The sequence below is a fragment of the Anthonomus grandis genome, chromosome 4 (genome assembly GCF_022605725.1).
Source record: "Anthonomus grandis grandis chromosome 4, icAntGran1.3, whole genome shotgun sequence".
In the NCBI taxonomy this organism is placed as follows: Eukaryota; Metazoa; Arthropoda; class Insecta; order Coleoptera; family Curculionidae; genus Anthonomus; species Anthonomus grandis.
Window position 1 is genome coordinate 34,991,090 of NC_065549.1, and position 72,089 is coordinate 35,063,178.

The 72,089-nt window shown below is 32.3% G+C and overlaps 5 non-coding genes across 5 annotated transcripts; 1 reads left to right on the forward strand and 4 right to left on the reverse strand.

Moving 5' to 3' along the window:
• The first annotated feature begins 32,849 nt into the window (after window positions 1-32,849).
• Window positions 32,850-32,921, forward strand: Trnae-cuc (transfer RNA glutamic acid (anticodon CUC)). The gene has a single exon. It is a non-coding gene; the product is annotated as a tRNA-Glu (tRNA).
• Window positions 32,922-39,499: 6,578 nt separating this feature from the next.
• On the reverse strand, window positions 39,500-39,571 carry Trnae-uuc (transfer RNA glutamic acid (anticodon UUC)). The gene has a single exon. It is a non-coding gene; the product is annotated as a tRNA-Glu (tRNA).
• A 418-nt stretch (window positions 39,572-39,989) lies between these two features.
• Trnae-cuc (transfer RNA glutamic acid (anticodon CUC)) lies at window positions 39,990-40,061 on the reverse strand. The gene has a single exon. It is a non-coding gene; the product is annotated as a tRNA-Glu (tRNA).
• Window positions 40,062-40,360: 299 nt separating this feature from the next.
• Window positions 40,361-40,432, reverse strand: Trnae-uuc (transfer RNA glutamic acid (anticodon UUC)). The gene has a single exon. It is a non-coding gene; the product is annotated as a tRNA-Glu (tRNA).
• Window positions 40,433-44,098: 3,666 nt separating this feature from the next.
• Trnae-uuc (transfer RNA glutamic acid (anticodon UUC)) lies at window positions 44,099-44,170 on the reverse strand. Its single transcript has one exon. It is a non-coding gene; the product is annotated as a tRNA-Glu (tRNA).
• Window positions 44,171-72,089: the final 27,919 nt, after the last annotated feature.

Here is a 72,089-nt window from a genome sequence, read left to right on the forward strand (position 1 = left end):
TTTTATTTTCCAGATGATTAAATAATATATTTCTGTTTACATAAAGTCTTACAGTGGTTTATTTTTATACTTGTAATTTGAATAAAAATTAATGATTACTGTAGAAATATTTTTTTTTGCACATGATATATATGTGTATCAATATTAACCGAGGACAATTTTTGAAGTACAAAAATTCTCAAACTGTTTAATTGGTACAAAGGTTTTTAAATTTTTTTGGTTCCAAAAGTTAAATTTACAGGTTATATTATATATAAGTTTGTCCAATTTAGGAAACTACATCAAATTGCACAGTCGGTCGGTGTTTTGCTTGGTTAAAAGAGATTGGTATAAGGAAAATTTGTTTTCTTGTGCAATTTATCTTTATATTTTTTGTCACTTAAAAAATATAAAAATGAAATGTGTTGGAAAGAACAAGTATTAATGACGATTTGTTTTAATCGAGTAGAGTACTCGAAGGCTATGACATTTAGTAGTTTGCTCAAGTTCTCGGGCTTAATTGAATTCAAATTTGGCGCCGGATTTGATCACGCTTTCTTTCAAATCTGATTGGTTAAGCGGGTTGCCAATAGAGTTATGATTGATAAATGTCAAAACTAGTTCAAATTATTGCACCTTCAGTAGAGCGCCACAGAATTTCTTTCCGTTAACAAGGCAACCCGCATTTCTCTATCCTCCTCAGACCCCAGGTATCATATTGATACCTGAGGATTTTTTTTTTCGGCGCGCTGAAGCAATTAGCCGCCAGTTCCCGATGGTATCATAAATATGATACATAGCCAAATATGCGCACACATTTTTATTTCGCCGACGCACGCTGTAGTGGTGAGGTTAGGTTAGTGTATTGTTTACATTTGCAAGTGCACGTTTCATCATTATGCCTTTTGACCAAAATAAGAGTAAGTAATATTGTTCTTGCTTTTTTATTGTTATATATTGACGGCAGGTAGCACATAGAACATGTGTAATAAAAAAAATCTCTCTTAGTAATCTAATCGTGCCGCAAATGGTAGACTTAGTAAAGGTATCACCAGTGATATCTTGAGTCTCTAAGACTTCAAAAATAAATGAATTGCTAAGAATTTGTGTGTTAAATATAAAATCATATTTTGGGTTTTTTTAATTATTTGCCTTGTTGAACATCATTATTTCGTCACTCGTCTATGAAATAATTTTTAGGGGCCTTAACCAGCTTCGAGCTAGAAGAATTAGTTCTTAATCTGGACCTAGACCAATCAAATATCGGCGATTTATCATCGGAGAGTGGGGATGAAGTAGATGTGGACTTGGATTTGGTTAATATTAACCTTGATCATCAGGATGGATTAGAAAGTATAGAGGATATGGAGATGACAGAAAATATGAGTGATTCTTCGGATGACGACCCTCTTGCCCATTATTTACCAGGCTATAAAAAAACTTGGTCCCGTGTCCGGGAATTTGAACCATTCCAGTTTAACTTTAAAAACGAGAACATTTCCACTCAATTAAATCAACCAAGAATGTACCTAAGAAAATACATTTCTGATACTTTCTTTGAACAAATGGCACTTTTCACAAATATGCGTGAGGTTATTGAGACAGGCCGTTCCCTTGAAACTTCTGAATATGAATTGCGAAAATTCTTTGGAGCTTCCATGTTGATTGGAATTTATGGTCTACCGAGAATAAGGATATACTGGGCGCGAAGTACAAGAGTACCCATTGTTTCAGATACAATTTTAAGAAGTCGGTACTTTATATTGCGATCACGGGTAAAACTTGTAGAAGATCAGAGGGTTACCAATGAAGAAAAAATAATAGATAGATTCTGGAAAGTAAGGCCTTTATTGGACATGGTGCAAAGAGGATGCCGTTAAAATGAACGAACGAAAACAGTGTCAATAGATGAACAAATGATTCCTTTTCATGCGCCAAGTAAAAATGCGACAATTTGTTAGGGGTAAGCCAAATCTAGTGGGATTATTCCTTAAGCAGATTGTGAGCAAAGTGATTCTGATGAAGAGCTGGTAACGCCCCGAAAACAAAGGAAAATTCAGCCTATTCCAGATAGAAGAGAGAAGAAGCAGGGAAACACTCATCTACCAGTACTCGTATTTACCAAACACGACCAGAAATCCAGATCAAAATGTCGATATCCGAAATGTGGTAAATTGACATTTGCTAAGTGTGCCTCATGTGACGTATATCTTTGCTGCTCCGTTGAGCGAAACTATTTTGCTCTTTATCACCAATAAAGTTTTTTTTTGAAATTTTTTTTTGTATTTATTTAAACCCAAGGTATTAAATATGATACCTTACTTTTTACAGTAAAAAACAAAAAAAAAATATTTTTTTTGATATTTTGTTGTATTTTGGGCCCAACACTTTACAAAAAAGTACGTGTTTTAAAAAGATATGTTTTCATTTCACCTTGTGTCTGAGGAGGCTATATTTATTCTTGTTTTGTGTAAGCAAGCTTATTACACTAAACACGTACACACTAAATTATATTTAATGAATTTGGTGGATTTTATTTTTTGTTTTCGTTATTGTTATTGTTTTTTGTACATATGTCAATTTTTTTGTTTTTAATTTTGATATAATTATAACAAACGTATTCTTTGATTATAGCCTTGAGGAAGGTGGAAAACAGACTACTGAAATGTCGGAAAAAATTAAAACTTATTGGTAATAAACTATTCAATTCGTCCAAAAAAGCTCGTATTTTGATTTATTTCAGTTTAGTACTGTTTTAGCCCACGTTGGCGTGGTTTCGTCTCTTGTGAATTTTTGAAAATTCCAGTTTTCAACACAATATGTGTTAAATTACAATTATATGAGTCCTAGACTATTTTATGGCATTTTTCTTCACATTTTTTTGTTGACAATTTTAAAAAATCTTATTAAAACTTTGACATTAGATAAATCCATAGGTCTATAAGATGACATAAGTCCAAATTCTAAAGACACTGATTATGGTCTTATATATTCAGGCCACAAGCTTTTATAAACAAATAGACAATTACGAATATAAAAAAATCAATGTCCACGTCAAAAATTAAACTTTTAAAGGCTTAACAATGTCGTCTTTAAAAATATAAGTTTCTCCTATACCGCTAGTAAAGTCCCCAGCTAATAAAGAGTGTTTTTTTTATCTGAATTAATATTATTTTATATATTAACTTCTAGAGTATATTAAAGTAATTTCTGTTTGTCTGTTAAATTTTCCTTTTCTCTTTTAGTAAATCTGTCTTTATAATACGAAACAAAAGAATACTTAAACTAAATAGCCCCGATTAATCCTCATAAATTCAGCTTCTGCATGGCGCCAACCAGATATTATTGAAGATCTTTATCATCTGTGTGGGTCGTCGTTGGATTCAATAGACCCTGTCGCCGATTCTGGTAACCAGATAAAATGACATTTTCAATCCTTCTGGGCGATTTTGTACTTTACAGGAAGAAAGTATAGATGCAAAATCATGTAGTTTGAGTAAAAAAAAGGAAAATTTACGCTTTAAGGCAAGAATTCTAAATAATAATATAGCAAATAAATGGACAGGTTAACATTTCAATCATCTATTGACGTTACTGCCTAATATTATTTAATAAATTATAATTTATATATATTTAGTGAAAAGCGATTCCTTTTAAAGTCTCCTCCCAGTATTCATTGATTTGGCTTAAAAAACTGTGCCATACGAATTTGAGGTGATTATCCTGGCTAGTGGCAACTTCAGAACGGTCAAAAATGCTTACATCATTAAACAAAAAAAAAAGACATGCATAATTACCAACTGAAGAGTTTAAAGACCCAAGCAAGATGGATTCGTGGAATATTGGAATGATAGTATGAAAGTAAGTATATTATCAAAATATTTGTAACTTGAGTTAGTAACTTGTACGAGTTCATTTTTATTGTGTGTTTTTCAAAAATTATTATATTCAAGCAAATGTAGAGATGAGAATTTAAACAGGTTGGATGAAAAGGTAGACCTGATAGTTACATATTTATACGAGAAAGTTAAAGTGTATGTTATCTAAGAGAATTAAAGAATTTCCTAACGTAATATTTTTTAATCAATTCATCTATTTATTTCTAATATTTTACAAAGTTTGCTTTTCATACTTCCTGCCTAACACTTAACATAAATTAATAGTAAATGGAAAATTTGCTTACAGTCATTTATGTATCTAGGTCATTATGCAGGCGATTAATACCCGCGGCGTTATAATAAGAAACTGACGCGCACCGAAGGGCTTTTACACGCTGATGGCTCTAATAGCTGTTTACGACACAGAAGACTACTGAACTATATAGGGTGTTAGGCAGGCAGTCTGCCAAACTTTAAGGGCAAATAGGTAGATATTGAAGATGTCTTCAGCCTTTTAGTTAATTACCCAGATTTTTTTTGTTGATATACCGTTAGAAAAAAACAAATTTTAGATTTTTTTAAGTATTTCTAGCACTTTTTTAATTAAAAGCTTAGTTTTATTTTTTCCGTTTTCAGCTCTAGTTTTTCGAGATATTGATTTCTGTGTTAGAGTTATTTAGAATTGATATGTCGATTAAGGCGGGTTCTGATGAGTCTTTGAGATTACTTTGAGATATTTAGTAACAGGAGATTCATTCTGTACGTTGGCTTTTATGTATCGAGTACCAAAAAACACTATTCCAAATTTCATTAAACCCATCTGTGAAGCAATATATGACGCGTTACAAGAATTGATCAAGATAAGAAAATAAACACATACAAACGAAACTATATATTAATACATACATACATAAATATTTAGTGAACAGCAAATAAAAATATACTCTTAAATCGTAAAGAAAATCATAAAATATTACATAATGAATCTAAATTTACAAGTTGGCTAGGACTTGAGATATAATATCCGATGTTTCTGCATTACCAATATTCTTACCGTGTTGTTCTGTAGTAAGATAGGAAGAATTTGACCAGTCCTCTAGTTTCTTAGCCACATTTGAAGAGACTGAGAAAACAGAAGGTTGACTATGGTCGTAAGCACCCTGAGAATGCAGCAGTTGTAAACGCTGTTGTGAAATTATTGCCAGTATTTTTTCTTGACACACAAGTGTACTATATTGTGTATTGTACAGAGGTAAGTTTCTCAACTGAGTTGCTATTAGTTTTCCAAACGTGCTAAATTCATCTTCGTCTACAGTTTTGCTCCGTCTACTAATTTCGTCCAGTCTTAATGTTTGGGGACATTTTTCTTTTGCGGATCGGAGGTCCACCCAATTGTTCCAAAAACAGAGATAGAATGGCAATAAATTCAAAGTGACTTTTATAAACGATGGAATTTTCCTAATTGTTGTGGGGCTATCGACGGGAAGCATGTTGTAATACGGAATCCGCCCCATTCTGGATCACAATATTTTAATTATAAAGGAATCTACAGTATAATTTTACTTGCATCTGTAGACGCCAACTATTGATGTTAGTACGAACGGATGAGCAAACGAGGCCGCAGTCTTCTCCAAATCATCTTTAAATCAAGCCTTGCAAGAAAATACCCTGAATTTACTTAAAAATGGGATTTTTGTTGCCGTCGATGCTTTTTCTTTAAAAACATCCATTTTAAAACAATATGGAAGCACAACAGGCTTATCGAAAAAGCAGAAAATATTTAACTATTGCTTGTCTAGGGCACGCCGTATAGTTGAAAATGGATTCGGGATTTTTGTTGGAAGATTTATAATTTTTAAAAAACCAATTGCAGTTGGAATTGATAAGGTGGAAATAATTATAAAAACGGCGTGTGCGTTGCACAACTGGTTAAGAGTTACCGCAAGTGAAAAATATATAGCAATAGGTTTGTTTGATACTAAAGATTTCGATGATGGTTCTGTTATACCAGGCATCTGGAGATCCGAAAACAGCCCAGTAGCTTTACGTAAATTAGACCACAATTTTGGAAGCAATAATTACACAACCGAAGCTGCAAGCAAACGTGACAAATATGCCGAATATTTTTCTGGTCCTGGGGCCGTGCCTTGGCAAGACAATATGATATATAATTATTGATAATTTTTTCCCAGCGTTCGTTTATACTTCTAGTCTTTTAACTGCAGTAATTAAGAATTATTTGTAAAATTACACTTACCAAATTTTAAATACTCTCCCTTGTAACTGACACATCTCTCAAAAATAAATCTGGTTTTTTGAACCAAAATCGGTCCTTCATCCACTTTTCTTAGATTTTAATACTATCGTCAATTCTTTTTTGTACATTGTTCGTATTATTTTTAATTTTATTTTTAATATCAGCCGTTGTTAAATTAACCATTTTCCATTTTTTTTAATATAGAAGATAATGCATTATCTCTAGCATTCCTATCTTTATAGGAATTTAATTTTCCACAAACAGTCGTGTTTCTGATACAAATCCAAAAAGCGGAGGACAATATTTTCTGACCACTTTCCAGCCATTTTTTAAAAAGGAAAACAAAAGCCCTACCAATAACTGACACACAAAATAAAGAACTACTTTCAACATAAACTACACCGGCGACTTGACCAACAAATTGAACGAAATAGTTCTGACCAGTTGATTAAAAATCGCATCATGACTCATACTTGAACAATAAAGTTGGAATAAGTCAAATTTTGTAGAAGCGATTTTTATCGTTCAACAAAAATTGAAATATTAAACGGAGATTTTTATTCGATTTTAGACAAAAATCGTTCAACAAAAATCGACTGGTGAGAACCCGCCTTTAGGAGAGCTTTTTTTGTTTGTTTGTTGATCACTGAGAGAATCTGCCCTATTATGCTGTACTGTAACATCCGTCATGATGATCTTATTACAATAAATTTTAACCGTTTTCGTTTTCTATGGGGGTTTGTATTTGTAATATGGTATGTTGTTCTTATTGCTTAGTTTATTTTTTTTTAGTATTTCTAGGTAGACTATTGTAGCTACTTTATTGTGCCGCTCTATGTACTTGCTTTCGGATAAAGTTTGGCAGCTACATAGAATATGCTCTATCGTTTAAGTTACTGTGCGTTAGATACATCACAGATAAATTAGGATCAATCTTATTACCATCTAGTGCTGCAGCAAACCACCCATGTAGTTCTTTTTGTTTGCATAGTTGTCTAGTTTCTGGGTAATAATTTTTATTTTTTTTTACAGATGCTTCGTCTTCAGGGAGATGAGAGGAGAAAGTCTATTGTCCTTAGCAACAATTGCTTTATGGCCTAAGTATGTATTTGTTTTAAGGTATGTATATAGGTTTTCTATTTCTTAATCATGTGCATATTTGAGGTTTCTTAGGTCTCTTCCTAAGATTGGCTTCTAGATAAGTAAATTTAGTAGACCGACATATTAGGGACTCGACATATTAGGAATAAACAGATGCTGCGTAAGCATTGTTCGTATGTATCTGTTTATTCTTTCCAGATCAGTAGGACTCTATTTGAGTATTCCAAAGCTGTATGTGACTTTGTTAATTGCTGCGACTTTTACTCAAAAACACAGATAACTATTAAAGTATTAATTTAAGGCGTTTCTTTAGGGTTTCTTATATTAGGCTTTTTTCTTCTGTAGGATCTATTCAAAGTTTACTTTATTCCTAGATATTTATACTTTTCGTTAGGTTATAGTGAAGAGAAAACCTTGGGGTCTAATAAAACTATATTGTCGCTTTCTAAACTTTTACAGCTTTAACATAAACAAACTTGCATTTTTCGAGTCCAAAAGACATTTTTATACACCGGATAAAGCTGGCTTTAAAATTGTTCAGGACTTACAGTAAATCATTTCAGATAATCCATAAACAAGAGGTGATTTAATTTGAGACTTGACCTTTTTGATATAACATAGCCGTAGTTACTTCTCTCCAATATGCTGCTTAATGGACTTAGGGCCAGACAGAACCAAATCCGGCTTAAACTATCTCCCGGGCATATGCCTCTACGAACTTTTACGCTTTTTGATGTGTAGCTTTTGTTTAATACGTTTACGTTTAGTGAGATTTTCCAGCGTGAATTCATAGTTGCTAATGGTTTTTTTTTCTGAGAAGAAGTTAAAAAGAAATTACTTTTTCACAATTTCACCAATTTATCATAGTTTAAGAAACGATAACTACATCTACATTAATATCAGCATCATAAAGCTTGATGTTATCAATTCTTAATTTTAATAAATCCCAATTTATTTTTGGTTTTTCTAGAAGCTTTTAGAGTTGTCATACCATTTTTTTATAAACCTACTAATTCTGCATAAGAATCAGATTATAAGGCTAAAGTTTGCTTTGTAGACATAAGACTCATGGTATCGCAACCTAGAGAGATGTCTCTTTATCTAAGCTTGCCTTTTTAATTAGAAGTCATGACTCCTACTCATGTCTCTGATTGGTTTTGAATTGTGGTCTCCCAAACTCTCATATTTAAGCCTGAATAATGCTTCACAGTACCACCAACAGTATGTTCAAAGGCTCGTGTTTTCTTCTGACAGAGCCTCCCAAGCTTATTGTCCTCTATTTTTAAATTTGTCAAGGGTTTGTTTTGTTTGTAGGGGCCTGTAAGCAGACCAACAAAAATCCTAACTAGCTTCCGGTTGTGGTAAATTTGGAAAATTATGAATCCTTAAGCCTACATTTATCTTGATGTTTTGAAAAACCACCAGCTGTGGGGTTGTCTTATGGCCCAGTTTTCGATGTGTGGCCCTCAGGTTATTACAGGTTTTACCGACAAACCTTCATCCTTGCACCACTTCAAATTATATTCAGTGCCTCTCTGTTCTTTCTAAAGCATTGTTTCTAAACAAATTAGCGATTCGTAAAGTTAAAATTCACTCTGCACCCATTTATTCTAATAAACACGCCAATAAGCGAATAAAATTTATTATAATCTATAGTCTAATAGATTTTATTCGCCTTGTGTGTCTTTGAGGAGATTTTGTTAACCTATTCTGTTTTGAAGTTACAGTCGAGTCTGAAAAGTGCGTGTATAAAAGTTTCTTCAGGCTATCTATTGTAGACTTTGTAAAATATGAGATTAGGGTTAGTATCTGACTTAAATAGTATAAAATTTACTTTTTTCTGTTTATATTGGCATAAAAAACTAATGATTCTCTCTTCAAATGATGGCTCCCTTGTTCATTGTTATAAAAAATGTAGTTCATAAAAAACCATTGTTACTGCTGTAAATAGTAGTTACCCATATTTTACACTCAATGACGTTCACTATTTTAGCTTTTTATCTAAAAGGTATCGACTCGTTTTCGGTTTATTGGTGGCTTACTAGAAAAAAAGCAGGAATAAATTGCCGCATTTTTTCCTGATTTATAAAACCCAATTTCTACTAAAGTGTTATATCGTTCGAAAGGCATCAAAATAAACAATTTGAAAATTTTATGAAAATTTCTTCAATGCCTATAAAACTATAAAATATCTCAAAATTAGTAAATATTAGCTTAATAATTAAACTCCAAAAATATGATACTAGTTGCAAACTTTTACAAATCACATTTGACATCCGTGAGTTTTGAGTTATTCTTATGACATTAGAAAAAAGCAAATATAATTATTTTACCACATAAAAAACGATTTAATTGTGCCCTAGAAATTTAACCTTACATAAGGCCAATTATTTACTTACAAGGTAAGATATTAGATGGCACTATTGTCAAGAAAGATGTATTTACTAATTTACTATTTGACTTACCTTAAAAGTACGCGCTTAACATATTTATGTGTGATTCCTATTAGGGAAAAGAAGTGAGTGTCTTGAAGTTGGTGTCTTACCACTATTTCCTAATTGTTGAAAAAATTTTTACTTATACATTTCAAAAAATCTAATCAGAATCTGAAAAAATACTGGACATATTTTTAACCGATATACTGCCATGTTTCCGGAAAAAAAAGCTAGAGATCGATCGAATCGAATATCTTTTCTAATAACATTTAAAAAATATTAAAAATAGAAAATGGTAAAAAGCCAAAGAAAATATTTTTAGTGGATAAAAAAATTGAAATAAATGTGCTATATCATTTTGCAGGACGTCGACGTTGCCACTGTTAGTGATATTTCTGCGACGCTGAATTTCTTGGTGCAAAAAATGAAGGAGCTGAGTGGTAAAGTGGATTTACTCCTATCGGAGAATGGTAACCTTAAGGCTGAGATTGCTAGTTTAAAAGAAATTAGGCTAAAAGAAATTGAAGTGGTAGGCCCTAAAGGTACCGGTGCATTGTCGACGGTGTCGTCGTCTTATGCACAGGCCCTTAAGAACGACAACAAAGTACTGATTGTTAAACAGAAGGGTGAAGAAAAAAACGTTGGAAAAGTCAAGGAGGACCTTAGAAAAAAGTGAATCCCTCAGATATTGGTGCTGGTTTAACACTAGGAAAACCCACTGAAAAAGAGGGGGTAATTCTTAAATGTGGCAACGAAAAAGATTTGTGTAATATTCAGGCAGAGATCCAAAGTAAAATGGGAGATAATTATACAGTGGATATTCCAAAAAAATTAGAACATAGGATTAAAGTAATGGGTATCAATAAGTCAGAATTTGCTTTAACGGATAATGACATTTTATTAAAAATTGAGAACCAAAATATTATACACAATATTCCTGACAAAAAAATTAAAATTTTAAGGAAAACCAGAGTTGTAAATAAGAAGTTTACTATGGTACTTGAAGTTGATGCTAAAAGATACGGTATTTTCATAGAAAGGAAGAGAATAAATATAGGTTGGAATCGATGTGCAATTTTTAATGATTATGGTGTGAAAAGATGTTTTAGATGCTGTCAGTATGGTAACATTGTAAAAGACTGTAAGGAAAATAAAGTGTGTGGAAAGTGTAGCGGGAATCACGATTTTAAGGAGTGTAATGTTAATAGTGTCAAATGTGCAAACTGTGTTATGTCTAATAAAAAGTATGGTCTCACTCTAGAAGTTAGCCATACCACCTGGGACTTAAACAAATGTGAATCCTACAAAAGAATTGAGGATATTCAACGGTGTAAGTATATTAAATAGCAATTAGACTTTAAAGATGTTTATAACTGTAGCATTGTGTATTTTAATTGCCAGGGTTTTCTAAATAACAAAGAGCACATTATTTTATTAATTAATGATTGGAAACCCAAAATAGTATTTCTGAGTGAGACACATGTATCATGTGATATTGAATTATGTGAATTAAATATCAGGGGGTATAAATTAGAGCAATGCACTACCAACAACAACAGAACAGGGGGGGTTATGGCATTAATACGTTGTGATATTAGATATAAGATTGTCACTGTTCAATGTCTTAAAAACTATGTTTGGTTATTGTCCCTCGAAGTATCTTTGTCTGGTTTGAAGTATTTATGTTCGGTTTTATATCATCCACCTCAGAAAGATGATGCAAATTTTATAGATTTTTTTAATAAGCATTTAGATCAAATTTGTGAATTTAATGGTATAAATGTAATAGTAGGCGAGTTTAATTTTGATTTATTGAAAAACTCATTTTATGGCAACAAAATATTTAATGTTTATATACCAATGGATTTTATCAAATAGTACGTACAGACCCCTACTAGAATAGTCCCAAGAAGCCAAACATCAATAGACTATATCGTAACAAATATAAAAAATCTTCAATATAAAGTTCACCTTACGCTTAAAATCAGCGACCACAAAATGATAAAAAAATTACATTTCAGAGGTCTTTTAAAAATTATGATCCCAATGAGTTACAACAAGAATTATCACATTCTGTTTGGAATAATAATGTTTCTGATGTAAATATTTTGGCTACTTCTTTTATTGGAGATATTGACAATATTATTAATCGTATGTGTCCCAGGATCAAGATAGTCCAAAATCAAAAATATCTCGACAAAAAATGGATTACTTCTGAAATAAGAGAAATGATGCGTGAAAGGGATCTATTATACAAAAGAGCTGTTATGAGTGGAAGTGAAAATAATTGGCAAGAATACAAAGGGAAAAGAAATATCATTGTAAGTAAAATAAGAACAGAAAAAAAAAATTTACGCAGAAACAATAGACTTAAATAAAAGTAACCCAAAAGAACTGTGGAAAAACCTTAAAACTCTTTTACCTGGGAAAAAGCAAGAATTGCCAGACGTAATCAGGTTTGAAACAGAAGTAATCAACCAAGAGGCAGACATAGCTAATAGATTTAATAAGTATTTTGTGTATAGCATTGACGGTATAATTGGAGATATACCACTTCCACAAAATGCTGTACCCTTTTATATTGGACCCACAGTGCATAGTGGAATATTTAGTAATTTTGAAAAATTAACAATAGTTAGAATGAAGGAAATGGTAAAAAACCCTAAAAATGTGGGTGGGGGTGAGTGTGGCATCTCTAAGCAAGTCCTTTGTGACGTAGTATATGCAGTTGGTAATCGTCTTTTAAATGTTATTAACACATCACTTAGCAATTGTGTTTTTCCAGAATCTTGGAAATTAACAACTATCATTCCTGTTCCTAAGGTAAATAACACAAGATTATATAATGAGTTTCGTCCAATAAATACGGTGCCAATATATTAGAAGGTTTTAAAAGTTATTGTTAAAGAACAGTTGCTAAACTTCTGTGATACAAATAAAATAATTATTCCTAACCAATCAGGTTTTAGAGAGAACCATTCTTGCGAGTCTGTTGTTGTTGGTATGTGTGATGATTTTCTTAGGGCCGTCGACTGTGATAACTATGTCTTAGCCGTTTTTCTTGATTTTAAGAGGGCTTTTGAAACAGTAGATAGGAGTATTTTAATAAACAAATTAGAGCATATAGGAATCAAGAATACTGTTTTAGAGTGGTTTAAGTCATACTTGGATAAAAGATCTCAATGTGTGTCTTATAAAAATTATTTGTCGGAGTCTGTAAATGTTAAATTTGGTGTACCACAAGGAACGGTTTTGGGTCCGCTGTTATTTTTAACCTATATTAATGATATGGTTAGAGTAACACTTAAGTGTAAAATTATTCTTTTTGCTGACGACACAATGCTTTATATTATAGGTAAAAACTTTCAACAAATGCAGAAAGATTTGAATGATGATTTGGAGCGTATTTTTGATTGGCTGTGTGTTAATAAGCTATGTTTAAATATTGATAAATCCAAATTTTGCATATTTAGAAAGAAATCAAAGCTTAGTGAAGCGGAAATCCAAAATATGCACATAGCTGTAAATGGGGAAAATATTATGATGGGGAAAATAAATATTTAGGCATAATGTTGGATTGCAATCTAAACTTTCAAGCTCATGCTGATTATGTAATGCGAAAATTTTCAAAAAAAGTCGGTTTTATAACTCGAATAGGTAAAAACTTAAGCATGCATACAAAACTACAACTCTATAATATTATTGCTCTCCCACACTTACAATTCTGTTCGACTTTGTTATTTAATCTACCTCAGTATAAAATAAACCAAATGGAGAAAATACAAAATAGAGCTATGAGACAAATTTTAAAATGTAGTTGGTATACGCCAATTAAATGTATGTTGAATGTTCTGAATATGTTGTCTGTGAAGCAAAGGGTTTTATTTAATGTGTATCTGTTTGTTTTTAAACTTAAACATAATTTGTTACCTAACTATTTGTGTGATGGATTGAAGGTATTTAGTGATATTCATAGTTATCATACGAGAAATCGTACAGATTTTATTTTATTGGAACGGTGCAATTCGACCCAAATGCAAAACTCGGTTTTATATAAGGGATTATCTGAATTTAACAAATTACCTGTGATAATAAAAAACTGTGATAATCTAAACCGGTTTAAAAGGCTCCTAAGAAAATTTTTCTTAGATAACTGTTAGTACAGATAGTTATATTTATTTATTTTAATTTTACAGATTATTTTATTTATACATCTTAGCACTGTAGGTTTATTCTTGTTTCTTTTTGTTTGTGTCCTGTACATACATTACAATTTTTTTATTTTTATTTTTATATTTATTTTTATTTAATTTTCACATATTTACAAATGTTGTTTTTTTTTATTTCTACTATTTTAATAAGACTAATAAGGCAAACTTGTACTTATATGTAGCTTTTTTATGCTAAAATAAATGCTCTATTAGCAGATCGTCAGATCGTAAAACTTTAAAACAGGATTCAGATTTTGGGGCCCTTTTTTAAAAAATACTTCGGACTAAGGTAAGTTTAAAATCGACCTATTTTGATCTCAGGTTTTGGCAATTTTATGGTTTATTTACTGTATTATGCATTACCGTAATTGTATGGTGTTATGTAAGATCGTTAACGAAAATAACCTCTTTTGTGTATGTATATTACAGTTGTACAATAAACTTGATTTTAACTTTAACTTTTGTTATATCGGAGACTATTTAATATATCAATAACGGTCACTAAATTATCAAAAGTCTTTCAGTTACAGCTCTCACGTAGAAAATATTTTCAACAAAACTAAATCTTGATCATTATGAAAATTTTCAAAAAATATTAAAGATAAGCTATTGCAAGAACAAATTACTAACTAATGTTTTTTTTTATTGTTTGATTTAAACACGGCTTAATTTAAAAAGTTTATGTGGCTAGATGGTAGCTGCACCATCTATGTATGTAAATTTCAATTTATATACTTCAACTTTATGTTACATTAGAATTTCATTTGGACTGCTCTACATACCTATGTAGCTTTTACAAAGTTGTGGATCGGTTCTTTTAGAAACATTGCGATGTTTTTTGCTTTTTACATTTATTTAAAATTATTATTTGTTCTTTTAATATATATAATTTGTACAATTTGTGATAAATAAAAATTTATTTGAATTTGAGCTATTATCCCAAATGGATTTTTATGTACCAGTTAGATCAAATAACCTACTTTCAATGAATTTTTATAGGACAAACTACTTTAATAATTTGAACTTGTATAACTGACTATAATACTAACATTGATATTTTATATGTAAAATCTCAGAAGATTTACTAAGTTCTCACAGCCCAAGGGAACTAATTAATTTTCTACTTTATAGCCTGAAGCTACTAAATATCAACTTTCCTTTAAAAAAATACTCCTAAAGTTTTCTTTAGCCCTATCATGTATAAAATATAACTATTTACTTAACCAGGTCAATTTTTTATTGTATATAGTAGTTAACTCTATTTTATACTCAATCACACACTATTTTATTTAAAAGCAACCGACTCGTCTCCGGTTTATTGATGGCTAACTAGAAAAGAGCACAAATAAATCTGCCGCCCTTTCCTGGTTTATAATACGCCATTACTACTCAAATGTAGCCATAGAGAAAATGTTATGCGGTAAGTCTAATTTGCGGCATTCCTTTACTACCTGGCGTGTCCTAAACTGTAAAAAGTCCTAAAATTCGGTTTTTATTAGTTTTATTAGTAGAAAGTCAAACTGTATTGCACTGTCATATTTAACGGCTCACAGTCATAAATTTGAAATATGGAGTACCCTTCGTGACCTAATTTTTCTTCATACCAAAATTTATTGGGCTAATAAGAAAGGTACTGAAAGTCAATTTCACTTGGGTCACTAATTGTCTGATATCTATATTTCTGACTAAGTTAATGTTAGGAAGTGTTTTGAGAATTTTGCTTGGATTACTTGATTTTGAACCGATGATACCGATAATATTTTAATTAATTTTTGACTGCTGGATGTGATTTTTTTGGATGCCGTATTTTTCGTCCAAAACCGGAGGTTGTGGGAGCCTATTTAGTCAATATCCTAAGAACCATCCTAGGAAATTTCTCGATATTAATGTTTCAATATACGCCCCAACGCTTTAAAGTTGGTTGTTCTTGGTTGTTGATTGATATAAATGTATTTAACTCAGAAAGCTTTAGAGGTATAAGAGATGTTCTATGTAAAACAATTATATGTTTATTTATATTAATATTCCAATTATTTCGTGAACATATTGTCAAGTCATATGTGGTAATTAAAAAAGAGCATAATCAGTAAGATTAATATAATAATAACTAATTACCTAAATTCCTAAGTCTGAATCATGCTTTTATCATCACGTCTATGCCCTAGCAAGAAATTAGAAAAAGTATGATTTCCATCATTTTCATAGATATGATTTTCGGACCTCTCATAAACTAAGAACAATTTAAAGAAATTTGAAACAGATAGATTACTGGAATAAGAGTAACAAAACACCTAACTAATAACTAAATACTTTAAATGTCTTTCCTTAAAAACACAAATGAATCAAATCTTCTTAAATAAATTACTAATTAAGATTATTAGAACCCTAACTATAAAGTTAATCACAATAATATCTCCATTCCTTTAAAAAAAATCCATCCTTAAAAAGTTTCCAGTAGTTGGTCGAAGCCCCAACCTGACATCACAGTCTAACAAGTTGAAATCTATACTTTGCTGGCATGTAAGGAAAAAGAATTTTCTTATAAGCAACTTGGGTTTGTGCATATTGTAAATACTAAAGGTAACAGTGATTGACTATCTAAAGGTGATATTCATAAGTTTAAATATAATTTCTGCAGTTGTAAAACGAATTAAACAATAACAATCTTTGTCTTAACGTCAAGTCCACTAGAGATCCTATATTTCCTCTATATAGATTAAAGTAATTAATAATACATTCCTTAATAACTAATTTTCTATTATTATTCTTAACTGTACCATATCTTAAATTCCTAAATTATTTATCGCTCCTACGAATCGGTTCGGCAATTACGTGGCGGCAAACCATCAAGGCAACATATTTTTTAGTTTTAACCAGAATTATATAAATAATGTAACTGTGTTCTACAGCTGTTTTTATTGCAATTAATTATATATTTTATAAAGGTTTTTTGAGAGGGTTAGAGAAAGTCATTATTTCTTGGATTTTAACCCAGTTTGTGTTATTTATATTACTAGCCTAAACCTGTCGCTCTCGGTAGAAAAGGAATCTACCTGATCTTTAAAAAAAGGCAAAAGGCAAAAATTTATATTTATATTATTTATATATACAGGGTGCGTCAGCAAGGCGTACGGCAAAAATAGCGACTAAAGTATACCGAGTTGACAAAAATCTATAAACTAAAAATAATTTAACATATCCAGGCTGCGTCAAAAATAAGTTACGGAAAAATATGTAATTTTTTTTCAAATGGAACACCCTGTATTTAATGCCGTTATGCTTTTGAAGCAACAAGAGCTTTACGTTAATACCTTATTTTTTAAATTTTATTACGACGCGGCGTTGCCACGTAATTCGTATTTTTAGGATATTTTTAGTATTTTAAGGGGTTTATTAAATTTTTTATAGCAACCGCTGTGTTCAATCTAGATAATTTTTTTTTATATTGTTAGTTTACGGTATCAGCTGTATCTTTTAGAAAAAGTTTGAAGTTTTTTTATACAGCGTGTCTAATATAAATTTACCAATTTACTTAAATAAAATATGTAATAACTTGACTTTTTTAAATGAAACACCCTGTATTCTTTCTTTTATGAAGTCTGCTTATTTATTGTCTACATTTCATCACTTTACTACATGACTACATTTTATCACTATAATTTCATTATGTTTTTCATGTATACAGGGTGTTTCAGAACTATGGGATCAAACTTCTGGGGGTTGTTCAGTGCAACAGAAGAATCCATTTGAGTATAGAAACCCATGTTGGGAAATGCGTCACTACGCCACTACGACCCTAAGACGCGTTAAAATTTATAAAAAACATTAATTACCTAAATAGGATCTGCTGCAGTTATTTTTATCTTTTGTACATGATACCATAACAATAATTGTTTAAAATCAACGCTTATCAATGTCAATTCTCAATGTCATGTTTAAAAATTTTATAGTTTACAATTTTTAAACATTTATTGCTAATGGAAAACTTTACCAATCAAGAATTGGCGGATATGCATTTGGCATACGGAGCAACAAACTATGCAATGCAGGAGCAGCATCGCGGTTGTATCATGAACGTTATCCCGAACGACAGCATCCTGGATACAAAAAGTTTATTGCGGTTCATCGGCGGCTCGCTGAGACAGGCATGTTTAAGACCAAGATGCATAATATTGGTGTTGCTCGAACCGTAAGAACGGTCGAATTTGAAGAAGAGGTGCTTCAGCGAGTTGCCAATAAACCATCAAATAGCACACGTGACGTCGCTAAGAATATGAATACGAGTAACGCTTCTGTCTGGCGGGTACTACACGAGCAACATCTCCATCCTTACCACTTCCAGAAAGTTTAAGAGTTCAATTTTGTCGATGTCTTCTGCATCACATCATTGCACAACAAAATTTTTTACGATATGTTTTGTGGACCGATGTCTCTTTCGGGAGTCTCTTTCACAAGAGACGGTATTTTTAATAGTAGGAATAGCCATGTTTGGGACGAAGAAAATCCTTATGCAATTTTTCCAAGAAAATATCAGAATCGTTGGTCTATCAACGTATGGGCAGGCATTGTTGATGGTTATTTAATTGGACCATACCTTCTACTGGAACGGTTAACAGGACCTATTTATCTGCGTTTCTTGGAGGAAGTTCTCCCAGAACTCCTTGAAAATGTTCCACTAAACGTTAAACAGCAAATGTGGTTTCAGCATGATGGAGCGCCGGCTCACTTTGCTGTACAAGTACGCGAGTATTTGGCTCAGCGGTTTGGGCACCGTTGGATTGCCAGAGGTGGAGCAGTTTCTTGGCCTCCTAGGTCACCCGATTTAACGTCGCTCGATTTTTTCTTGTAGGGACATGTAAAGTCTTTATTAGTCTACGAAACTCCAGTAGAATCAGAGCTAGACTTAATTGGACGAATAACACTAGCATTTGAAATCATTCAAAACGAGGATCAAATTTTTAGTGTAGTTCGCCGAAATCATGTGCGGCGTTTAAATCGGTGTATTGAGGTTAGAGGAAGACATTTTGAACAATTTTGAACAATTGTTGTGATGGTAAACACAAAAGGTAAAAATAAATGCATCAGATCCTATTTAGGTAATTAATATTTTTTCTAAATTTAAACGCGTCTTAGGGCCGTAGTGGCGTAGTGACACATTTCCGGACATGGGTTGCACTGAACAACCCCTAGAAGTTTGATCCCATAGTTCTGAAACACCTTGTATACTCTTTCTTTTTATACTACGTTAAAAAACTACATAATATTTAAATAAAGTGTATGGTTTGACTCTTAGGCAAACTTAACTTTCAATACAATGAAGGTACATGAAGAAGGAGAAAGCTTTATTAACTGCAATCGATTAATACAAAATTGATGTTCTTGATTAGTACATGAAGTACGAAAGTTCGACAATATATCTTTTAAGATAAAAGAACTTAATCAGTTTAATGTTACAAACTGGTTGCAAAACTTGGTATTTGTTCATAAGGCGGATTAACCATGTTTTATTTAAAAAAGATAAAATTATATTTAGAGCATGCAAAGATCCCTGGCGTGTTTCGAATAATATCGCAATTTGCAATAATACGATTTCTTAATTCTTCAACATTTTCGATGGGGGTGGTATAAACTAATTGCTTGAGGTGGCCCCAGAGGAAAAAGTCTATTGGATTTAGATCGGGAGATCGCGCAGGCCAGGGTTGTATACCTCCACGACCTATCCAACGATTGGGATATACTCTATCTAAATACTGTCGAGCAATTAAGCTGAAATGCGCCGGAGCGCCATCATGCATGAAAAACATTTGGTACCTTAAGTCAAGCGGGACGTTTTCTAATAGTGTTGGCAACTCCTCTTGAAGAAAACGCCGATACACTTCTCCACTTAACCTTTGTTGCAAAAAGAAAGGACCAATTAAGTGGTCTTCAATGATTCCAACCCAAACATTCAGTGAAAATTGGTGTTGATGGCGACTTTCACTTATTCCATGTGGATTTTCATCTGCCCAAATGTGATTATTATGGAAATTCATTATCGAATTCCTGGAGAAATTAGCTTCGTCCGTGAAAAGTATTTTTGATAAAAAAGGAGGATTTTCTACAATGTTTTGTTGTAACCATCGACAGAAAGCCACTCTATGAGGATAGTCGTCTGGCAAAAGTGCTTGTACCCGCTGGATGTGATACGGGTACAAAAGCTGATTTTTCAGTATTCTAAACACTGTTGGCTGACTAATGTTTAAAGTGGCAGCAATCTGTCTTGTACTCGTTGAAGGATTATCCTCGATTTCGTGGAGCACTGCTTCTTCAGCTTCTGCGGTTGCAACTGTGCGGGGTCGTCCATTGTCGACTGTAAGTTTTTTAAAACTTCCACTTTCTCTGAGACGTTGATGGAGGCGAGTAAACATTTGACTATGAGGAAGTACTCGGTTAGGGTATTTGTCCGCGTAAATACGCCTCGCTGCTTGTGAATTACCATTAGCAAAACCATACACAAAGTGCATATCGCACATTTCACTATAAGTGTACTCCATTTTAGACAAAAATGAGGAAATTGTCTACTTGACAGGAAAAAAACAACACCTTATCACTGAGCCACACCTAGTAATGTTAAATGAACTGGTATTTTATTTATTGCATTTTCAAAGCAACGAAAAGAATGCGACAAAAACTAAAACGATAATAGTATTTACTAAATTTTGTTTAATACGTATTTACAATTTCAACATTCCGCAGTATTTTTTAGATCAGCAGTTGTTAATGCTGTACTTGATATTCGACACTATGAATAGGTAAGTATTACATTTTAGGAAGAAAATTATTTCTTTGCTTTCGCGTAATTTAAAAGCATTTACTTGTATTTTTACAGAGGGATGCAAAAAAGCAATTCTTAATTTTTTTATCGAAAACGGAGGTAGATACAAAAAACACCCAAGAGTTGAAACAATTTCATCTTTAGTTGCGTCATCCAAAAAATGTACAGGAGGTTCAAAAAATCTACTAGGTGCTATTTTTTGTACAAAAAACCTAACCCGCTTACCCCGTGAGCACGTCCCTGGAATAACAAATCAACTGTCATATGTCAAAAAGATACATCATTAAGATATCCAGAAATGGTGTGAATGACATTGCAAACAGCAAAGGCATTTCTTAGATATTAATAAAAAATCGATTTTTTAAGAAAATTTGAACACCCTGTATCTCGGAAACGAAGCACTTTCGGACATATGTTTATAGGAACTTTTCGTCATAATTTAACCCAAAAAAACCGGCATTTCATTTTCGTGCAATATTAATGAATCACCCTGTATAGGAAAATATTCCATTACAATCAAAATTAGCAGCTTGGTTATGTTTGTTCATCCAACTTTCGTAGAAATGTTAGGAAAATACGAATTGGACGTAATGGGATAGTCAGCCTCCACGAAGCCCCGATATTACTCCTTTACACTTCTCTTTTGGCGTTTTTTTAAAAAAATCGTATATGCGACTCCTGTGAACGCAAGGGAAGAACTTAAAGAAGTATTTTATTTTTTTACTCGGAAACGGTGCCTCGTACGTAAAACAGTTTAGAAACCGAATTTGCTCCCAATTAAATAAATGCTTCAAGAGTAGCTTCGATTTTTGGAAAAACCAATGGCGTAGTATTTTTTGGTCTAAAAATATTTAGTCTCGATGCAGTACGGACGCCACTGGCGAAATAAAATAAAAATTATGCAAAAAGTGCTCCTTGATTCTAAATTTCGCAGAAATATTTCAAGCAGTGTTAAATAAAAAACTTTAAAAAATAAACCAAGGCTTATTTTTGACGTAGTATACGTGATAAAAATTTCTTGGTTAAGATCTGAACCATCCTGTATAACACTTAGATCTATCTAAGGGATACCTTAGTTTTGTTACTTAAAATTTTATACTTGATTGTGATATTACTATCGCTAGTATCAAATTATACTTCATTAATTATACTTCAACAAGTCATAATAAGAAAAAAACTTAATACCTTAAACTTTTTATTTAATAAACAAATCAAAATAAACTAATTGACAAATTATATAAACTTATTCAAATTTTTTTAATTTACAGTCCAATACAATCTAAATATATACAAACCTAAATTACAAGCATTTTTATTTTATAGCATTCCTCTTGTTAAATTGTATACTGCACGGACTGCACCCTTTTCTACACTCGTTTGCTAACTAATATTTTGTCGGTCGGTATATCGAGGGTCTTCGCACTGGCGAGGCTTTGGCCAGGGTGGTTGCTCAGTGGGAACGTTGTGGCCTGCCCCGAGGCGAGTCCACACGCGCCCAGACTCTCACAGACGCGGGGTGGTGACTCATATATCTCTATACGGTCCCTTCACCCTTGTGCTTCCAGGTCTTTTGTGCGTCTAAACTCCCTGAAAGGGAAAAGGGACGAGGAGAACACACAGGGGATTAATACCATCATCAGTGGCTCTAAAGCTGGGTTTATTGAAACTTTTTGTTTTGTTGGAAGGGGTGATTGCAGATATGTAGATAGTTCAAAATCTAGGTTATGTTATAAATTTTATTTCGTTTTATAAATTTTTCTTATTACAGTAAGCTTAAAACGTTTTATTAATATTTAGATGTCCATAAAATAATTATATTGACTATTTAGTAATTTAGAAGTGATTAAATGTTCCGAAACTTGAAAGAATATTTCAGATATATGAAGTATTAATGTTCTACAATAAACTAAAAATGTTTTATAAAATCTGTCTTAAAAAAAAGATATTTCACTTCTGGCAATGTCAGAAGGTTTTAGTTTAATTTCCTCTAGAATGAAATCTACCAAAAATATGATTCTTTTTTAATATTATAAGAATGGTTAGAGTACTAGAAGTACCCAACCCAACAAAGAAAATACAAAAAAGATGGAAAAAATGCTCTTGGTATTATACATTAACTCTTTTTAGCTTTATGCACCTTTCCCAGCGGTGTTCAATAAGTTCGATACCTTGGTTATAATAAGAACTGTCTTGCTGTTAAAATTAGCCATTAACTGCCGACATAATTCCTCCCTCGTTAGGAAATCATCGACCACTCAGCCATTGTTTTAAGTTCGGAAAAAGAAAATAAGCCGAGGAGGCTAAATCTGGTAAATACATTACACGAGGTAGCAATTTAAACTTCCATTCGTTTATCATGGCCATTATAGTGACAGATTCGTGAGCTGATGTATTGTCTTGATGAAACAACAATTTCTTTTTAGCCAAATGCGGCCGTTTTTGCTTGATTTATTCGCTCAAACTTTCTGCAATAAGATTGCATATTACTCGCCATTGATAGTTTTACTTTTTTCAAGATATTCAATGAAAATGATCTCATGCGCATCTCAAAACACGGATGCCATGATTTTGCCTGTTGATGAAACGATCTTCGCCTTCTTTGGAGCTGGCTCTCCCTTTTGAATCCATTGTTTTTATTGTGCTATTGTCTTTGGTGTGAAGTGATGACTCACGCTTCATTTATGGATATGAAATAGCGCAAAAATTCTGATTTGTTACAGTAAAACTTTGCTAAAGCCTAAATTAAAACATCTTCACGACACTGTTTTTGTTCGAGTGTGAGCAAACACAGCACACGTCTTTCCCATGTTCAGATATTCATCTCATGTTAGATAATATGCGATGTACCACACTTTTTGAAATACCTACTATGTCTGCTTGCTTGCACACTTTCAGTGGAAGATCATCCAGTACCGTTTTGTAAATTTTCTTTACCGTTTCTGGAGTCTGCACTGCGATGCTGGTCTTGGTAGCTCGTTAGCTCGACTTACCCAGAATATAATCTAGTTCAGCTTTTATATTGGTTGAGCTAAGGCTTTTTAAATAAAAGTATTAACCATATTAATAAAGGACCACATAACGATGATCAATTTTCTTCATTTTCACAAATTCACTAAAAACATGAATTATTAATAGCTACAAAACAAGTACTAAACAACGTGGCATCTTCAAACTTAAAACATATGCTTTATAGATTAGTACTTTTTAATAGAGTGATATTTTTTTACCTAGTAACTACCGCTATCTTTAGGTCAGGCTGGGTACTTTTGAGACCACCTTTGTACTTCCTATTATTTTGAAACATTTTTGCCAGTTTATAATATACGTTAAAAAAACTGTATCTAAATGTAAAAATATAGAAACTAAAAATTATGCAACCCATATTAAAGATTTCATTTACGATGAACAAATTCATTTAAAATTCAGGTGTATTTTCTTAATTTATTTTTTGGACACGTCGATCACCTGCGTGTTTTTTACAATTCAATTTTTTTATACGGGGTACCTCAAGTAGAAACTATTGCTTCAACATTTTTTTTTTTAAAGGAACATTCTATACATGATATTTTACAATTATATATATTCTGAATACTTTTTGTCTAACATAACATATGCCTAAAGTCAGCGGTTTGTCAACTTTGACGTAATAGACTAATGAAACATGCGACATTAAAAATAACAATTTATATTTATTAAAACTGATGTGATGAATTTATTGTCCATTTACTTCAATGCATTTTTGAAGATGGTAAATAATTGCACATTTTCAATCACTCACAGATTAATTACTCTAATTGCTTGTCGAAATCTTTGCTTTAAATCATCAACATTATTTGGTCTATTCACATAAGCTTTGGACTTCAAATAGACTTATAAGAAAAAATCTAATGGGGCTATATCCGGACGTTCGTAGCCATTCAATTGGCCCTCTTCGTCCAATCTATCTGTTAGGGAAAGTTGCATCAAGAAATTATCGAACGGTGATAGCAAAGTGAGGAGGTCTTGTTGAAACCACATCTCGTTACTAGGTATGTCAGCCTCTTGTCAATCAGGGAATAAAACAACAAATAAAAATGATGAAAATGATATCATACTCACAAATGCATGACAAACCGTTATTCGTTAAGTTGGTTCTAAAATTGGAAACTGTTCGAAAATAATAAGGTCTACTTTTTAAGAAATCACATAAAAAATTAATGTAGGGGTCATAGTTTCTACTTGAGACACCCTGGAACCAAGATTTTTATTGCAAAGGACGTATTGAATCAAATGAGCAACAAATTAATATTATAATAATTATAGTTATAATAAATCTATAATAAATTTTTATGTTTTAATTTCATATGTTTCGTTAGTCTGTTTTTACGTCATATTTAACAAACCATTGACTGTAGGCATATAGTTTGCTATATAAAAAGTATTCAGAATATATCATAAAGTTGTAAAACGTCATAATATACAGGGTATTCTTTTTAACGAAATGAATGGTGATGCTCTAGTTTCTACTTGAGGCACCATGTATAGAACTTTTTTATTTAAAAAAACGCATGATACTAATTGATGTATCCAAAAAATAAAAGAAGAAAAAAATAGCATCTTAGTATAGCATCTTATAAACAAAACGTATTGTTTTATAAGTTCATTATATCTTTATCTTCTTACACACAATTAACTTGAAATCCATTTAAAAGAATTTTAACCTGATGAAAAATATTTCTACAATAAAAATTTCCCCCGTTCCGAACCGTTAAATCCTCTATGATTCTCGAAATATCAAGTCCCATTTAATAACCTTTTACCTTTGCCAGCACTCTCTAAAACTCACTGTAACAAAACGCTAAATTACAAATCGCCAAGCTGGCAAACGAGTCCGTCATCAGGCAAACAAACAGAACGAGTCTCTATGGGCTCTAAAATCGTAAAATGGATGGGCTAAAGCAAAGCAAATAGAAACAAAACGTGGCCGGATAAAAATCGATTAATTTACACAAGAGCTGCAAGCCGCCAATATTTGCCAGGGGTTTGATTGACCAGGTAGCCTAACTTGATTAGCGATTAGGGCGATTGTGACGCACACTCAAAGGCCTAATTAGCAAGCCGGTTCCGAGTGGATTAAGGCTTATTATGACTTTGTGCAGGCCAGAATCCTTAACATGAACAAACTCAATTCTCATTTTGACATTGACTTCACTAAATCCTATTTTTCTAATATATATTAGAGGACGTTTCCCTATTACGTCATCAATTTATAGACCATTTTTGACCGCCTCCCTTCCCTTATCATTAATCGTGAACATTTCCATGAACCTTTCCCTCCCACAGTTGATGACATCAAGAAGTTTCTTATTTCTGTTTTTTGCATCAATTTTACTAAAAATGTATCAATAAATTGTTTTTTAACTAGGAGTAGATGAATATTTATTGGTTATTGAATTTTAATAATTCAAAATATGAATATATAATTCTTAAATAGCCAGTCTAGAGCGTCACAGTGCGGCGAATTGAAAAATCAACTTTAAATAAATAAATAAAGAGTCATATGTTTCCAACAGCTATGTCACCCAATTACAGGAAATACAAAAATCAATAATGCCACCAATCCAGATTTATTCAAATCCTAAGAAATTATTCGTGGGGTCAATTGTCTAATATGTAAATGTAATAAAAAGAGAATTTTAAAATTAAAAATGTTGACGTTAATATTTCTACAGCACCCTCCTCCCCTTGTCCTCATCTATGAAAAATTGCTTGACTTTCCTTCTTCCCAGTCGTGATGACGTAATAAGGGAACGTCGCCTTAGTGGTGAATATTTTTTTTAATATAACAGCATCACTTACAAGTCTTGAAGGATAGAATTTACAGGCTACTGAAATTACTGCTTATCGCACTATATGCGCAAAGTAATACCAGCTTTTTATATAGGACTTACTTTAGTTTCAAATCGGTCTAGTCCGTGCGCCATATACCTCGAGATCTCCAGGTAACAGCACTGGCAGACTGAAACTGAACTGATCAGATACTGAGCATTAAGAATGGGCAGATTACAATCCTCTGATGTGAATTTGACATTTCACCCAAGATCGGTAACACTCTACATCAGGAATAGCCACACACACTGCCACCCAGGTGTGCAAACGATATGAGTACCATTATGGTATGACTACCAGGACCAACAACTCTATAGTACTCAGCTATTTATATATGAAAAAGTAAAAGAAAGACCAACAAAGTTTAGCTAAAATGCCAAATTCGTATAGCTTCGACAAGTTTGTTTTATTTAATATTTTAAGAGAAATCAGCGACATTAAAATTGATGGGTTCTCAGGGTGTATTTAAATGATCAGTTCTAAGATCAATATTTCTTATGCATACAGTAATCAATGTTATTATTTTATTTTGAAAGAGCTTTAACTTGAGAATATACCATTTTGACGAAATTTTCATATACATGTATACATGTGGTGGTATTTCATTGATACAGCATCTAGTTTCGGCTTTCAAAGCTTCCATGGTTGCAGGCTTATAGGTATAAGCCGGGTACTTCAAAAGTCTAAAGACTTTAAATCGTAAGAGCGTGGAGGCCAATTCATGATAACAAATCGGGAAATAACACGACCAGGAGTTAACTTGTGCAATATGGTCAATGTTTCATGGGCGGTAGGACCGTCCTGCTGAAACCATATGGCGTCAACATCAATAGCTTTCAAATGAGGCTCAAGAAACTGTGTTATCATAGCATTAAAGCGTTCACCATTCTGCGTTACTGGATAAATTATATTCTTTATTTTCGAAAAAAACGGTCCAAATATTACTTCAGACCATAATGCAAACCATACAGTGACACGTTATAGATGCATACCTTTCTGATAAATGGAATTTCGATGCTCCAAGTGCGACAGTTTTGCATAATAACGAAGTCATTAAGGTAAAAATAGCCTCATAACTGAAAATGATTTTGATTGCAGAATTAGCAGGTTGCTCCAAAGATCCAATTGGTGAATTCTCTTTGCTGTTAATGGTCTGCTGTCAGAAATTTGTTAGTCTTTAGTCGTAGAAATTTGTTTGTAAGTCCAATTCTTATGCCTGATGACGAATTGACGTCTCTGGCCTTTTTGTCACACTCCCGCGAATTGCCATGATGTTTTGTTCTGAACGACTTCTACGAGCTTGTATCATGTGTTTTACAGCACTAACCAAGCCAGTACTTTCAAATATTTTGATTATTTTTTTCACAGTAAATGAATTAGGAACATTATTTCGATTGATCATTAAACGCAATTAAACTTTCACTTTTTTAATAATAATTTTTGACAATCAAGACGCGTTGTTCTACCTTCATGTTTACTAACTCCCATCTGTCAACTTTCGATTTGTCACGTCATAATAATGTGACAATATGACTGTCAAACATGGCGCACAATTTAAATCTTGCGTTCTCTTATTAAAATACCCTTTATTAGATTTAGAGGCATATTTAAAAATACTCGATCCAAAAAGAAGCTTTAATCTCATTTTTAAAAATTTTTTTTTCGTTTTTTAAGTGTTATGTTTTTTAGTGTGTTTTTTACTTAGTAGAGAATATAGAATATATTGTTTTTCTCTCAACCGTTAAAAACTAGCAAATAATTTGTGTATTATTTGGTTTCTAGATCTTTAGTATAAACTAAGTTTTATTAGCAAAGCCTTTTTATTATTTATTTTTAGTTTCCATTATTCAAGACAAGATTTTGCATGAAGCATTCTGAGATTTTTCTAAGAAGCTATTATAGCTGTATCGTCCGCAAACAGAACGAGTTCTGTAGTTGATTTATTGTTTTACTTATTAATTCTTAAAATGTGTATTTAAAATTTTCTGCGATTCCTTTTGTTCATTGAGAATATATTCTGGTATTGCATAGAGGTTGCTTTATAATATATTTTAAAATTATCTTTTTTCAATAACAACTTTTCAACGTAACACATGATTTTTTTAAATCCAAATTTTTAAATCAAATAAATCTTTTATATGTAAATGTGACCTTTAAAAAAATTGTATTTAATAATTGTAAAGTTGCTTACAGGTCTGCTGCTCTTCTCTGGACTGTAAAGGTTCCATCAGCATATGCTGAACTCCTTCACATAAAAACGCAATAGTTCATTACAGAATAAAAAGGGCATAATATACTTTAAACTCTAAAGACCCACAGAGTCCCGTAATTTTCTAATATATATGTGTTCCAAATTTTTGTAGTTCAAGGTTTTCAATGTGGATTTGCCAGTTTAAACTATTTTACACAGCCTAAACACCTTTACTGTTACACGTTTACTTCTTCAAGATAAACTTAAATTATAGGTTTTACTGCATTTACTGAATAATTAGAAAAGGATATTGTTCCTTTATTAGGAAGAAAAGTATGGTAGTCAAATTTCCTGTTAAAGGCAAATTATGAATGAATATTGACTTATTATTATCACCCGACGTCGTTCGCACATCCGCTTGATCCATTGTTTTTGTTGAAATTTATTATTTCAAAAATATTTTCTGTAGTTTCCATATTTAAAACTATTATTTTTAAAGTTTTTTCTTGTGCTAATATATTAATAAGTTTAAGAAATCGTCAAAAGATTCCATATATATGTTTTTTTTGGACTATCTATACTAAGAACGCCGCAAAGGCCACGATTGAAAGTTTTCTAAACTTAAATAGGGTAATTACTTATATCATGTAAAACCTGTCTTATTTTGCATTTTTTACATTATTTGTGGGATGTGTGGTATCTTTAAATACACCGCTGACAGTCTCGAGACGTAAGTTTTTTTAACTTTAAAGAATATATTCTAAACAAGGCCGAAACTTCCATATTTTGGATTATTTTAAAGGTTCTTTAGGACGTATTAACAGAAGCGAGCAAGAAAAATTTATTTTAAAGATAATTTTGAAAATATTAAAAGTGTTATTAGAAATGAGACTAAAATGTTTGCAAGAAATCCTTATCTTTTATAAAAATCAAAGTTGGCTGGATGAAGATGATTTTTAGTTGTCTTTATCTAAAATGCTCTAGGAAAAAGATTTCATAACGAGCAAGCAAGGTGTGTGCATAGACAAGTACTCTTATTACTATCTCAGGCTAATAATCGACCACGACTGTAGAGTTTAACGTAGTACACATAGTTTAAACGAACTTGACTTAGATATATATAGTGTTAGTGGCTTCTAGCAATGAGGACTCATATTATTTCGAATCAGATAAATTTACAAAGGAAATTTAGGAATTAGCAAAGGTTACAATATTCAAAACTGTTGTTTAATATTTTATATATATGTATGTAATATTTTAATGTCTTGAGGATGACCTAATAAATGTCGAAACATTGACATAATATAAGAAAATTGTTGTCTAACAATATGCTATTTTTGTCAACAATTTTTTAATATATTCAGCAATTTATAAATAAATTGCTAGTGGGACAAAAAAAAAACAAATATATAGTAGGCCACCTATCCGGTGCCTGGCTTTGCCAGTAACTGACTTCTGACAAACCTCGTTATCCAGAAAGAGAGAGACAAAGCTATTTCACGCGATGCAAACATTTTTTGATTGGAATGCTACGTAATCACGCTGTGTCAAGGCTCACTGGGTTAATTTGACCGCCCCGAATTTTGAGTTTTTTCAGTTTTTAGCACCATAGCGAATAACGCCATTTTTTCTCTTTTAGGTTAAATATTCAGCTTACGTTATTTTATGCTTTCCTGATACAGATGTTTTATCTTGCTGCTTTTGATCTTTTACGTAATTTTATTTTTTTCTTTAATTTTATGGTTTTCATGCACTGAAGAAGCCTATAAGTAGAAACAAGCCTTGTTTTTTTAAAACTGATGCAAGACTTGCCTTGTCAGTGATTTCTTAACAGTAACTAGGACTAGCTTAGTATAGGTATCGGCCTTAAAAAGTCATTAATATTGCACGAAAATTCAAGGGCGTATTTGTTAGGTCAAAATATTGAAAAAAACTTCCTATAAGCCTATGTTCGAAAATGCTTATAAAATGCCAAAAATAAACAATGAAAAGTAAACTTCAAAAAAATAAAGGAACTTTTATTTCAGCCGTTCGTGGTAAGAATACTATTCACCGATGAAGCAAATTTCTCAAAAAAGCGTTAATGAGTTAAAACAAAAACAAAAAGAGTTAAAAAATAGGGTAATGACAAGCTATAGTACAAGCAATAATATAATATAATAAAGATTGAAAGAATTAGAATCAGTGATTCATAAAAGTTGGAGGGCAACACTTTCAACAAATTTTATAACCTCTACTCCTAGTTTGCGTTTTACGTCATGGTAATCACTTTTTCATTTTGTAAAAACCTTTGATTTTATAAGAATGAAATTGAATAAATAAAATGGTTGTTTTCATTGTTGTATTTAAAAACTTACAATTTAATATGTGGCGCCCTCTATTAGTGACACAAAAACTATCAAAAAAATTAAATTTATTATCTTAAAAAACCTTTCCAGACCTAATTTTATATGTTTATTCTTGTTTACTTTCAAATTAAGTATTTTAGAACATAAGTTTATAGGAAGTTTCTTCAATATTTTGACTCAAGGAATACGCGTTTAAGTTTTCGTGAAATATTAATAACTTACTCTGTATATAAGACCAAAATTCTTAATAACTAGAATTATTTTAAATACATAATGTGTTGCTTAATATCATGCTAATATTTCGAGTTCGATATTTTAATTTGAAGAATAAGAAAGAAAGATAATATTGAAAAAAATAACTTGCATAAAATCTAAGCTACTCTTACATTGAGTTATCTTTGCCATCTAGGAAACGAAACAAGTAAATTATTTCTCTGCCTTGTACTATAATACTCCGTTCTGAAAATATAGACTACACTTTCAAGTACTTATGCAAAATAAAATGTGAGAATCTTCTGATGCATTAAAATCTCGACATAGTCGTTCCTACATCCTAATTCTGCTAGAGCCCTGACTGCTCTTTTCCGTAATACAGACATTTCAACGCTATAAGATATTGCAGAATAAATGTGATTTTAAGATACAGGCCTCTAAAATGAGATAAGAGAGATTTGAAAACTCTCTGCCTTCCTTAAAAATCCCTGAGAAGATACATATGTGTACTAAATTTGTTTGTAGGATTCTTAGTCGGCCGCTCTAAGCCTAGGCTTTCCGTATATCCCAAAGCTCATTTACTTCTCTCAGATTTCTTATAGAAAAACTTATATGATTAGATTATAAATCCTAATTTTATTATGTAAGAGGTAGTCTGTTGGTGGCAAACCATGACTTGCATCCAATGTACCAGTAAAAGGTTCCACAACAACCTTTACTAATCATCGACTAATCACCAGAAGTCGATATTATTGTCATCTATTTTTGGTGACCTGTTGGGGTTTGGTGGCTTTCTTAAAATTCAAATATAAGCAGTGAAAATAAAAAACTTTGTATGAAGAAGTTGTAATTACATCAAGTATTCATCAGGGTGGGTACCCCTTTGCATTTCTTTTTGATTGTTGCTTTATTGATATTGAATCTTTTGGTATTGAAAGATGTTTACTGTGCCTTAGTCAGATCAGTTTTAGAATACGCATCGTCCATTTGACAGTCATTTTATGTTATCCATTCTGATAACATTTTACATCATTGACATGATAGAACAAAAGTTTTTGAGAAGAAATGGTTTTAAGTTAAATATTCCTTATAATGATATGAATTGTCTTAAAATTGAATCTCTTTCTAGGACTTTATACTGTGTCAAGTATTATGTTATCATTTTTCTAGTAATCTACTATACTATTTTGTTTTTTTTTATTCGTTTTACCAAGTTAGATATTGATATTCATGTAAATATACAGGGTATTCGAGACAAAACAGTACACTCTAAAAATCTCGAAAAATAGATTGTTTAGTCAAAAACGTAAAATTTAATATTGAAGGAGACATTTATTGACTGCGTTTCTCTGACGATGCTCTCACCCCCCTCACAGCCCTCATGTCAATTGTTTTCAATACTTATGAAATAGTTTGTGTCCTGAGAATAAACCAAAGCGAAACATTTCAAACCTTTTTAATAATTTTTTCTATTTATAAATTAAAATAACAACTAATAAAAATCCAAAGAAATAAAAAAAATCGAAATCTTACTCTTACAAAGTTTCTAATATATCCGATATGGTCTAGTGGCTAGGATACCTGGCTCTCACCCAGGAGGCTCGGGTTCGATTCCCGGTATCGGAATAACGTTTTATTTTTCTTTAAAAGGCAACTATTCTTAAACTTAATACTTTTAATTTAAATTTTTAATAATTGCTAAAATTATTTAATTTTTTTTATTACATTGAGAAACTTTACTCTGTAAATATTTTCAAAAATTAGGGGTCCTTGAATTAAAGGTAATTTTATCTTATAATAATTATTTTTATTTCTATTTTATCAATTGGTTCTCAAGAAATATAAATAAACGTGGCATACATTCTTCAAAAGTTTAAATCTTGCAGTTTTGTTTCCTGCATATTTTTTTTTAATTATCCAGGTGTTATCTAATCAAGAAAAAAGTAATTCCGAAAATTCAAATATCTTGTCAAAAACGTCAAAATATGCAGTAAATACATGCATATTTCGACGCTTTTGCTGGTTTAGTAATTTTTAATTTGGTATCGGTGTTTTCTTAAAGTTAGCAATAGCAACAGTAGTACGAAGTATTTGTTTAATCTAGTCCTGGTGAGAGGTACCGTAGAATGACCTCCTAGATCTCCCGATTACCCTTTGTATTTTCTTTATGTCAAAGTCATTCAAGTTCAAAGTCATTGCCACAACGTCCTTCGAAATAGAATTGTAAACGAATGTCAGTTTCACGCCCGAAATGTTCTCACACGTTTTGAACAACAATTGTGTTTTTTGTATGGAGTTAACGAAAATCCTTTTCAATATTTAATAAAATAAGTCTTAAGCCTAATATACTTTTAATTTTTTTCATTTAAATTAAGGTTTATTTTTGATCCACAGTTACTAGTTTTTTATTTGTTGAGAACGAATTAATAAAATAAAAAAATAAAAATAGGGCTATGCAGAGAATAAAATTACCTTTAATTCAAGATATCACTCGACTCTGGGGGGTGAGGGTATGACGTCAGGGAAACGCAATTTCTTCCAATAAATGCCCCCCTCAATATTAAATTTGTCGTGTTCGGCGGTTTTTGGCTAAACAAAAACTTTAATTTTTCAAGATTTTCAGGGTGGACTGTTTTGTGTCAGATACCCTGTATAGTTATAAAATAAGTGTTATGAATGCTATTTGTTATATTGCTAAAAGCTTGTTCTTTCTAAAGGTCTCAATTACTCAATTACTCCAAAAATTCTGCCTAAATTAAATATCATTTTAGCTATAGAAAACGCAACGAAAGACTTACCAAGGGATCAACAAGATGAATTTAGAATTAGGACAAAGATAGAAATTGAAAAACCAATTAAAAATTTAAACAAAATTTAAACTTTTTATAGAATTAAAAGCTTTAAAGACACTTAAATCCGATAACACTATTAAAATACTTCCAGCCGATAAAGGTAATGCTACTGTTCTTTTAAATATTAACACTTATGAAAATAAATAAAAATTATTATTTAATGATGGTAATTATTTTAAATTATCTAAAGATCCTACATAAAAAGTTGAAAGACAAATTTATAATTTCCTTAAAAAGCATAAAAACCAATTTTCTGATATTGATAGATTTAAATTAACTCCACATAATAGTAAAACACCACATTTTTATGGCTTACGAAAAATACCTAAAATAAATGTTTCTTTAAGACCTATAGTTAGTAGTAAATTCACCTACTCACCCTCTTGCAAAATATCTTTTAAATATCTTAATTCCATACACTAATAATTCTGATTCTTACATTAAAAATTCTCAACACTTTTAAAAAAAACTTTCTACAATTTTTTTTAACCCTCAAGATCTATTGGTAAGTTTTATTGTGGTCTTTTACTAATGTTCCCGTTAACAAAACTTTTAATATTGTTAAAAGTAAATTAGAGAATGATAATAATTTAGCAGAACGTATAACACTAAGCGCTAGTACAATTTTAAAACTTTTAAACTATTGTGTAAAAACTACTTATTTCCAATACAATAATGAATTTTATCAACAAAACTTTGTTATGGCTATGGGTTGGGTTGGGTTGGGTTGGGTTGGTTGAGTTGGGTTGGGAAAAACCTAAGAAATGGTGGCGATATAATGATGATATTTTTTTAATATATCACCATAACAAAATAGATCTTATAAATTTTTTAAATTACATTAACTTCAAAGAATCTTCTATAAAATATTCTCTTGAAAAGGAGGCTCATGGTCAGCTTCCTTTTCTTGATATTAAAAAAGTTTTACACAATTTTGAAACTAGAATTTACCGTAAACCAACTAATACTAATAGATATCTTAATTTTAATTCTAATCATCCAATAATGGTAAAAAGAGGAGTGGTAAAAAGTTTATATGATCGTGCAAACATTATTTGTAATTATCAATATTTAACAACTGAAAGAGATTTTATTAAAAATATCTTAATATAAAATAATTATCCCAAAGAATTTTTGGAAAATTGCTTTAAAGAGTTTGATAATCCACGTATAAAATTGAATCAATCAATTTTTACGACAAATCTTATTTTACCATTTATTCCAGGTTTTTCTGATAAGATAAAAAAATTGCTAAAAAATTTAAAATAATAACTATTTTTAAATCACAAAACACATTATGATATTTAATAACAAAAACTAAATCTTTCAATGAAAATTAATTTAATAAAAATGTAATAAATAAAATTCCTTGTACTTGAGATAAATTTTACATAGGTGTAACCTATAGACCATTACCAAAAAGAATTAATGAACATAAATCTTAGATAAAAAACAATCATTTTTAAAAAATCCAAAATTACACAACATGCATTCGACAGTAACCATAGAATAAACTGGAATGCTTCCTCAATTTTAGCAAAGGAACCAATTTCAATGTTAAATTAAGATAAATGCTTAGCTACTTGTTCTGTTGATTTTAATAATACATGGATTCCTTTGCTAAAAAGAGAGGTAGAACAGGGCATTCTCAAAATTAATTAATAACTTAAAATATTTGATATTCATATATTTTCTATCATTAAATTACATTAAGATCACACCCCTTTAATTTTAAAGAAGTAACCTTTGAAGTTTTGTTATCTTTCAAAACAGTTTGTCAAACTATTAATAAACCGTGAAATTATATAAAAAAGTATTTAAAGTATTGTCAAATTAGGAATGAGTTTTGAAAGAGGTATTATACAGGGTGTTTTTTATATATTGCGACAAAATTCAGGAACGTGTTCTTTGGACAAAAATTCGCAAAAAAAATCCTATAACATAGGTCCTAAACCTTTCAGATTTTGAGCTACAGGGTGCTAAAGTTTTAACAAAAAAATGTTTTTTTTCGATAACCTAAATACCCCTGTAGATATTTGTCCAAAGATTGGTATGTAGGGTCTGTGTATCCAGAGCCATTTACCAACATACTTTTAACATTTTTATGTTCGCCAGTGTCGTGTGTGCGGGTTTTCCGCTGAATACTTTTATAAAGAAAAATGGTACGCCGCTGGTTTTTCTTGTATATTAATGATTCTTGTATCTTGCAAAATTTTTGATTCCTTGGACTTTGTCCGTTAGATGCACTGTTTTCGCACAAAAAATTAAAAAACATTTTTTTACTTTGACTGATCGCTAAAATTTATTTTTTCTATGATCGTTATAAAAAGTAAGTTTTTTTTTAAATTTTATTTAAAATTTCATTGTAGTTCATAATATGTCACTTTATTTAACATGTTAAAAAAAGTGACATATGAGTAACGTGTAGATATTTCACGCTTCCAAAATCGCGAAGTAGCCTGCGAACATAATTTTTTTTAACGTAACTACGTACAACGCCGCCGCAACGATAATTACATTCTTGTTTAAGAGTTTAATATTTTTACCACATTTTTCCTCTGTTCACGATAAAGTTGATATTTGTAAGATTCTGTGATATTTTAAATTTTAAATCATAGTCACTGTTCGCCAGTTGACAAGATTAATTTGTTAAAAAAAATGGCTAACAATTACACAAATAATGAAATGTGCGATATGCATTTCATTTATGGAGTGGCTAACGGAAACGCATGAGAAGCCTTGCGTATTTATGCTGAACGTTACCCGAATCGTGCCCCTCATCACTTTATGTTTACGCGTTTACACCAACGTCTAAGTGAAACCGGCAGCTTTAAAAAACTCACCGCTGAAAACGGACATCCCCGAATAGTTACTCCTCAAATTGAAGAACAGGTGCTCAATGAATTCGAGGAAGATCCCACCACAAGCACTAGGAAAATGGCTCAGACGGTACACATTAGTAACTTTACAGTTTAGGATAATCTTAAAACAAACCTTTTATACCCGTATCATAACCAGCGGGTGCGATTTTCCGAAAAAAACAGCTTTGTGTCGTTGGATGCAAGAACGCATTAGGCAAGATGCACCGTTTATAAGAAAAATACTTTTCACCGATGAGGTTAATTTCTCTAGGGACGCAATTATGAACTTCCACAATAACCACATATGGCGTTATGAGAACCCACATGCTGTGGCAGAAAACCGTCATCAGCACCAGTTTTCACTTAATGTATGGGTCGGCATTATTGGAAACTTTCTCATCGGTCCATTTTTTTACCACTGAGTTGACTGCCTGACTGGACAAGTGTATCAAGAATTTTTTTAAAATGAATTACCAGCGATGCTAGAAGATGTCCCCATTCAGCTGAGACAGCAAATGTTTTTTTTTACATGACGGTGCTCCAGCCCATTTTAGTTTAGTGGCTCGGCAGGATTTGGATATTACGTATCCAAATCCTTGGATAGGTCGGGGAAGTATTCACCCTTGGCCCCTACGGTCTCCTGACTTAAATCCGCTGGATTTTTTTTTGTGGTGCCACCTCAAATCACTGGTTTATAGAAATCCAATTGATAATGTGGAGAAATTGCGTAATCGCATTATAACGTCTTCTGACATAATTCGGCAGACACCGGGAATTTTTGAACGTGTCCGCCAATCAATGCGACGTCGATTAGATGCTCGTATTAATGTTGGAGGAGCACACTTTGAACAACTTTTGTAAAAATAATAATATTACTTAAATAAATAATAAAAAATGAAATATTTTTTTATCACTTAAAAACTTGTATTTTAAATTAAAAATTGTAGAAGCAAAAGTTTTAAATCCTCAATTACAATTTTATTAAATTGGGCTGGCTTTTGTACTAAATTAATTAATAAAAATGTTATTATTTATTATTAAAATTGCAATAAACTAAAAAAAAAAACGAATAATTACTAGAACAAAGAAAGTCTAATCAAATCTGAGCAACATGTCCATGGTTTTTAATTTTTGTGCGAATTAATTTATGTTGATAAATGGCTCTGGATACGCAGACCCTGTCTTTACCAATCTTGGGACAAATATCTACAGGGGTATTAAGTTATCGAAAAAAAAATCATTTTTTTGTTAAAACTTTGCCACCCTGTAGCTCAAAATCTAAAAGGTTTAGGACTTATGTTTATAGGAACTTTTTTGCGAATTTTTGTCCAAAGAACACGTTCCTGAATTTTGTCGCAATATATAAAAAACACCCTGTACAGCAGGAAATTTGAAAGATAAGTATATTTTATTTATATTTTTAATTTAATTTAATTTTACTTTAATTACCGTAATAACGGCAGTAGATATAACTACCGAAAAATTGGTTCAAATTAGGTATTTTTAAAAAGTAGGTCTTCTCGTTGTTTTTATCATTTTTTAATGTTAATATTCATAATAAAGTTAGGTAGGATATTCAAAAGAAGAAACGAGCTCAGAGATTATAATACATTAAACCTCAGCTCCTAGGTATATAAAAAAAAATCAATTATACCTCAAGTAAATTATTGTATTTAAAACTTATTGAATTTAAATTAAATTAAGTATATCGAACGGTATCATTATAGATTTGAGTTCATATATTTTTTTAAATGCGTGAATAAGTCTATTTTCTTCTTCTTTTTAATTTTTAAGCGTGTGAGATAGTAATTTCTAAATTGATTTTTGCTATAAGTGATGTAATACCAAATAAAATAAGTAACTCATAATGCTATTGGCGTTAATAAAATTTTGAATTTGTCATAATCAAAGAAAGTATACTAGCCATACTTCTCTTTAGGAGAAAATTATTAATGATTATTAACAATAATATTTAGAATTTGTAAATCTCAGCAAACGTTTAGAGGCGCTTACTTTTTGTGTTTCAGTGTAGTTTTTCATATTCCATGCTTTATTAAGGTGATTCTGCTGAAGTTGATCGGATACTCGTAAGATAAAAAGCATTATTTCTGGCTGATCTTGTATATTCACTGATACAAACATTTAAGAGAATCTAATTAAAATTTATTAATAAAACAATAAATTTTAACATACTTTTTGAATTTAATTGAGTTTGACAATATACTATATTCTGTGGTAAACTAATTTAATTTTTTCTTATTTTTACCTCCCTTTACGCCTTTTTAAAAAAATAATCAAGAATTAAGCTTATTGTAAAGTAAATTATAAAAATTCTCAGTCATCAATCATCTAAGTCATTTTAAACAAACATTAGTCAGGGTAGTAATAAAAATAGGGTAGTAATATACGTAACGTAATAAAAGTAAACTATATTTAAAAATACTAATTACAAGATCTTAAAATATATGTGTGTAATAAAACCAAAAAGTGTTTCCGATACCGGGAATCGAACCCGAGCCTCCTGGGTGAAAGCCAGGTATCCTAGCCACTAGACCATATCGGATATATGATAAAGCTGGCAAAAGAAAGTTTTCGAAATTTTCAATTTTGTTTGATCTTTCATGTTATTTCATAAATAATTAAAAAAAAGTGTGGCAAAAATATTAAAACTTTAGAAATATTTAAGAAAGTTAAGTAAAACAGTCTTAAAATATGTATCAAATAAAAAATTAAAAGTTGCATATATTGAATAATTTTTCACGATATATATTACTTGTTTTTAATTGTTAAAATTATTTTGTTAAATTAATAAATGTCCAGAGTCAGGTATCCTAGTAACTAGACCATATCGCATTTATAAGAAAATGGTCAGAATAGAATTCTTGAAATTGTCATCTATAATAAGTATTATGTTTTATTTTAATTTAATGACATCAAATAAAAATACGTTAAAAATATTTGCCTCTTAAAATAAAATGTTATTCCGATACCGGGAATCGAACCCGAGCCTCCTGGGTGAGAGCCAGGTATCCTAGCCACTAGACCATATCGGATATTTTAGAAAGTTGGTAAAAGTAAGGTTTCGAATTTTTTAATTTCTTTATGTTTTTATTCGTTATTTTAATTTATAAATAGAAAAAATATAAAACATATGTATCAAATGTTTTATTTTGGATAATTTTGAGAATACAAGCTATTTTATTTAAAATTTTTGAAAATATTTCATCAAAACAATACAATTATTATAGAATAGATAGTAAACGTATTTAAACAGAATAAAGTTACAAAATACTATCAAAAATTTTATTTGAGAGAGGATTTTAAAATACTATTTTTTTTTAATAAAATGTTTTTCCGATACCGGGAATCGAACCCGAGCCTCCTGGGTGAAAGCCAGGTATCCTAGCCACTAGACCATATCGGATATATAAGAAAATTGACAAAAGTAGGGTTTCAAATTTTTAATTTTTTTTTCGGTTTTTATTTAAAGTTTTAAATTACAAATAGCAAAATATAAAATATTCATTCAAAAGTTGTGGTTCATTTTGATTTATTCTATGAATACGAAGTATTTTGTTTAAATTTGTTTTAAATATATTGTTAAAACAATACGTTTACAGAATATAGTTAATGTATTTAAACAAAATAAAGTTAAATAATATGAATCAAAAAATTTTATTAGAAAAAAGTTTCAATATAATAGTTCTTCTCCTTCTATTTCTTAGAGATCTGACGACCTGTTAATTCCGAAGTCTGTTCTCGTCCAATTGTCTTACATGGTTGCACCACTGCCTCTTAGTTATCTTCTCAATCTCACAATATCTTGTATTTCAGATTATTCTCTAATATCTGTGTTGCTTACTATTTCTCTCAAACAGGACAGATACGTTCTAAAGACGTATTTTGTACGTATTCCACGACATAATGTACGTACACAGTACGGACTCCAAAAGACGTTTTACATACTATAGACGTATATAAGTCCACTTTCCGGAGGATTCTACGTCATGTATACGTACTTTTAGGACATTTTATGTCATGTATTGGACATAATATGACCTATCTAGGATCTTTACACGACTTATTTTCTTGGGTACTAAAGTGTTTTCGAGGAAAAAAACTAAAAATATATTGATTATAAACAGAAAAAATAAACGTTTAGGAAAATACAAAAAAAAACATCATTTGTTTTTCGCAACTATTGTGAAATACAGTCTTTAATTTCCCTTGTGCTTCTAATTTCTGCTTGTAGTGCTACACCTTAAAATAATATTAAAAAAAAAGCAAGTGATCAATTAAATAATTCATTAGTGCTAAAATTAGAAAATATGCTTTTACCATGAATTGATCTAGTTCTAGATCGTTCCTATAACTGAGTGAACAGTAAAACTAAATTTAAATGTAATAAGAAAATGTTATTACAAGCCGAATACTTTGCTAAATCCAAAATTCACAGGAGTGTAAAACTATACAAAATACAACGTACACAAAATACAAAGCTATAGTCTAAGTTAGAAAGAGCCAACCGATACTAATATTGCGAATAGCCAAGCCGACTGAAAGGAGGGGGGTTCGTTCTCCAATCTGTCGCTTGTCTTAAACACTGTCAACAGTGTCAAGTTTGCTTTTCCCAATTAGCAATTTTTCGACGCGACAGCATTGCAAATTGCAACGCAACGTTGCATTGTTACGTTGTCTTAACCGTAGAGACAACCCCGTTTTAGAGATTTATTTGGTTATCTCAACGTTACGCAGTGACTACCCGTTAATTTTCTAAGCGCTTCTGCAACGTTTACAGTTACTAATTTTTGGACGGATGGACGCCATAACGACAGAAAAATTAATTACTTTTTTTACTATAAACTAATAGATAACTCCAGTAGGCCGCAACTCCAAAAATACAACCTTTTTAATAGATTTTTTTTGAAAATTTTATTTCCCTAATAACTCGAGTTGGAAAGGAACATTTTTTTTGTAAAATGTATTTAGAAGCACTTCCCATTGCCGGAAAAAGTGTTGTTGAACATTTTCAGTTTTAAAGGGCGATGGTTTATTCCAACTTGACTCGAAAGTCTCTATCCAGTCTTGCGGTATTTCTGCTGTATGCTTTTGATTCACTGCGGCGAAGTCCTTGTCGCATTCCATATATGAATGGCCTCGAATCGGAAATGTCATTTGAATAAAGTTCAAACGTTTCTGGAAATGTATAACATAATGCAAGTATCTAAACATAGTCCAGTTTTTATTTTGGCCTGAGCATGAGTCACAGAAAATGTTTAGTTTCCTCGTTTGCTGATTTAGATGATTGTACAGCATATGATGCAATAACGAACAAACATCCGAGCTTCCCTTTTTGCCTATTACTTCTGGATAAAATGTACTTAAAGTGTTTAAAGGTCCTCTGATAGATACGTTTTCTTGGACTTACTTAAGCTGTAATGGCTGCTACGGGATTTGAAAGACGAGATGTGCTGCTTTACACACGCAATGGTTTCCTTGGATAGAGCATGCTTTCTATTTCTGTGCTTACCTCTGTTGTCAACTGGAGAAACTTGCTTGGACACGCCGCCCACTTATTCCGTGAATTGACAGGAACGCTTTGAAGCATATCTGAACGTCAGAAGTAACACCGTCTTGCCCCAAGACTCTAACTCTATATTTGTATGATGACTGATTAAACTTAGTGACTTCATTTTGCGGTTTACGGGGTCGTCGTCACTGAATGGGCATTACAGAAATTAGTCCGGCAAGATACGAGTTCTGCTCATTGTATGATGATAAAGAATTATTTAATTCACGAAAAATTATACGACGCGTTTCTTCGTTTACAACAGAAAAATATTTCAAATTCTTACACACTTATTCTTTACAATCACTGCCAGTCTCATTAGATTTCAAGCGAAATTTCTTTGTAGCATCACAAATATGTCCATCTTTCTATTCTCCATAACCTCAAAAATGCACGTGTTTACAATATTTATCAGTTATCACTTACAACAACACAGTCGCACTGATTTAAAAGTGATATTTTTATAATATTATGAAGTAATATTTTTAAAGGCGCCATTCAATCCATATGGGACTCTCAGCGTTTTTTCCGCTGACACATGGACTTTCAGCGTTCTTTTCTAATACATCTAATTTTATTTCGTTTATAACTTTAGACTGTCATCTTTATTTCTTCTTATACTGTAACCCGACAAAATAAAGGCTGTAAGCATCGTTTTGCATTCAATACATTATTTTTCGTTAAATGTGGACTTTCATCGTTCTTCCCCCTGACTCTTCAATTATAAGCTGGCAAATAAACTATAGAGTACAGTTTGTTTTCTTTAATTTGTTTAATTATACTGTATCTGTTAGTGTTTGTCCCTTTGTAAAGCGCTGTTGTTCTTCAGCATTCTTAATTTGCGTTTCCTGTTTGTTTTTGAGAATACTCGTGAATAGTTTCAATGCTGTATTTAAAAGTGTTATTCCCCTATAGTAAATAAAGATATGACTAGTGTAATAAAGATTGCCAAGGTTGCTGCATTGCACCCTTAAGATTTTTTTAAAGGGGGTTTTGGAAACCTGGAAATACATGTATATCTATGGGTATTTCAATTAGAGATCATAAGCTGTACAGCTTGCATTTTTCGGATGACCAAGCAATACTTGCAGGTGATCAGGATGATATCCACTACATATTACGGAAAGCAGAACCATTAACCAAGTAACCCATTTTGGGGTTTTCACCCAACTTTTTTTTTTCACCCAACACCTTCCTTTACCTTTACGTAGTAGTGGAAGGTAAAGGAAGGTGTTTAGAAACAAGAGACACACAAATCGAAAATACTGACAGCTATAAATATCTCAATGTAAGCATTACAAATGATAATCGGAATATAAAGGAAATAGAACTTTGAATTGGACAAGGTAATTCAGCGATACGTCAACTAAATAGTATAATCTGGAATAGCCACATAACTTGGAATACAAAAATTAGGTTCGGAAAATATTAAGTAAGCACAAAAAGTATCATAGAATGCTTTTATATTAGTAATACTCATAGTAACCTAATACTATCTTTTAAAAATAACATAAAAAGTAATTCCGATACCGGGAATCGAACCCGAGCCTCCTGGGTGAAAGCCAGGTATCCTAGCCACTAGACCATATCGGATATATGAGAAATTTGGCAAAACAGAATCTTCCAGTATGTATTAATGTATAATTACCAAAAACAAACTAGAGTCAAGTTTGGATATACTAAATGTGATAAATGCAATGTGTTTAAATGTTTGATATATAATTCGACATTCATTATAGAAAAATTCAAATATTTTAATTTTTTAACATAAACTTATATGTATTTCTTATTTATGGGTCTTATACTTTACGTGTAAAAAAATGAGAATCTTTGTTATTTTCTTTGTGTTATATCATAAACTGGGAGAAAACTTACACTGACAATATATTATCTTAATCAGGTTTCTTCTTGTCTTTTTTTCATCATTCCTTACAGGTCAACCAATTTAATGTGGCCTCTGGGATTTAGAAAAAGTTTAAAATATTAATAATTTGTTTGTTTTTAAAAAATATTATTTGAGAATGCCATTGAAAAGTAAAATTTCAAAACAAATATTAATCGATTAAAGTTGTCAGATAATTAACAACATATTACAGTTTATGCAAGCAGAAGTAGTGACTGAAGAAGTTACACTTGCTCTTGAAAAGGTAATTTTAGATTTAATTTTGTTATTAAATATATCAAGTTATTTTGCATTTTTTAAATTCTTAACTATTATTGTGTTAGCTGTAATTAACTTTTAACACCAAATTCTGTTCAAATTTTTGATTATATTTGTAATTGTTGTGCATTTTCTTATTTAAGTTCTATTAAGAGAACAATATGACCCAAATGCTTTATAATAATAGGTAATTTTGTTCAATGTAGTCCCTACATATATTTTCATAAGATCAATGTTTAACATTCCTAATAAATACACTCATTTTTTTAAAAGGTAAAATAAAAATATTGTAGAACCACATTTATCTGATATTGTAGAACCACATTTTTGCTTATAGTAGGGATGCCGCTGACACTCGCTACGGTCCACGCGGCTTTTGCCTTGGCTAGAGCCGGACTTAAAAATTTTTTTAGATGTTATTATCTTGTAAAATAAAAATACCTACATAGTACAAATATTGATTTTTTAATATAAATAAAGTTCATACATTAACAAAATATTTAAACAAAAATAAACATCGCATTTCTACATCTAACAACGACGATATAGAATAATACGTGCAGGAAGTTAATTAGGTATGTGCCATAAATTTAAGAGACCATTCTTTGAGTAATTTTAAAACAAAAAGTTCATATAAACATATGTCCAGAAATTCTTCGTTCTCAATATACAGGGTGTTAAAATTTAACAACAACTAAAATATATGCCACTGACTTTTGTGCAATTTTTATTATGTTCTGTGGATTATACAAATAAAACTTTTCTGTCTCTTGAATTTTTTTCGTATCTTGCTTAGTTAATAATAAATTCCAAATGAAACTTTTCCCCAAATTCCTTGTGTGATCCAGGGATATGCAATTAAGTGGACTTTTTTTTTCTCGAAAAATAAGCGAGATACGAAAAAGTTGTATTTGTATTTGAGTAAATCAAATAACATATTAAAAATGGCACAAAATTGAGATGCCCCAATTTTTTTGCCACAAATATTTCTTCAGGTCCCGTTCGAGATTACACTGGACCTAATAAATTTAATCATGTTAGGGGTAAATTAGCTCCTTAATGTTATAAATAACACCGCCAGAGAACTTGCGGACCTATGTTCATATGAACTTTTTGTCTTAAAATTACTCAAACAATCGCCTGTTAAATAATTTATGGTACATACTTAATTAACACCCTGTATAGTAACGCTTTTAGATTAACATCTGACTACATAGTAGTTTAAGTTAACTAATTATACAAATAAAGTAATATATCAAAACAAATAGAAACTCTTAGGCCAATAAATAAAGACAAATAGTTGGCAACAATTCAAAACAATTCTAACATCTGCGAATTTTTGTTATATTATTAAGTACCAACTAAAGTAAAAGTATACAATTTTGCAACTCTTTTAAATATGGCAACACTGTTAAAATGGCAGAAATATAAATAATGTCCTTAAAAATCCAAAAAAAAAATATTACATTGCTGCAACTTTAATTGATGCTTAATTATGTTATTTAAGCCATACAGCCAAATTTGCAGCTATTAAAAACTTTGGCAAAGTCAATTATTTTGCTTCATTAATAATTTTTGACATACCCCTCTTTTAATACAAAAGTTTTTATAAAAAACGCTACGCTTTGTAAAAATGCTATTAAAATAGTCACTAAGTACGGGGCTGAACTAGGCGATACACCTATGAACACAGTTCGATAAACAGTGAGCTCGGCATCCGGAGAACATGGCTGCGGCATGGCTAAGGATGCTATTAGTTCGCTTACATTTTCGAGCGGAGTGAGACTGCTGGTTTCTTTATGCTGTGTTATTACTTTGTGATATACTAATTAAAGAAAGTATCAAACACATAATTGAGAATAGTAATTTAATAAAAAATGTAAATAAAAACTTATTTTATAGGTGCAAGAATGTGTCCGCAGCAACATGCATATCACTAAGAACTATTTGAAGGATTAAAAAGGAGGCGTAGCAAATTGACATAGACAGGACACTCAACCACATTTTCTACCCACAAAAAGAAAAACAAGAATAGATAAAACTTGACGGCGCAGATCTAGAAATTAACGAAGAACAATTATTAATCATCACGTAATTGAAAAGATGGTTTCCACAATAAGAACACTTCACAAAACGTTTGTAGACTAGAAATAAGACTCGCTAGAAAAAATGTAAAAAGACTCTGCGCAAAGAAATTTATAAACTTGGTTTTCGTCGGAGAAAATTCAGAAATAGTCGCAGTATACTAATGGAACATCAACCCACCAGATTCCTTCCTTCCTAGAGTTGAATTTCTGCAAAAATGCACTAAATTAGGGAAGATAAGACATTAGCATTTTGAGGGCACAATGAAATTAATAAGCAAACCACCACGTCTTATAAATATAAAAACGGCTCTGTTCCTAATGCATATATAAAGTGAAAAATCTACTAGCACAAGTGAATGGATGAGGAAAACTCAGATTCCAAGTTTAAAATGAAAAACTGTCTGATTATTAGGCATATACGATAAGGCACCAACTTCGTTGTCAAGGAAAGCAGAAATGCAAGCATGAATCGTTACGAGTCAGAGGAATACCTATGATGATAATATGTTAAGGCCGCAACTTCATAGTAGTTGAGGAGAGTAGTTGGAGTAAAACTCCATAAACTAAAATACATGAAATTTGAGATGAGATAAAATTTTTAACGCAGCAGGTCACGAGTTATTATGGTTACCTCAATATCATCTTGACTTAAACCCAATCGAGTGAAATCGATGTAGCCAAAAACGTAAGCTTGAATTTCAATGAGGTTATACATTATTATGGCAACTTTTTCAAAGAATTCTCCGAAGAAAGATGCAAAAAAGTCTCGGTGTGAGCGATTTAAAAGGTTTGAAAAAGAATGCATCTTAAAGTAATCAATAAAGGACTCAGTTGTTGAAGTGAACTAATTATTAATTTAGATGAAAAGAATAATGATAGAGACAGTGATACTAAAGCTGAAGAAGCGAATTATCTGCAATACAAAGCTTGGCGGTCAGATACGACAAAATCTACACTAATTTATTATAAATTACTATGAATATGCTATAAAACTTCTTTTAGACAACATTTTTTTTTGTAAACATTTTAAGTGTTTACAAATAATAGAACCAATACAAATCACATTTATAATGGGCCATATAAAAACCTAAAAAATAATATTTATCAAAAAAAACAACGTTTTGTATGTCAGTGTATTTTTTTTTAAATAATATTTACATTTTTATTTACCATCACAATAATAATTGAAGGGTACAGGGGAAAAACCAACATAGTTCAAAAATGAAAAAGAGGGCTTTTCACTTCCAGACTTGCTGGTTTCCTTGCATTTTATTTTAGCAAATCTTTAAGAGGAACAACAAATGAAGTTCTGAGATATTCAAAGATTTAAATATCCATTAAAAGGGAAAAACCAACATACTCTACATGAAACATGGGAATAACCAACACAGTCCACAGAATTCGTTATTACTCCCACTCAGGTTAGCTGTGACTCGGGTCAGCTGTATTTATTAGTAATTATTGTTTCGACACGTTTAGTGAAGCAAGATTATTAAGAAGTCTTCTGTATTCTTTAGTTCTAAGAGTCTTTCTTGAGAGTTTTACAGTTTAAAATATCTGACATTGACAAAGATACATGTGTTAATCAAGAAAAATCAACGAAAAACGTAAAAAAACATGACCGTCTTAGAGATGTTTTTTACGTTTTTTTTTTTGTTTTAAATTTGTCAGTACCCTTTTATAATCAGAGATCTAAATATTAACTTACTACAGCAAAGTATCTCTAGATCAAGATTTTATACTTTACTCCAGTCATTTAATTGAAATCAGCATATTACAGACCCCACTCGGATAAATTCGTTTAAATTATTAAAACAGTTTTTAGAAAGTAGGAAGGTAAAAACTAATGAAACAGTGAGTTCTAGACGTGTGGTGGAGTATGGTGTGCCTCAATGTACTGTGCTTGGGCCTCTTTTATTTACACTGTACATCAATGGTCTTTTTTCAGTTATCCTAAAAGATAGTTTTGCTGATGACACCTGCTTAATAAGAAGATAGCAGTTGGGAGGGAGTCAAAAATAAAGCTCAAAGAGTCATTAATATCGAGAGTAAAAAATTATTTGATTTCAGTCTGCTAACTTTAAATACCGACAAAACAAAATTTATGTATTATGCCAAAAATAATTCTAGTCTGCTAGGTTACACTACATTAAAAAATCATAACTTTGATTGCCAAAATTACAATTTTTGCCAGTGTAACACTAAAATTGATTGTGTCAATAGTGTAAAATATTTGGGAGTATTTTTTGACAACTTACTAAAATGGAATGTACATATTGATTACATAATTGGTAAAATACGTAAGTTGTTGTATAAGTTTTACATATTAAGGCATTCTTTGTTAAAAAAGACAATCTTGTCATTGTATAAAACCCTAGCGGAGTCTGTACTTGGTTATGGTATAAGTGTATAGGGTGCTTCTTATAGGTCTGTTCTTGATCCTCTTGTTATTGCTGAAAAAGCATTGTTGACAATTTGTTTATTTAAAAATAATTTGTAACCATCAACTGATTTGTTTAGTGATGCAGGAGTTTTTCAGTTGCATCACATTTATGTAAATTCAGTTACAAGACTTGACAAGACAAAAATAGCTAGAAGTAGACCAGTATTGACTTTGGCAACCAGGTTTCAAAGTAACAATCCTCTATCTTTTCCTAAAATAAATTTTACTTTTACTAAAAGATCGCTAATTTATACAGCTCCAAAAATTTACAATATGATGCCTCTTGATTTAAGAAATAAACCTTATGCCAGGATCAAGTATAGAATAAAAACTTGGATCATTCATATTAATATTGAGCAATTGTTTGGTTAATGTTAATTGTTGCTAGCTTGTAATCACTATACTGCTCACATAATATTAGATTTTATTTTGTCTGAACTGGATATATCTATATATTTTCAATGGGAACACGCACAAACTTAGTAGTTAATTGTGTTTCTAACTGTAATCTTAGTTACTTTGTATTATTGTTTTTTCGAAATTATTAATATTATTATAAATAATAATGGTCAAGCCAACACTCTTCTAGATGTAATAATATCAAATAGTAACTTTTTTTCCAAAACCACTAAAGCAATACCAATCTCAGACAAAGAATATTTGTCTAATCACTACCTAGTTTACAGTATTTTGATCTAATTGTTGAAGTAGGGTAAAGATATTTGAAATATAGAAACTATAAGGATCTCCATTATAACACCCTTGAATTAGATGCATATTGTTTGCTTTGGGAAGATATTTATCACGTGAGAGACGTTAATATAAAATTAGAATTATTTAACTTCAACATTTTAAATTTAATCAGTAAGCATGCTTCTATTATTTGGCAAAAAACTACTGAAGGAGAATATAGACCATGGATTACTCCTAATATTACATTGTTAATGAAATTGTGGGATAAAGCTCATAATAATTATCTGAAAGATAAAAGAGACTTACATTTACAATAATGTTGAGAACTGCAAAATTATACCAAACACGCCATTGTGCGGGGAAAAATTATATTAAAATTATTTCAATTCAGTCAATTTAAAAAAGGGAAGGATTTCTGGGCAACCGCAAAAAGACTTAACATTACTCAAGATTCAAAACCTGATGTTTCTCCTCACTTGGCTGATGTAACTAACATTAATAACTATTTTTCGAATTGTAACAATGGAGCTGAGATTTCCTCCCATGATAAAATTAAATTTTACACACAAAATATATATGAAAAAGTGACAAATAATTTATTTATAACATTATTCGACGAAACAAGTCTGTTAAAAATTGTAAATTCTATAAAAACAAATGCAGCCGGTAAAGATGCAATTTCTACACGTGATATTATACTTTGTTTTCCATTTTGTACAAAACTTCTTTTAAACATAATTAGTACTTGTATCTTAGAAAACGTATATCCAGATATATGGAAACAAACAATTATTATACCGTTACCTGAGATATCCAATCCTGTAAATCTTATGGATCTGAGACCAATTAGTATTTTACCTGCAGTTTCAAAAATATTAGAAAAACATATATCTAATCAATTAACCATTTTTTAAATCAATGATCGTAATTCCTGTTTGTCAGTCTGGTTTTCGAAAAAATTTCAGTACTATCAGACCTCTAGTAAAATTCATCAATGATATTAGAATTAATCTGGATAAAAAATAAAAAACATGCGTTGGACTTTTAGATTTTAGTAAGGCTTTTGATACTATTAATAATGAAATGCTTTTAGCCAAACTAACATATTTTGGATTATCTAAGGATGCAATCTATTTTTTTAAATCGTATCTTAAAAAAACCGAGCGCACTGTGTTTGTTTGAAAACAGAATTTGGCAATACCATCAAATCCAACTGTTTACCTATGAATGCAGGGGTACCACAGGGATCCATATTGGGGCCACTCCTTTTCTCTGTTTATGTAGCAGATAGGCGCAGTGACAAAACACAGCACAAAATACAGCAATACGCTAATGACTCTCAGATATACCTTTCTTTTTCTCCGAGTGATTTTCCCATATTTCAACAAACTTTTATTGAGGAAATTAACATGAATAATCAGTATGCGCAAAATCATAACTTAAGACTTAATGCAAACAAATCATCGATTATTCTTTTTGGTAACAATAAAAATCAAGCAACAGAATTATCTGACACTATTAATATTCAAATAAATGACACCTCTCTGCCAGTAGTTAATGAAGCGAAAAATTTGGGAATGTTTTTAGATAATGTCCTCTCATTTCAAACTCATATTAAACAAAAACTTGGTATAGTATATATGCATTTAAGGAAAATGAACTACTTCAAAAACTATTTGCCATCAAAAACTAAATATTATTTATGCAATTCTCTTGTTTTATCAATTTTCGACTATGGAGATATCGTTGATCATAATTCTCCTACACTAGGTAACTCTAAATCTATTCAAAAATTACAAAATACATGCATGCGTTTTTCATTTGATATAGCTTTCAGAAATCACATTACCCCACGTTTGAATAATAATGCGATTTTATCAATGTTTAATAAACGCAAATATCATATTTTTTTGTTTATATACCGAGTAATAAAAAGTGGAGATTTACCATATCTAAGGGCACTTTTTAGTGCTCATGACCATACTCACTCTACTAGAAATAAAGCTGATTTTAATATTCGATTACATAAATCAGCCAATTTTCAAAATTTTTTAGCTATTTTGCAATACAGATGTCAAACGGTCTTCCACATGATGTAAAATAAATGTCGCCTAACCTTTACAAGGACTTTATTAAATCGCGTTTTTTGGAGCAGCAAAGGAGATAATTTAAACTAATTTATTTAAAGCATGTTGATATATTTGTATTGCATATGCTTTAGCGGTTTAAAAAAGCTCCTCATAATTTAAATTATTTTTTACATTATTTATTTTTTGTTGTTGTTAATGTTCGCCGGTCTTATGCATATCTCGAGTTTCCACTAACAATTGAAATTTACATTTCATTACTTTATTTTTGCCTGGTTCTCGGTGTTCTTTTCTTACCTTTTGCACACATTTTTCTGTATTTCTTGCTCCCTTTTGCACCTCTTACCTTTAAGATGTATAGGTTTTCTTTCTAACTTACACTTATATATGTCAGAATTATATTTAATTTTATTTTTTAGTGTTAACCTGGTTCTAATATTTTATATTTGAACTATACCTCTATATTACTTGTTAAGTATTATTATAGAAAGCAGGGCTACTTCACACAAGGTTGTAGTCAAACGAGTCTTATGGATCGGTAATATAATCGCGAGGTGGTCCTTTTTTGTCATTTTTTTTATTATTATTGTGTTGTAACTATAACTCTGTATCTTGAGGACAAATAAAACAGTTTTGAAGTTTGCAAATGTTGCTAAAAAGCTAAAAGCCTCGACTTTTGAAACAGGAAAATACTGTCAATGCAAGCAGTATAAGTGCTTTCATGATATTTCTGTTGCTAAACAAAGGAATCTAATAAGACAGTTTAATAATATTGGCGGTGGTACTGATGCCCAAAACAGTTAGTCATTTGGACTTATCTCATTACGACCTGTGTTTTGATAAAGGCCAAGGAAAAACGAAGAAGATGTTACATTAAGCTCGTACAGCTACAAAGTATCAATTATCAGAAATGGCAGTGCAGTAGAGATACCAGTATGTTTTAAAGCGTTTCAGTCACTTTCTGGAATTAAAGCCTTCCTATTACATACTATCAAAATATCTTTAACAACTGGCAAGGTGCCGATCGATGGATGGACGAGGAAAATATACTAATAGACCTCATAAGATATCTTAACAAACTCGTGAACTGGTATTGCAGTTCTTTGGCTCATTAAAGGGACGTAAAGCACATTACAGTTTAAAGGAATCTAATAAAGTGTGCCTTTCGGAAAATATAAATGTTAAAAAGCTTCTTGAATTATTTTTGAATAAGCATCCCCATATTAAGATTTGTTATGTAATTTCAGGCATTTATTTGTATCAGGGTTTAACATTGCTTTCGGTTATCCACGAACTGAAACTGTGTGATAAGCAGAAAGCCAAAATTATTGAGCTGGACAGGAAAATTTCCGTTGCAAAAAGTAATGACAAAAAAGTAATGTTAGTGGTGGATATCAGGAAACTAGAAACTGAAAAGACACTCCATCTAAAAAATGCTGATTGGTTTTATGAATTAGAAAGGCGTGCAAAAACTGTAGCTAGAAAATTATCAACGCTAGAGAATATCGCTATAGACTTCGGAAAAAATCTCCCTACTCCAAATATAACTTCTGCTAAAGTACACTTTAGAAGACAACTCTCATTCTAAATTTGTAATGTTCATATTTGGCTAAATGGTGCTTCAATCATGTTTATAGACGACGAAACCATCGCAAAAAAGAGGTCAGATGACCTTGCCTCAATGCTCTATCATTTTTTTTAACACCTACCTGGATCTTGCTGTTAAAAAACTTTATGTGTTCGCCGACTTTTGCGGAGGACAAAACAAAAATCACACCATCGTCCAGTTCTTTTACTACGTAACTGCTACTCTAAAAAGATTTGACACAGTGATAATTACCTACCTAGTATGCGGCCATTCCTTCGTGGAGCCGGACAAAAACATGAGGTAAATCCCCAGAAGTGCAAAGGCTGAAACACCAGATGGCTGGAGAGAGGTTATAGAAACCGCCCGAACCAAGCTATATCCGTTTGTTGTTGTATCATATGCACAAATTATGTTTAAAGAGTGGGGTACATTTTTGTCCTCCAAGTTCTATAAAAAACGTTTTCATTTCCTATTCGGCAACTAAAGCAGTTATTGTTCTTTGAAACAAAAGGCAAAATCGTAGAACACAGGGAAACATACAGGGTGTATCAGGACTATGGGATCAAACTTCTGGGGGTTGTTCAGTGCAACAGAAGAATCCATTTGAGTATAGGAATCCATGTCCGGAAATGCGTCACTACGCCACTACGCCACTACGGCCCTAAGACCATAAAAACAATTGTTTAAAATCAACGCTTATCAATGTCATGTTTAAAAATTTTATAGCTTACAATTTTTAAACATTTATTGCTAATGGAAAACTTTACCAATCAAGAATTGGCGGATATGCATTTGTTTGGCATACGGAGCAACAAACTGCAATGCACGAGCAGCATCGCGGTTATATCATGAACGTTATCCCGTACGACAGCATCCTGGATACAAAAAGTTTATTGCGGTTCATCGGCGGCTCGCTGAGACAGGCATGTTTAAGAACGGTCGAATTTGAAGAAGAGGTGCTTCAGCGAGTTGCCGGTGAACCATCAAATAGCACACGTGACGTCACTAAGAATATGAATACGAGTAACGCTTCTGTCTGGCGGGTACTACACGAGCAACAACTCCATTCTTACCACTTCCAGAAAGTTCAAGGTATGACTACAGCCGATTATCATCCTAGAGTTTAATTTTGTTGATGGCTTCTGGATCACATCATTGCACAACCAAATTTTTTACGATATGTTTTGTGGACCGATAAAGCCTCTTTTACAAGAGACGGTATTTTTAATTGTAGGAATAGCCATGTTTGGGACGAAGAAAATCCTTATGCAATTTTTCCAAGAAAACATCAGAATCGTTGGTCTGTCAACGTATGGGCAGAGCGTTATGCGGCGGAGCGCCGGCTCACTTTGCTCTACAAGTACGCGTGTATTTGGCTCAGCGGTTTGGGCACCGTTGGATTGCCAGAGGTGGAGCAGTTTCTTGGCCTACTAGGTCACCCGATTTAACGTCGCTCGATTTTTTCTTGTGGGGACATGTAAAGTCTTTAGTCTACGAAACTCCAGTAGAATTAATTGGACGAATAACAGCAGCATTTGAAATCATTCAAAGCGAGGATCAAATTTTTAGTGTAGTCCGCCGAAATTCTGTGCGGCGTTTAAATCGGTGTATTGAGGTTGGAGGAAGATATTTTTAACAATTGTTGTGATGGTATCATATATAAAAGGTAAAAATAAATGCATCAGATCCTATTTAGGTAATTAATATTTTTTCTAAATTTAAACGCGTCTTAGGACCATAGTGGCGTAGTGACACATTTCCGGACATGGGTTCCTATACTCAAATGAATTCTACTGTTGCACTGAACAACCCCTAGGAGTTTGATCCCATAGTTCTGAAACACCCTGTATAACGGATCTTTCACTTCGTCCTTAGTAAAAGATCAACGGAAGAACTAGGAGAGGAAATCAAAGGTGCCGGATCTTCAAGAACCCAATCAGCTCTACTACACGTTTATATCTTTGCCAAAAGAAAAGTGTGCTAATCTAAAAGTTCTAATGAAATTCTGTGAAGAAGAGGGATCTAAAGAGTACTAGAGCCAATTTCTTTCTGATAATTAGACTGCATTACTATCTGAGCCCGATAATGTTCCCGCCGATCAAAGCGAGAGCCTTATGAAATAAAAAAAATAGAATAAAAATAAATGTTTTTATCTGTTCAGAGGAAAAACCAAGTCGGTCCACATTTTGTTTAAATATAAAATAACTAACTTCTTAATTAAAATACCATCATTATGGCTACTAAGAAAAAGTAAGAGTGATACTAAATATTTACAAATATTTTGCAAAAACGATTATAAAGTGTTGAATTTTTATCGCTTTAACTGTGGTTTTCTTTCTTCTGAAAAAATATAGTTTGTATACTTAGATGCCAATTCCCCTGCACCCTTCAATTATAGACGTAAACTCTTATGTTGTTTCTGTTAAATTAAGAAAAGAAGCTTTTAATGCTCAACCTATTTATGTCGAATCTTAAAGCAGTACAAAGACAGCAACATTTAGATTTTTTATTCTATGTTTCTACCGCACACGTACTTTCATTTGCGCATCTTAGAGGCCTTGTCTAAATGGTAAAGTAGTACTTATCCTCCTACCAAAACTTGAAAATCCTAAATCTTGTCTAAGGTTGCTCAAATTGTAAAGTAGTTTGTACATTTTCTAAACATTTTGTTAAAATAACATACTCATTTCTCATACAGTTAATTTTTTTTTTGAGTATTAGTAATTTTTTGATTATTTGTGTATTTTCAATCATGCGTTTAAAGGTGATTCATTTGCATCGAATTGATCTTGAAATTGATATTGAAAAAAAAATATCAGGGGGCAGAAAAAACCAATTAAAGAGCAAATTTAAATTTGCTTTAAAAATCACATCGGGGCAACTCTTTAGTAAAATAAGGGTCCTGTGTCCTTTATTTTATTTGTCTTACTTGCAAAATATCCGGAAGAACGGAATATCCGTTCAAAAATCATAAATAACAAGAAACCATATCAAAAGGCCTTTCCAGGGATTATAACCGATATATTGTCTGGATTTATAAAAAAGGTAGCCTCGCAGTCTACCAACAACAACCCACAAATCTTAAAAAGTCACCCAGAGAAGTCCGAAACATCTTAATCACCCAAAACGTAAATGGAATCCAAAACTGTCAAGAAATACATATATTTTTCACACGCCGCTTGACACGTTATTCACGCACAGTTGTTACACACGTTAAAGGGCGCACCGCCCTTAACCAAATTAAAAATTTTACGTCTTTATACAGCAAGAAGGCTATGTTCCCACCTGAATTGTAAACGTGTCACCTCAGAAATAAATATTTTGGAACCTACTATAATAAATCTAGTTACGTCTAACCAATATTTCTCTCCGCGCTGACTCGTTCATTCATTGCTTTCGCTTCATTCATCCTTTTAATTCTATGGTTTTCTTTTATCATTTCTTGCACAAAAGTACCAAGGGTTCTTTTAATTTAATGTTTTCTGTCAAATTTTATTTATTACTCATATCGAACCTCATACAACGGAAAATCTCAAACATTTCAGCAAGGCCTTTATATTGGAATAATGGATAATATATTATAGGGTACGCTTCAAGAAATGACTTCGATTAATAGATATTTTTAGTTTAAAGAATTTTAAAAATTGCACGATATACTTAGAGTTCTTTAGTTAAAAGAGAATTTTTATGATTATTATTAAGTAAATATTAAAATAATTAGTCCCTTATCATACAGAGTGCCTACGATTAAGTCGGCCCTATTGGAATCTTTGTTAATTTTTAAGATACTGGATCGGCTAAATTAGCAAACTAGTAAGATTTTCTTTGTTAATTAAAATAGCGAAAACAAACAAAAAATTGAACATCGCCATTTCGAGAAATGGTGAAAAATGTACTTCTGTTAAATGTAATCCCCTGTATATGTTTATTTAAATCAAAAGATGATAATTTTCTTAATTAAAAAGTTTATTTATGCTAATAGCCTAAACCTAAAAATAACAAAGCTCTAACGATATTAATCATTTTACCAAATAAGTTGGCTTTGAAACATAGGAAGAACATCAAGTAAACCTACTTAATTTACAATAAATGAGCAAAACACATCGCCATCTGATTCAATACATTACTGAGCACACTTAAGCATGCGTCTTGTAAGTTTGTAGTTCATCAACGGTTCTTATTTTTTTGATTCATTTCATTCTTTATGCAACCTCAAAAATAAAAGTCGAGAGGGGATATGGTCTAGTGACCTAGGTGGCCAATCAAGCAATGTGCCGCCAATATTTATCAGAAAATAGGCTATTAGGTAATATTCTTACATCATTTAGTTGATAGAGAGGTGCTCCATCCTGTTGGAAATAGATTTTTTGCCGTCTCTCCAAGTTAACATTTTTAAAATAATTTTCCGGCGCCCCAGGTCAACATTTCTCCTTCTGGTTAAAGTTGAAATTCTTTGTTGCATCCCTCAGTTGCATCCTTTATTTGAAAAATTACCTTTATCACTCTAAATTATACAGTTTAAAATATTATCATTTTCTTCATATACATTGCGTTGCTTTTTGCAACTTGTCACGCAATACTTTTTTCGTTATCGCCAGGTAACAATGTTCGTACTGGTCGATACTTATATGACACAAATTTATGTTTCTTTTAGACTCGCCATATACTAAGCTTACACCGCAAGCTCTTGTTAAATCTATAGTTGAGTTTTCCATGTGAGCTTCAAAATATGCCAAAATAGAAAGTCATCATCCTCGCTTACTATAAATTGGTTTCTTCTTCTAGTTCTTTCTTTAAACACGCTTTTGTTACTCTTTAATTTTCTGTAGAGAAATGAAAGTCTCTTCGGCTTGATAAGTTACGAGTCTGACATCTATAAAGGCAAGAGCAGACTAAGCAAACATTATTGAGCAACAGCTGAACAACTGTTGAGCAAGAGTTGATCACCTGTTGGCAAACAAACGTCGATGATTGTTGGAAAACATCGGCGAACCTTGTTGCTGAAAGGTTCGTTCAGTCGAGCCAAAATGTGGGACGAAGACGATGCTTTACTCCCATGGTGCACGTTTTTATTAATTGAAATTAAAAAATCGCATAACTGCAGAAAGCGACGGTGTTGGCAAAAAAGTATATTCGCAAACAGAAAACGGAAGTTTCTACCAGAACTAAGAATGGAAGACCAAATGCTGTTCAAAAACTTTACTTGAGTTAATGCAACCGCATTTGAAAGTCTCATCGTTATGACTGGACCTAAAATTGCAAAAAAAAAATACAAACTTTCGGGAAGCCATATGCGTGAAAACAAGATTAATGATAACTTTAAGGTTTTTAGCCACTGGAGATTCATATGTCAGTCTAATGTATCTATTTCAAATTTCTAAACAGCTAATTGGTACTATAGTTTCTGAAACTTGCGAAGCCCTTATAGAAGCATTGGCAGATCATATTCAGGTAAGAAAAAAAAATAAAATTTTCCTTATTTAATCAAATAAAAACATATAAGAACGTAATATAGTTTTTATGAAATGTCCGTAGAGTTATCCGCCTGGGATCCAATTAGGGCGTCAATAAAGCTATGTTCATTTGGATTATCTTGATCAGAAGGATGTTGAATGCTTGTTGATGTATTATTGTATTATTATTAGTTAGTAGTGGCAAATTCGTTGTTCTTGGAGTAAACTGCTCGTGTGAATGATAAAGTATTCGCATATCAGCACCATAGAGAACGCAATTAATTTTATGTTTTACATCAGCTCGAACAAATGCATCATACGTTCTTAATTTATTTGCAACATATTCCCCATATACTTCAAAGCTATCCCTTACTTACTCTTCGATTTTCTGTAAGTGTTTTTATTGATTTAAAAGCTTCCATTTCAGATCAGCATCATTTTTCCAATCAGCATCCATTTGAGGATCAGACAAATCTGGGCGCCTTCCCGAGGTTTTTTTTCCTACTGGAACCAACTGCCTTACGGTGTCTCGTTGTGACGGTTTTGATTCTATTCCAATATTATGAAGATCCGAAGGGTTTAACTGCTTTCCAGAACTGTTCTTTCTTGTTATTGCCAACTGCTTCACTGTGTCATGAGGTGTTTCTGCTTGCTGTAATTGAAGAATGCTTGAGGAACCTTCAGTAAGGATGGTTTCTGATGAATCCTCGTATTGCGTGTTTTACAAATCCTCAATGCAAGAATTTTCCTCAATGCTTAGGAGCCATTGACGGTAAACACGTCGTACTACAATGCCCCTTTAAAAGTGGAAGCGAATATTATAATTATAAGGGCACTTTCGGTATTGTCCTTATGGCAGTAGTAGATGCAAAGTATCGATTTTTATACGTAAACGTGGGATGTCAAGGACGAATTTCAGATAGTGGTGTTTCTAAAAATACACTTTTCGCGAGAAAACTAAATGATGGGACTTTAAATTTACCAGCTGAAAAACTCCTGCCAGGACAACAGGACGGAACAACACCTTTTGTATTTCTTTGCGACGATGCGTTTCCTTTACAGGAGAACCTGATGAAACCATTTCCCAGCGAACATTTCACGGGGATGTTCCAACGCTCATTTAATTACAGATTATCGCGAGCAAGACGAGTAGTGGAAAATGCTTTTGGCGTTATGTCGTCTGTATTTCGAGTTTTGCGAAAGCCCTTGCTTTTGCAACCTACTACTGCTGAAATAATTGTTATTACATGTTGCCACTTACATAATTTTTTACAAAATACTAAAACAATCATGGGCTGTTATGCTCCCCCTGGAACCTATGACAATGAAGATGTTTCAACGGGCATTTTGGTTCATGGATCTTGGCGAAACGAACCAGAACCTTCATCTACATTTATAAAGTTAAATAGAATTGGTAGAAAATCAACCAGAGTAGCACATGAAGTTCGAGAACAATTTGCACATTATTTTTCAGGCCATGGAAGAGTGCCTTGGCAAGACAGAATGGAATAAAATAATATGTTTCATTATAAAGAAATAAAAAAGTTACCTTACTTGTTCTTGAGTATCTTTTGTATGTTTTGGTGTATTCTTGTCTTTTAAAAACGTTAAATGTTTATATCCAAACCAACGGGACACGTATAATTCATTTGTTCCTTGGCCAGATTTTGTGACGCTTTTTGCACATTCCCGTCTAAACTAGGTTTGCAGAACTTTCCATTTCCTCTTAATTTCTTCTCGGGATAGTTCTAGAATGGTCGCTATAATATTGAATGCGTCAGTTCGTTTATTTTTGTTTTTATAAGCTTCATTTTCGGAATTCCATATATTTGAATGTTCCCTTATAACCTCTGTCAAATTTAGAACTTGGTCTTCTGACCAAACGTGCGACATTTTCAAATGAATTGAACGTTGCTCTGCCGATGTACCGCTCTCGAATGCCTGAATTAAACTAAACGCATATTGACAAGTTTGCGCACGTATACACCGGCGAAACTGTTGACGCACTGTTGGTCAACATTTCCTTTGATGTACCGCCTCGGGAGCGAACATCATGCAACAGTTTGTCAACAGTTGCGCAACTGCTGAGCAACACGTATAAATTGAGCCAACTCACGAGTTGATCAACTATTGCTCAACAATGTTTGCTTAGTCTGTTCCCTAACTCTTCTAATGTTCTGACACTATTATTTCGGCATACAAGGTAACATTCTAACATATCACATTTTTCAATATATGATTTATTAAAAATCAGAAACTTTGCTAACGCGTAACTGTCAGTATTTATTTATTCTATTAAATCTCGATGGTTCAAAGTTCAAAGCCAAGTTGCCTAAATTTAGCTAAATTATTAATATCGCTATAACTTTGTTATTTTTAGGTTTAAGCTATTAGTATAAATAAACAAGTTTTCACCACTTTAATCAGCAGAAAAATTATCCTACTATACTTGGGTTACCGAACAGATGAAGTGGTCACGTGATCGTTCTGCGCCGGTGTGGCCGAGAGCCTCGATAGGGTTCATGACTTGGGGTTTTATTTAATTTTATTAGTCGAGCGGCTTTAGAATTTAGATCGTTTTGGTTGAATTTTCTGCTATTCGAATATTTGAATCTATTATAGGCAAAACTTCGGTCAGATAGCGCTCGGTTCTGATGAACCTGGCCAATTACATCCTAAATGTTTGACCTGGCATGATTACTTAAAAGGATTACCTATCCATTTTCGGTAAACCCCAATATATTAACATAACTTTGCATAACAAAATACTTAAAAGGTATTATTATATCATTACCTGGCACAACCTCAAAATCGGTTTGGACCCATTTTACAGGCGACCATATTATATTTAAAAAAAAGCTGCTTACAAAGCAAAGCTGCACGGTAAAATAATTTAAAATAAGTAGGCATAATTCTCCTCGTCTAAATCTGCCAAGGTTGCATCGATGGGCGGGCCTATATTTCGCGCACATCATTTACTCCATCTGTTCGGTAATCCGACTATAGTTTGCTAATTTACCCGATCCTATATCCTAAATATTAACAAAGATACCAATAGTGCCAACTCAATCGGAGGCATCCTATATACAGGGTGTTTTAGAATTAGTGGAACAAACTTGGAGGGATTGTAGAGGGCCTCAAAATAACCAAGTTTTCGCCATAAATCCCTATCCGAAAATGATTAGATTTTGAAATATAAAGTAATAAAATGTTAAGAAAAAATCTTATTTTTAATATTAACAATGTAAAATACCCTTTTTGCGATTACATTAAAAGCAAGTTTTTTTGCCCTATAATAAATACCCTAAATATTATCAAACGGATGAAACTAAAAATTTAAATTTTAGCGATAAATAAATTTCGAACAATGAATTTAATTTTTTTATTCGAAAACAGTACGTCGGATAAAACAAAAATTTACTTTAAGTTAAGTGAGAAACTTAAAAAATATTTTTTCTTAAAAAAAACAGTCGCGTACCATTTTTTTAAAAAGTTTACTAGGTTCTAGCCCACATGGACGCCACTGGTAAAATAAAAAATTAAATTATGTATTAAAAAATAATGCTAGATGCATAGAAACTAACTACTAATTTTCAGAAAAATATCTACAGAGATATCAAATTTATTGAGCAAAATAAGATTTTTTCTTAAAATTATATTACTCTGTATCTCAAAATCTAATAATTTTCAGAAACATTCTATTCCGCAGACTTGCTTATTTTGAGGCCGTCTACAACCCCTCCAAGTTTGTCTCACTAATTATGAAACACCCTGTATACAACGTGGTCCTTCGAAGCGGGAAGTTTTCATTACTTGAAGATTTCAACCGTAATTTATTTTAAATAAAATACAGTTCCTTTGGAAGAGTTTTTAGATCTAGTGGTAGTTTGCCATTAAAACTAAAAAGCATTTTTTTATGTCCTAGTGAAATGAAGTGGTGTTGGTTTGATCTCTATAATATAACAAAATCTTGCCCATATTGGCGGATATTTTCAGGCGTTTTTCAACCATTTTCCAATAAAGAATCAAGTCGCTAGAATGCTAAAAACTTCTGAAAAAAAATGGAGCATCTCAAAAAGAACTTTTAGTTAAATCAATATAAGTTTTCTCAGATAAAAAGTGTCATGAGCTTCTTAAGTTTCACAAACAAGCGATGACTGGACAAGCATTTCTACCATATATCACTAGAGACTAAATCAAAAAAATTCTGAATAAAAATAGTTTTATCTTTAAAACAACTAAAAAATAAAAGATGCTCTAGTTATATCCCATTTTTATTTCTTAAAAATAATTCTAGTTAAATGGCCTCCTCTTCTTTCAATACACTCTTAAAGCCTTTCGTAAATATTCTCCTTAACCCTATACAGTAGGGTGGGTCACTTTATATAGGGAAGAAATAAAAATCGTTTTATTAATTTCTAATAGCTGTATTATGTTGCATTGCACAAAAACAAGTTACAAAAAAAAAAAGTTTATTTAACTTTTATCTTTAGCCCGCGCATGAATTTTGAAATTTTGATAAAAAAGACAAAATAGTTTCAGGGCATGACGATAGTGAATCCAGAATTTTAATTATAATAAGTTTTATAAACATTAGGAATTTAATGGCAGAAACATATCGTTAATGCTAAATATAAAAAAACACACAAAATTACAACTAAAGTCTTGTTAATAACATGCCATTATGCATGAAAATCTTGCTTACTTTCAAATTTGGGCATTGTTTTCCTAGATGAGAGTTTAGCATGAATCAGGCCTTCCCTTGACTTCTTGTCACACAGAGACATTGATGCTTCTGTCACTAATTTGACCGTCCGCTCTACCGCTTGTGTGTGACATGGTAGTCTAAAGAAAATTAAATCTTCGTCACCATTTGATGCAACAATTTTTTTTAAGTCATCACTTGAGAAGCTTCGGAGGATTGGAGGATCACAGTTGTTATTTTCTTGCCAGTCTATTACATCAATATAAGACGAAGCATTAAAATTTACTGCCGGTACTTCAAATATACGTAGTTGCCTTCTTAGTGCCAATGAATCTCGTGCCTTTAATATTCTTCTGGCAGCTAATTCCCTAATATTCTTTTGCTCATCTGTTAACATGGCTAAGAGTAAATTCTCTGGATGGAAAAATATGCATTTCGTTGAATGACTGGATCTATTATGTCTCTTAGCTCTTTTGATAGATATCGAGAATTTTGTATCAATTTCCATAAATTGCGGGACCCATCTTTACAAGAAGGATGTGTTTTTATCTGAAACCATACAGGGGCATATACTTTGACGATAGATTGCGCTAGGTGACATAAATTTTCAGTCGGATGTATTGTAGCAACATAAAGTCTCAATATTCTATTGGCTGTAGTCAACCAGCAAGCATGGAAAATTTTCCCTGGCGATTTATGGGCTAAGTCGGTGGGGCAGTTCCAGTGATTACGGCTGTGGTTATCGCGTACAAATACTTTTGGCCCATGCTTAAATCTTCTGTTTTAATTACTGGTAGCTGACTTGGTATTATTTCGTACTCAATAACGGGTTTTATTTCACATTTTTCCAACTGTTTTCCAATAGGACCATTATACGAATGTGGACCAGTTGTTTTACCATCTAGCTTATTGAACAAATGCCTCAGAGGCAACTCATTTAAGTGAAGCATGCAAATTATCCATTGTAGTGGTCGCTGAAGCTTCTTCTCAAACAGTCTAATTACACCTGCGTTCTTTCCAGTATTAGTTGCTATCCCATCGCAACCAATAGCCACCAATTCGTCAGAACAAATACGTTTTGATTGTAGAAGTGCACTAATAGACCTTTCAATACTTCTGGCAGTACCATGTAATGGTGTAGTATTACCTACATACAAAGAACCGGGTTCTTTCAGGACAGAAATGTGTTCTTCAACTACCACCTTTCTATATTCTTTGCCTGCTTTTGCCATGACTTTTAAAGTTTTGTCCTTGCGCCCATCAAAGTACAACGCGGGAAGCTGCAAATTGGTTTGTTCTTGCAAAAGCGTATCCCGTAATTTTTGTCTTTCCCTTCTTAATTTAGATTTATCTATTACCTCTACATCAGAAGATATGTCATGTAATACCGCCGAAGCAATTGCAGCCGCCGCTCTATCAGAAACACCATAACGGTCAGCGGATTCCTTTTTGGAGGTTTGTGAAGTGGATGGCAAATCTTCTACGTTGTGTTTTACGGGCGATACATAACGTTCCTCAAAATCCGTAAAAGCAGAGGAAGACACTTCTTTTTGTGGTTGATCACAACTAGGAATGAGTTTATTAAAAGGCTTTAAACTCTTACGTTTTCTCTCAATTTTTTTTTTCAGTTCTAAAGTGCGCACAAGATCTACTCCACCGATAAGCATTTTTCTTTCGCCCCTCTGGTCAAGCAAAAATGCGTGTTCTTCTTTGGGTACCTTCGACTCACGCGAGCATTTACAGAGATGAAGAAGATCCTTACATTTACAGGAACAAATATCAAACAAAACTTCACTTTGGCGCAAAAACAAGGCTTTCTTTTCTTCTGTCAACCTTTTTAGAGATTTAATGTGATTTTTGCACTTTCCGTGGTACGTTTTTAAAATCTGAATAGTTCGTGTGTGTGAGACCATAGGAATAGATAATTTTTGCCAAATATCTTTAATTTTTTGAGCCACTATGTCTGCGATTTGAGAAAAAGACGGTTCTTTGTTACTTCCTTGTTGAATTTTAAGTTGTATTCTCGTCCATTCATAAAACTTCATTACATCTTGGAAAGTTGGTAACACATTTTCTTTTAGTTCACCAATAGTTCCAAATATGGGACACTTGTACTTTATTCTTTTACTTTCCATACTAGTTGGTAATAAATTAGCGCGAAGTAAAGCTCTGATAAACAAAACAGATAACCACGACCGTACGCGTTCAAAGATTAATTCACACTAAATGTAGCATTATAGTGACCGCGGCGCGATTGGCTGCAGTGACTAAACAGCATGCATTGCGTATTAAAAATAGATTCAAGGTCATGAAAGGTCTGTAAAATAATAAAATAAATTAACTGTAAAGCAAACGTCTTAAATTAGAATATAGGAAGACTTAGGAGGTATTACCTTATTTTACAAATTTGACGATAATGCGGCGGCCTTGCGCGGGCTCTTAGAGTTTAAATATTTCAATAATATTTTAAATGGTTGCTCTTGAAATGATAATACAACATAATTTTGCTATTAGGAAATAAACAAAAAAAAAAATTTTTTTCGACCCACCCTACTATACAGGTTGATTTTAAACCTATGCGCATAAACTTGGGAAATGGTAGCTGATGAGTAATAATGAAAAAAAATGTAGTAAAATATTTTTAGTTTTGGAGATATCCATATTTTTTAAAGCAACTGTTCGAAGTTGTTTCCATTATTTTCGATACAGACTTGACCTGGCCGAATCCATGAAGACGTACATGCACGGGCCAAACCAGGCTGTAGGCGAATTGCGTCACTGGCAGCGTTTATGCGATGTCGTAGCTCCTGCTCAGTATCAACTTCGTTTACACACACCATTGTTTTCATATGACCCCACAAATAAAAGCCTAATGGACTAAGGTCAGGCGAGCGAGGGGGCTACCCAACTGGACCATCACGGCCTATCCATCATCCGGGAAACACACGATGTAAATGTTGTCGCACTGGTCGTGAAAAATGTGGTGGAGCACCATCATGAAGAAACCACATGTTCTGCCTAACATTGAGATTCACATTTTCAAGGAGCACTGGCAAATTATTGGGCAAAAATTCTAAATACCGAGCACCAGTCAAACGATTTTCCAGTATAAAAGGTCCGATGAGCATCCCGTTCAGAATTCCAGCCCATACATTTACAAAAAAACGTTGTTGAAAGTATGTTCTGTAATATGCGGATTTTCCAAAGCCCAGTAATGAGTGTTATGAAAGTTGAAAATTCCATTGTGCGTAAAATTTGCCTCATCCGTAACTAAAATGTTCATGGTAAAGTTTGGGCTTAACTGCTGGTGATGTAACAACCACTCACAAGAGTGTACTCGAAGCGGCAAATCTCTTGGAAGTAGGGCTTGTACCCTCTGCACATGAAACGGGTACAGCAACTCGTGCCTTAAAATTTGCCATCTTGTAGATTGCGATATTCCAAATCGCGCTGCAATTGTCCTAGTGTGAATTCCAGGTTGTTCTTCGATAACTTCTAAAATATCCTCCTCCAGATTTAGAATGTGCCTAGGTCTAATAGCTCCTCCATCTTGTCCAGGCCGCGGCCGCAAATTGCCGGTTTCTCTACCCCGCTGAATAACACGTAAGAAAGCCACACGTCTCGGGTGATATCTTCGGGGAAATCTTTGGGCATACAGATCAGCTGCTGCCACTGCATTCTGATGCGTTTCTCCGTAAACCAAAATCATGTCGACAAGTTCTTCGTTTGTAAAAATGTGCGCCATTACATTTGACGCTTTTATTTTGTTCGTGTGAAAATAACAATCGAAAACGATCACAGCCACCAACAAACTAAGTACTGCTAAAGATTCCAAACAACAAATTCCAAATATTATGACTTGTTTACTATGAGTTATTAATAAATAAAATAAGTTCATTAAATCGCGTTCTGTTGACATTTGTTTAACTTTATTTCAGAAACCAAAAATATCTTACTAAATTTTTTTCTTATTATTACTCATGATTGATCTTCATCTACCATTTCCCAAGTTTATACGCATAGGTTAAAAATCACCCTGTATAAACCTGTATATAGAAGTAGCAATGCAAGTTTTTTTTTAGAAGGTTTTAATGTCATTTACTGTTTTATGGTTTTATGTTATTTGTGCTATTTTATTGTTTTATATTTTAAAATTTAATTTCATTTCTTTAATTAGTTTAACTTCTTGGGTTATCCAGTCTTGGTCGACTTTTGAAGAAGGCCGATAAAATTCTTTAAGAAAAACAACATGATATTTGCACCACATAAAGGAAAAAAAGGGAAGGTTACGAAATACGTAAGATGACGAATTAGCTAAAGTAAAGCTTGATGCAATAGGAACCCTGTCAAAGCATGTGTTTTTGGTCGTACTTCCCACCGTATTGGTTTGCTGGACTGACGCAAAAATAACCTCTCCGGATGGCTAGGTGAGCATGCTTAAACTGGGATTTAGAAAACGAATAAACAACAGTTCATTTACTTTTGTTATTACCAACGTTACTGTTTGAAATAGAGTAGGAGGGTAAATTAGTGAATAACAAAGTAGGTAAGATGACGAATTCATGAACTTACCCATACCACCAAACTTGATTTTGAAGCATCAAAAACAACAGAAAGATAATTAACTTTAACGACAATAGGAGAATCTCGGCAACCAGAATTCAACTTACCTGAAATTGGCGATTCTAGTCAGAGTCAGTGCGTTTAACTTCTGGAGAAAAATATCGCTAAGCCGTTATCACTAGTAGATTCCAGTCATTCCACGCCTTCAACTTCATCTTGTCAATTAATGAAGCCACCACAAACTCCAACCAAGAAAATCCAACAAGTGGATTACCTCTTCTACCGCATGCAATCGTAAAAAATAGACGTTGTAGAAAAAACTACCTGCTTTGGTCCTTTCCAGCACACCGGTGAAAGATGCTCTGTAAGAAAAGGAAAAAGGGAAACTAGACAAAGAACGAAAAAAAAATAATTGAAGTCACTTGAAAAGCCGCAGAAACTGAGAACCATAAAAAAAACAGAATAAAAAAAATAAAACAAAGCAAAACACAAAACGACAGTAATTCGATTCTTCTTCTTCAGGGAGTTCCATAGTAGTAAATAAATGAATGAAGAAGACAACAAAACATGATTTGCAATGAAGAAAGCAAAAACAATGACTGGTTGTTAAATGACTGGTTATGTAATACCAGCTCTAAATAGGCTCATTCTAAAAACACGGATCAAAACTTGAAAAAAGCAAAGGCCAAAGTATGTGTGTGCGGCCTTTTTTACAATTAGAATTAAGAAGAAATCATTCAAACGAAGCGAACGACAACCTAGTTTCGAAGCACATTTTTTATGTTTTTCCGTGTATCTGTATTTTGAGGCTTGAAAAATATACCAATATAGCATTGAAACGTTGCCAAAAAAATGAATAATTGAATAAAAACTATAGGCCTTGTCCTTTTTTCCTGTCACCCTTTCTTGCTGCTTACCCAACACAGTTCGTCATCTTATCTACGCTTGTGGGTAAGGCGACGAACATCTTTTTTTTTTAATTATATGACAAAAATATGTTAAGCTGTCGCGAAAAGGTGGTTCCTATTAAATGACAAATTTTTTATTGAGATTCGACGCGAAAAAGGTATACTTTGGCAATAAAAATGATGAATGGCACCTTACCTTTGGAATTTCTGGATGTGAGTGTCGCAGGGATCCCTGATTTCCTCTGGAGAACTTGACTGGATTCTGCTTGTTTCAAAGTATTCACTTAGATTAGATTTTTTTTTTTTAAACAATGTAGACTTTTGCGAAAAGGAACTTGCGAAGAACTACTTTTTGAGAATTACTTTTTTAATATGCTTGGAGAGAGAGACGACTGGTGGCGCTTCAATCGCAAGACTGCTAAGTCGTCTGCGCATCCAGGTACCAACCAAGTATTGCCAATGTATAAATATAAAAATTTAACTTTAGACGCGGGAAATAATTGTTGCAGCGACATTTTCCGCCCACCAAAACGGACGTTTTTCTTTATATTACAAAAAATCTTAAATAGTTAAAACAAAAATTGCGAAAATTAATCATTTATTTACCGCTTTACATCTCACCATTTTCTATCCAAGTAGTACAAAAAAAAAACTAAATAGAGAGAGAGAAAAAAAAAACCCAAATTAACAATTTTGATACTAATTTTTAAACCTAAAGCTATAAACCAAAAGTGGTATTTAAATGTATGAATGTATGAAGCTAATCTATCGGCAAGGGGCACAACTTTACGATGGGCCGTTTGAACAATCCGTTCTGTGTTCGCACCATAACTACTCGTATATGGCCATCATTACCGGGATGTACTTCTACAATTCTACCAAGTACCCAATTCATTGGATTCTTGGTTTCATTTTTTATGAGAACCAAAGCATTTATTTTAATTTCACTTGGTTTTTGGACCCACTTAGAACGCTGTTGTAATGTATGCAAGTACTCGTCCTTCCACCGAACCCAGAAATCGGTATTCATACGCTGAATTAGCTGCCATCTAGCGAGACGGTTCAATTTAAGAGAAGACATGTCTGGACTGGGACCAGTAGTAAGGGGTTCTAAGGTCAGAAAATGACCGGGGGTCAATGAAACCAGATCGTTGGGGTCTGAACTTTGAGGACAAAGCGGACGAGAATTTAAGAGCGATTCGATTTGTATAAGCAAAGTATTTAACTCCTCATAGGTTAAGATTTGATCTCCAACAACACGGAACAAATGATACTTTACAGATTTTACTGCAGCTTCACTCAGTCCATTAAAATGAGGTGCAGCGGGGGGATTGAAATGCCAAGTGATTTTTAATTGCTCAGATGCTTGTTTGGACAAGTCATGCAATTGGGTATTAGCACCAATAAAATTGGTACCACAATCGCTGTAGATATCGGAGCAACGACCACGTCTAGCGACAAAACGCCGAAAAGCCGCTATAAAAGCCTCAGAGGACATATCGGATACTAACTCAATGTGTACTGCTTTTACAGCACAGCAGACAAAAAGACAAATATAGGCCTTAGACAACTTGGAACCACGATATCTTCCTAAAGATATGGTAATGGGACCTGCATAGTCTAACGTGACATGCGAAAAACACTTCAATTGTGAAATACGAAAATAGGGTAGATCTCCCATATAGGGGGTATACGATTTTGGTTTAAGGCGAAAGCAGCGAATGCATTTTGATAAAACAGACTGGATGGCCCTGCGAGCTGAAAGTATCCAATACTGTTGACGAAGTAAATACAAAACAGTATTAAATCCAGGGTGAAAATGTTCTTTATGAATATTTTCAATCAAAAGGTCAGTAAGTCGATGAGTACGGGGAAGGAGAAGAGGATACTTTGTCTCAAACGGGATATTGGCATGACGTAAACGTCCGCCCACCCTGAGATAACCCTTTTGGTCTAAAAAAGGGGCAAGTTTGCGATATGGCTTTAGTAAAAGTTTATTGTCGTATATATTCGATATTAATTGATCGAAAGAAGACTTCTGACATCTTTTTACTAAAGTAAGCAGAGCGTCTTGCATTTCGTCAGATGATAGTTTAGAGGCACAAATTCGAATCGATTTATTGCGACAATTGAAAATAAATCGGTTGCAATAGCCTATTATACGCTGAATTTGAAGTAAATTTGATTTGTTTTCTAGAAGTACGTCTAAAATGTTGGCTTCGATTACAACTGAGAGAACAAGGGGTTTTTCCTCGCAAGACATCTGTTGGGTAATATCAAGAGACTTGGCAAAATTTGAATTTAATTTCCAGTCCGATTTAGGTAGTTTAAGCCATGTGGGACCGCAAAACCACAATGGATGATTAACTAAATAATAAAATTATTTGGCGTTAAGCCTCTACTTGCGCAATCTACAGGATTGTCATCTGATGAAACGTGAAACCACGAAACATTAGGGATATTTTCTTGAATATGGCCTACGCGATTGGCGACAAAAGTCTTCCAACGATGAGGAGAACTCGAAACCCAGGCGAGGACTACGGCGGAATCGGTATATGCAAAAATAGCATTTATCGAAATTAAAGATGAGTAAGTTTTTATTACGAAAGCGAGAAGATCTGATAGAAGAGTAGCTCCTAAAAGCTCTAATCGAGGTAGGCTTTGTGATTTAAGAGGTGCGACTCGCGATTTTCCAGTTATTAGGAATGTTTCAATTTTATTATTACATAACTCGGTGCGCAGATACACAGCAGCGGCATATCCCGCTTCAGAGGCATCAGAAAATCCATGAATTTCACAGCATACACTATTTTGAGCGAAAATC